Source organism: Desmodus rotundus, chromosome 5 (assembly GCF_022682495.2).
Source record: "Desmodus rotundus isolate HL8 chromosome 5, HLdesRot8A.1, whole genome shotgun sequence".
NCBI lineage: Eukaryota > Metazoa > Chordata > Mammalia > Chiroptera > Phyllostomidae > Desmodus > Desmodus rotundus.
The window spans coordinates 41337573-41409661 of record NC_071391.1 but is presented as its reverse complement, the minus strand read 5'-3'; the positions used below and the strand labels follow the sequence as shown (position 1 = coordinate 41409661).

The 72089-nt window shown below is 38.3% G+C and overlaps 5 protein-coding genes across 9 annotated transcripts; 2 read left to right on the top strand and 3 right to left on the bottom strand.

The window, feature by feature from the left end:
• Window positions 1–6613: 6613 nt before the first annotated feature.
• Window positions 6614–8526, bottom strand: LOC128781015 (olfactory receptor 5P76-like). The gene is made up of 2 exons (XM_053925048.1): window positions 8504–8526; window positions 6614–7587 (listed from the first exon to the last, which is right to left on the bottom strand). The coding sequence occupies exon 2, from the start codon at window positions 7556–7558 to the stop codon at window positions 6614–6616; it is 945 nt and encodes a 314-aa protein (XP_053781023.1). The 5' UTR covers window positions 7559–7587; window positions 8504–8526.
• A 15904-nt stretch (window positions 8527–24430) lies between these two features.
• Window positions 24431–28971, top strand: LOC112303421 (olfactory receptor 5P1). 3 transcript variants are annotated; one of them, XM_045194227.2, is made up of 2 exons: window positions 24431–24591; window positions 26911–28971. In XM_045194227.2, exon 2 carries the CDS (start codon window positions 26931–26933, stop codon window positions 27744–27746), a length of 816 nt encoding a protein of 271 aa, XP_045050162.2. In that variant the 5' UTR covers window positions 24431–24591; window positions 26911–26930; the 3' UTR covers window positions 27747–28971. The 3 variants fall into 3 exon arrangements, with proteins under 3 accessions (XP_045050162.2, XP_045050161.2, XP_045050160.2); XM_045194226.2 differs by having other exon boundaries at window positions 26796–28971; XM_045194225.2 differs by having other exon boundaries at window positions 26706–28971.
• A 12852-nt stretch (window positions 28972–41823) lies between these two features.
• LOC112303420 (olfactory receptor 5P76-like) lies at window positions 41824–44856 on the bottom strand. Its single transcript, XM_053925000.1, has 2 exons — window positions 44837–44856; window positions 41824–42794 (listed from the first exon to the last, which is right to left on the bottom strand). The coding sequence occupies exon 2, from the start codon at window positions 42763–42765 to the stop codon at window positions 41824–41826; it is 942 nt and encodes a 313-aa protein (XP_053780975.1). The 5' UTR covers window positions 42766–42794; window positions 44837–44856.
• A 6676-nt stretch (window positions 44857–51532) lies between these two features.
• Window positions 51533–54107, bottom strand: LOC112303437 (olfactory receptor 5P80). The gene is made up of 2 exons (XM_024559030.3): window positions 54076–54107; window positions 51533–53111 (listed from the first exon to the last, which is right to left on the bottom strand). The coding sequence occupies exon 2, from the start codon at window positions 53088–53090 to the stop codon at window positions 52152–52154; it is 939 nt and encodes a 312-aa protein (XP_024414798.2). The 5' UTR covers window positions 53091–53111; window positions 54076–54107; the 3' UTR covers window positions 51533–52151.
• A 2211-nt stretch (window positions 54108–56318) lies between these two features.
• LOC112303222 (olfactory receptor 8U9) lies at window positions 56319–65778 on the top strand. Of its 3 annotated transcripts, none has more exons than XM_053923620.1 (2): window positions 56319–56436; window positions 62371–65778. In XM_053923620.1, exon 2 carries the CDS (start codon window positions 62380–62382, stop codon window positions 63316–63318), a length of 939 nt encoding a protein of 312 aa, XP_053779595.1. In that variant the 5' UTR covers window positions 56319–56436; window positions 62371–62379; the 3' UTR covers window positions 63319–65778. The 3 variants fall into 3 exon arrangements, with proteins under 3 accessions (XP_053779595.1, XP_045050189.1, XP_045050190.1); XM_045194254.2 differs by having other exon boundaries at window positions 62368–65778; XM_045194255.2 differs by having other exon boundaries at window positions 56319–56440; window positions 62368–65778.
• The last annotated feature ends 6311 nt before the right edge of the window (window positions 65779–72089 follow it).

Genomic DNA, 72089 nt, shown 5'->3' with positions numbered 1-72089 from the left:
AGAAAATATACCTGAAAAGTTTGAAATAAAGCTGAAAAGTTTGTGTTATTTTTTTTAATGTACTGAATTACTGGACAAACAATATACAAGAAGTATGTCAGGTAACCAGTATTTACTCAGCCTCTGAAATGTGCTGGTCAATATGCTGTGTGTTTGATAGAATTTTCTCACTAAATTTTCCCCAACATCTCTGCACATTAAGAATTTCAGTCCTGATATTACAAAAAAGGAAACTAAGGTACAGTTTACCTGATTGACTATGTAAGACTCATGGATTAGCTCCACAAATATTTATTTAATGTCTATGATGTGTTAGTCACTCCCACGTGTGGGGAATGTAACATGGAATAAGACGTATTACCTCTCCCACTCAGATAGAGAAAAATGCCATCGAAAGAAGGAAACAACGGTGAGAGCTCTTTTACCGTTTTGTCCACATACTTGAAGCATAACCTGATAAATACACGCATGTGTGTGACGAGAGTTCAACAAATAAATGAGTTCCATCTCCCCCAGGAAGCCTCACGTGGTTGTTTCTTAGGTGCACTGACCAATTCTTTTCATCTATATTCTTTTCTCTCTTTAGCATTTCCTTAATTTGGATATGTGCTTTGTTGGCTGCCTCCTTCGATACATTTCAATACCCATTAAGATAGAGCCATATCACCTAGCAATGTGATAACTGTGTGTCGATATTTAATACATACTCGTTTAATGAATGAAGTGTATCCCCCACCGCCTCCAAAAAAAGAGAGAAACCCTGTAAACTATTCTCAGAGTGGTTTCCATTGGAACAAAGCCATAAAGACTTGTTTTCTAGTCCAAACAATATACTTTATCCTCTGTACATCAAATAACACATGATTGCCATACTGCCCCTAGGGAGCACATTGTGGTCACCGTGGGAATCTTCTCGGAGATTATATACTTTCGCTCACATCCATTACAAGTTTCTGACAGATTGTTCTAAGAAGAGAAATGAAAAACTTCAGGAGAAATTGTTGTGTTTCAGTTTTGAATCTCTCACTGTGACTCTGTTACTCCCTTTCTCCATTTGTTTGATAGTAAACCCTACTTTCCTCAAAATACTCAAGGGAAGTGGTGATTGAGAATATGTCAATATGACATCATTCCCACTACTTCTAGTCCCTCTGAGAGGGACAGAGTGTGAGGGAGATGTTTCTGGCCCAGCCCTCCTTGGGATACACACTTCCATAACTGCAAGGCACATCATTGATTTTTTCCCTGAAACACCCATTTCCAGTTTATTTGTGCCTCGTCTTTGCAGAGAGATCTAGTGGACTTATCACGTCTGGTTTCTTCAAATATCAGTGAGAGCTACAGGAACTTGAGGCTACTTCTTGATATTAAGCCACTTTGCAGACTCCTATCCAATTACCACATCAAAACCCTGAACAGTGGGCACTGTAAACCAGTCCACCTTCCAAGAGGTACATCAGAACCATGACCAGCTTGGGAACCCCTGGGACCATCACGTCAGTCATTATTCCCCTCCAGACTGAGCTGGAGGATTTTCCTGGTGGCTACACTTCTTTTCAGCTCATGGGCCAATGTGAAAAGGTGCAGAAATGGGAATGTTTATTACCAAGTGTTTGGAAAAGTACATTCAACTTTTTTTTAATCCAATCAGAATAAAGGTCAACTTTGAATCAGCTTTTCTACAATTTTCAGAAGAGATACAGTATTCCCTTATGCGTGGGGGTATATTCCAAGACCCCCAGTAATGCCTGAAACTGCAGACACTACTGAACTCTAAATATATTGTTTTTTTCCTATACATAAACACATACCTTTTTCATATAAAGGCGGCACTTTATGGCTTCTCTTTGGCATATTTGAATTGCTAACATCACTGTTTTGTGCTTTGGGCCATTATTAAGTAATATGTGGACTAACTGAACACAAGGACTGTGGTGCTGTGACAGCTGATTTGATAACCAAGACAGCTGCTACGTGACTAACTAGGGTGGGGGATAGCGCATATGCAGCGTGGATTTGCTGGACAACGGGATGATTCATTCCCAGGGCTGGCAGAGTAGGATGGTGTGAGACTTCATCATGCTACTCAGAATGGCCCACAATTTATGATAAATTTTTTTATTTCTGGAATTTTCCTTTTAATGTTTTCATGTCACAGTTGACCTCAGGGCAGGAAAATAAAAGAGTATGTTTTCCTGAATTTGAGGTATGCATTCTGATAGAAAGTTTAACAAAATTTATGTAAATTGTAGGTTCATAAGGCTCATATATGTTCTGGTTATACATGGCCTTCTAAGTTCATATATATGTATGTATATGCGTATATGTATGTGTATATGTACATATTTTTTCTTAGTTTTCTCAGTGAGAATGCTTGTTGTTTTATAAATCACGAGTGCATAAGTTTGCAGACATAGTGAGTTATCAAAGGAAAATCAGAGGTGCATGTGCAGAGACGCAAAGAATTAAATTGCCAATGGTGTACAGTGAAATTTACAATTAAATAATGAGTGAACTATGGAAATTGCACAAGGATTTTAACACATGGCTTTCTTTACTCTTTCCTGCTTAATTGTTGTGATACAATGAAATCACCTAATTAGCCTTGAGATTAGAGCAGGAATTATTTAGTAATGGGAATTGAGCAGAATTAGAGGAGTCTGGGTTCCAATCCAAGCTCTGCTTCTATTACGTACAAATTACATACAGTAATTTAATTTCCGTGATAACCAGTCTTCTCCTGTGTAACGTGGCCTTACATATACCTCCTCTCAGGGTTACAATGCTGTGCATGCAGACCTATCAGATTGTAAGTGTCCAGTACCTGCTAATTCTATTTCCATTTGCTGAAATATCACATGGCTTATAGACAGCTTTCCCACAGATGCTCAGCAGTACTCACCTGCTCACAGTTGCCTGTAACACTGTACCAGCTCTTCTGCTGGGTTGCCTGTGTGAAGTCAATCCCTCTTGGCACACTCTGCTCTGGCGTTTGCGGTCCAATCTTCAGTTTTCAGATTTCTGACCTCCTCAGTGCTGTTGTCTGTCTGCTAATTGTGCATAAACTTCCCACATTATGACAAGAGAAGTCACTTCCAATTTTTTTTAAAGAGAAAAACATTAAGCTACGTGAGGAACTCATAGCTTATGCACAGTGTTCTACAGTTCTTTCTGTAATACTTAGGCTTAAGTGTTTAAGCCATTTTGCCCTTAGAAGCCCTGTGATGCATTCACTCTGCGTCTGAACGTACCGGGTTTCTTATGACAATAGGGTAAAACTCTGTTCTTTATGTCTGAAGCTGGGTTTCCTGTAACATCCAATGAGAATTTTGTGGTCACCTGAGACCATTACCCTTGACACCACTTGGAGTTCCTTCCTCTCCATGGGACACCAGGAAGATTGTCCTCTGTGGACTTAGAACTCATTGTGATGTTCACAAAATAATGTTTTCATTCTGATGTAGTATCATAACTATTCGGTCAGGTTTGTTCTTATTTATCTGAAAAACAAACCAAGTAATTGAAAACTCTACTTGTTCAAGTACAGTTTAAAGTGTGGATGATTCCTTCAGGTTTATTTCACTTCCTACTCAATACTATATTTTATAGTTCTGAACGTTTGCCAAACCCCATAGGCCTCTGTCCTGTATACGGTGCAAGGGGGAGAGGGCCTGTCATACTGAGTGTTGCCCAGGAATCTGTCAGAAGAAAGGTGGAAAAGAATAGGAACACGTAGACAGATTGATGTGGCTGCTTTCTCACTAAGTAACTCTTCTTTAGAAGGTCTTGCTGACCAGGAAAATTCATGTTGACTGAAGTCTCCATTTACTGCAATGCCACTCAAAAATGTTTTCTGGCATTTTATGAAATATTGAAAACATGAAGCCATGCTGAAAAAATCAGACTGTTAGCAACAATATATCCATTACCTACATTGTTCTGATGATCTACTCTTGTGTAATAAACTATGGCACAACTTCCTGGACTTAAACAAGTAGACTCGTGTAGGTAGCGCTCAACAGAGATAGCAGAGACACTGCGTATCTTGCTCCTGCTTGTCTGGGTTTTCATGGCGGCTGTGGACTGAGCCCTTGGATGGGGATTCAGCCTTTCTGCACGTGCACAGTGGTTTGACCCTTATATTTTTTTTCTTCATGAGTCTGAATAAAGTTTTATCAATTTTGTTTACCTGAAAAAGTAGCTCTTGGTTTCACTGATTTTTTTCCTATTGTTATTTTAGACTCGATTTTCTTATTTCACTCTAAACTTGATTATTTCCTTCCTTCTACTCGTATTGGACTTTGTTGTTCTTTTCATAGATCTTTTAGATGTCAGCTTAGATTGTTTATTTGAGGTTTTTCTTCTTTCTTGAGGTAGACCTTTATTACTGTGGACGAAGCTATTAGAACTGCTTTGTCTGTGTCCCATAGTTTTTGGGGTTGTTGTGGTTTCATTTTCATTTGTCTCAAAGTATTTTTTAATTTCTTCCTTGATCTCATGGCTAATCCATTCATGGTGTCATAGCGTGTTACTTAGCCTCCGCATGTGTGTATGTTGCTCAGGTTTCTTCTTGTGAATTCTAGTTTTCGTACCATTGTGATCAGAGAAGGTGCATGATATGATTTCAATCTTCAATTTACTGAAACTTGTTTTATAGCTTAATATGTGGTCTCTCCTAGAAAATACACCATGTGCACCCTGAACAGTATGGATCAGTTGGTTGGGCATCATCCTGCAAAGCATAAGTTCACTGGTTTGAATCCTGGGCAGGGCACAGGCTTGAGTTACTTCCCCAGTCCCACTTTAGGTGCATGCAAGAGGCAGCTGATCAGTGTTTCTTTCACACATCGATGTTTCTCTCCCTCTGTTTCTCCCTCCCTTTCCCTCAATCTAAAAACAAATAAAACATTTTTTTAAAAAAGAAAATACACCATGTGCACTGGAAAAGAATGTATATTCTGCTGCTATGATGTGAAATGTCCTAACAATGCCAATTAAATTCATGTATTCTAATGTGTCATTTAAGATTGCTGTTTCCTTATTGATTTTTCTGTCTGGGTGATATACCCATTGATACCAATGGTGTTAAAGTATCCTTCTCTGACTATATTCCTATTGATCTCTACTTTTATTTCTGTCAATATTTGCTTTACATATTTAGGTGCTCCAATGTTTGGTGCATAAATACTTATTAGTGTTATGTCCTCTTGTTTGATTTTTCATAATACTACCCTTATTAATATTTGACTTCTTGATCTTTTAACTCTCCAACCAAGCAAAGACACAAGGGGGACTTTATTCAAAAGATGGTGTTCACAACACTTTTAATCACTGTGCTGGGATTCTAGTTGACAATCTGAGTTCATCAGTGTGGAGGCAGAGGCATAACTGTGGAGAGCATAGGTTTGTGTAATGGCCTGTCAGAGTTATAGCAAAATCTGACACAGACATTCAGCCACTTGAATCAGGATGAAACATCCCACAGATCAGTGGTCAGGAGTCACAACTACCAGAGCCAGTCATTCATGACACAGCAAAAGCTTCATTCAGCGAGCCATTCATTTATTAGTTGTCTCATTTCAACTAAGCACTTATGCTTACTATGGTGCAGGACCTGTGTGAACATAGATGCACGGGGAGAGAGGAAAGACATTGTGGCTGTCTATAAGAAGCCTCCAACATTGTGGAGAAAACAAATACTGAATGCCCAACTGTAATGTGCACTGAGTATTCTGAAGAAAACATACAGGGTTCTACAGAGGGATAGCAGGTGTACTTAATTTGGTTGGAACCTCAAAAAGACTTTCCAGGGATAGAAAACAGCTTTTAGGTTAGTACCCATAGGATCATTAGGCATTACTGAGGTGAGGAGAAGAATGCATTTCAGGTAGAGCTACTGCATATGAGAGGCCCTGACGTGGTAAAGAACATGGATATACTTAAGGATTTAAAGAAAACCACAACCGATTCCCAGAGTTCATGTGTTTAGAGATCAAGGGAAAAGTGGTGAGAGGCAAAAAGGATGGGCCATGTTCAAGACTTTGTAAGCCATGTTCAGAATTGTTGTCTTTACTCTAAGATCCTTGGGGGATATTAACAAAGGAACTAAGCTATTTAGATTTATGGCTATGACTGATGTGTGGAGAATGATGGGAAGAGAGTAAGAGCAGGAAGAAGAAAACTAGTTACAGTTGTATTTGTATTCTCTAGAGACACAAAACCAATAAGAGATAGATAGAAACATAGAGGAATAGAGAGATAGATGTTTGAATTGTGGAGGTAGCAGTTCCAAAGTCCAGATGCAGTCCAGCAGAATAAGAAGTCCAGTAAGAATTGATGTCACAGTGTTGAGTTCTGAGACACCCAGGAGACAGAACCAGTGTTTTATCAGGGACCTCAATTTGTTTTGTTTTGTTTTTAATCATTTCAACTGATTAGAGGAGGGCCACCCACACTATTTGATAACAGAAAATTCACCTCCTATCTTCACAAAAATCTCACACTGGCTAATTCCATATACATAAATATATTTTGAATACAGACACTGAATTTCTTTTGATTCTTATATTTATGGTATATTATCATAACAAATCCCACAAAATAAAAGGTTTCACTAAGAAAATGTTTTTTTCTGAAGCACTCTTTTCAGAGCCCCCTTGATTTCATTGTTCCGGAGGCTGTAGATGATGGGGTTCAGCATGGGAATCACCACTGTGTAGAATACAGACACCACCTTGTTCTGGTCAGTTGAGAAAGTGGACTTGGGCATCACATATATGAATGTGATGGTCCCATAGAACAGGGTGACCACTGTGAGGTGGGATGAGCAGGTGGAGAAGGCCTTGTGCCGCCCCTCGTTGGAGTTCATCTTCAGGATGGTGATGAGGATGTAGATGTAGGAGACAAGTATGACAAACACCGTGACCATAATGATGGAGCCAGATGTAAATGAGGGGACAACTATAAGGATACCACTATCAGAACAGGAGAGTTCCACTAGAGGGGCAAAATCACAGAAAAAATGATTGATTTCATTTTGTCCACAGAAGAATAAAAAATAGAAGCACATAATAAAGGAGGAAGCATTGAGAAAACCACCCACGTAAGCCACTATGAGGAACTGAACACAGACTCGTGTGGACATTTTGGTTGAATAAAGCAGTGGGTTGCAGATTGCCACAAAGCGATCATATGCCATCGTAGCCAGAAGGAAGCACTCCACTGTCCCAAAGACAGCAGTTGAACCAAGCTGCGTGCCACATCCGTGATAGGAGATCGGATTTCTCTCCACCAGGAAGTTTACAAGCATATTGGGTGTGACGGAAGTTGAAAAGCATATGTCAGCAAAAGCCAAGTGGCTCAGAAAAAAATACATAGGATGATGGAGCTGAGAAGAAATTCTGATAAGAACGATTGTGCTGAGATTGCCAGACACGGTCACCAGGTAGATACACAGGATGATCACAAAGAGGATGACTCGAAGGACTGGGTCATCAGTTAAGCCCAGGAAAATGAAGTCTGTCACCACAGTGTGGTTCCCGGGCCCCAGGGAATCCATGAGATAATGTTGCTGCTACCCAAATGAACCTGTGATGAAACATTACATTAATGCCATCACTCAAATGTGGAATCTAATGAACAAAATAAACCGATGAACAAAATGAAGCCAGAGGCATGGATACATGGAACAGACTGACAGATTCAGAGGGGAGGTGGGTAGGGAAGACTGGAAGAGATCAGCCAAAGAACACACATGCATGTATGCAGAGCCCACAGACACAGACAACAATGTGATGAGAGCTGGGAGTTGGGGGGGACATAGGCTGGGTGGAGAGAGGCAAGGGGTGGGGGGAAGTGGGAGACATCTGTAATAGTGTCAACAGTAAAAAAAGTTGTGAGTTCAGTGGTTTATCTTCATTAAAGCGCATAAAAATTATTCTAAACAAAACAATTACTTAAGCCAAGTCTGGGCATTTTTTAGAGTCCAGAGCTATGTGCAATGAATCTTGTATATTTTGGCAGCTAGTGAGGGGGTAGTTAAGGGGTGGAGGGATTGAGCAGAAAGGAAAAAGGACTCATGGACATGGAGAAGTGTGGTGATTGCTGGGGGAATGGGGTTTAAAGGGACTAAATGGTAATGGAAAATATATAATAAATATAAGAAAAATAAACTTTTTTCAGCAACACTACAGAACCTGCTTTAAATAATGTGTATCTTTTTCTCTTTATATTGTGAATTTATAAAATGTACTTACAGTGGCTTGAAATCTAAGCATTGAAAACATAAGGCTTGTCAGAATAGCAGATAGGAATTGTCAGTATAACACGGAAGACGAAAGCATAAATACTGGATTACGTAATGGAGATGTAATACCTAACACTTATTGAAAGGTTACTAAACGCTAAGCACGGTGTAAAACATTTAGATATTAATTTCCAAGAAATAATACTGAGGACTTGTATTTATAGATGATAACTGATTTGCCATTGGTCAGTAACTTACCAAGTTTACCTAGCAAAGGGCAGCATCAAGTCGTGAATCTCAAAGCAGTTTGAATCCAGTCCATTCCTTTTCTAACTACACTGTAAATGAAATTAAATAATACTCATGATGTAGTTGAGTCAGAAATGCATGGTAACAAATTCCTCATTTTACAGGTAATGTATGAAGGAGTGCATAGTTATTGAGAAAGTTTACATTTTTATCAGTAAAACAAGTTCATTTTCTAAAAGGAGAAACACAAATTTTTTCATTCAGTTATCCTTTTTATAGCATTTTTCCCATTACCATTTATCCCACTTATACCCTCTTCCACCTCCACCCCCCACACCCCCATAATCACCACCCTGTTGTCCCTGACCATGAGTTCTTTTTCTTTTTTGCCCAATCCCTCCACCCCAACCACCTGCTCCCAGAGCTGTCAGCCTGCTCTCTGTGTATGAGTCTGTCTCTATTTTGCTTGTTAGTTCAGTTTGTTCATTAGATTCCACATAGGAGTGAAATCGTATAGTATTTGCCTTTCTCTGACTGGCTTATTTCACTTAGCAAAATGTTCTCCAGGTCTAGCCATGCTGTCTCAAAGGGTAAAGTTTTCTTGAAAGGAGAAATACAATTTTTAATAGGACAAAGAAGCAATAGAAAGGATTTTAATTATTTTATTATTATATTTCATTGCTGTGCAATTACAGTTGTCCCCATTTCCCCCCCCATTAATCTCTCCTGCCCTACTCACTTCCACCTACACATTCAATCCTCTGCCCCACTCCCATTGTCTTTGTCCATGGGTCCTTCATACATGTTCCCTGATGGTCCATCACCTTTCCCCCCCATTATCCTCCCTTCCCTCTCATTACTGTCAGTTTGTTCTTTATTTTCCACATCTCTGGTTATATTTTGCTTGCTTGTTTGTTTTGTTGATTAGGTTCCACGTATAGGTGAGATCATATGGTATTTGTCTTTCACGTCCTGACTTAGCATAATGCTCTCTAGTTCCATCCATGCTGTTGAGAAGGGTAGGAGCTCCTTCTTCCTTTCTGCTGTGTAGTTTTCCATTATGTAAATGTACCACAGTTTTTTGATCTACTCATTTACTGATGGACACTTAGGCTATATTACAAGGCTACTGTAATCAATCTGGTACTGGCATAAGAACAGACACATAGACCAATGGAACAGAACAGAGAGCCCAGAAATAAACCCATGTCTTGATGGTCCAGTCATATTGGACAAAGGGGGCAGGAGCATAAAATGGAGTAAAAATAGCCTCTTCAACAAGTGGTGTTGGGAGATCTGGATGCTACATGCAAAAATATGAAACTTGACCTCCAACTTACATCATACACAAAAATAAACTCAAGATGGATGAAAGACTTAAATATAAGTCACAATACCATAAAAGTCCTAGAGGAGAACATAGGCAGGAAAATCTCAGCTATTCCATGCAGCAGTATTTTCACCAATAGGCCCCTAGAGCAAGGGACATAGAAGAAAGAATAAACAAATGGGGCTTCTTGAAATTAAAAAGCTTCTGCATGGCTAAAGAAAATAAACGAAAAGGGAACCAACCGTATGGGAAAATGTATTTGCCAATGATACCTTGGACAAGGGTTTGATCTCCAAAATCTTTAAAGAACTCACAGGACCCCACACAAGAAAGACAAACTATCCAATTAAAAAATGGGCAAAGGACCTAAACAGACACTTCTCCAAGGAGGACATACAGAGGGCCCAGAGACATATGAAAGGATGCTTAGCATCACTAGCCTTCAGAGGGATGCAAATTAAAACCAGTATAAGATACCACTTCACACTGGTCAAAATCGCCATCATAAACAAATCAACAAACAAGTTCTGGTGAGCCTGTGGAGAAAAGGGGACCCTAGTATACCATTGATGGGAATGCAGACTGGTGCAGCCACTGTGGAAAACAGTATGGAATTTCCTCAGAAAACTAAAAATGGAACTGTATTTTGCCCTCAAAGTTCCACTGCCGGGATTATACCCTAAGAACCCTGAAACGCCAATTTAAAAGAACCTATGCACCCCAATGTTCATAGCAATGCAGTTTACAATAGGAAGGATTTTTAAATTGTCATTATAAATAAAGACACCTGTTGTAAATGTATTATGTACATTTAACATTACAATTAAAATACTGTTATATCACGTAGTTCGAAATATCAACCTAAATGCTGTATAAATTTATTTAAACAAATCAAATCATTTCCTAATATAACAATGTTTTATAATTAGAGTATTATAGAATGAAATAAATTTAGTTTCAGCATAATAATGCAGCTGAATGAAGCTAGAGCCTAAAAAGTTCACTTTACCCAAGTTTTTCTAGCCCGTGGCCCACTTGAACCTCACCTCCAAGTTTTCTGGCTGTATATTCTCCACTTTGTCCAAAGTATCTCGTTGCCTGTAAGCTAAAGCATTCAAAACAATAAACAAAGGAAGTCTTTGGGTATTTACAAACAGTAAACCCCCAAAGCATCTCAAGCTATTGAATTTATTAGCATTAGAGTTGAGTGCCAAGGTCAGATAGTGTGAAAGATCATGTGACCTTCTGGTCTTATGGGTGGGTAAATGAGGGATCCTGGTACCCTGAATTATATTTGTTTATACCCACCAACTGGACTGGTGAAATTTAGGTTAATTCACTTAATGTTACTTGCTAGCTCTCTGCCAGATTACATGTGTGTTTTTTTCCCACTGTGTCTTAGGAGTGCAACTTTAGAGTATAAAGGGAAATCATAGATTACCCATAAAAGACAAAATCGTACCTCTTGATATGAAATCATTCACCTTACAGATAAGTCATTGTTATTATATAGTAGCAATGGTGCCTTTTATTATTATTTGCCTTTGGGGATAAATCTCTGAAGATCGTAGAGACTGAAATGTGAATTCCAAAGCACCAGGGATCATTATCACATTCTCAAGTGAGTGTTGAGAAGTTCACTTCACATGAACACAACTAATCTTTAAGGGGTCTATTAGTCTTGAACTTGTCAATGTTTAATATCTAGATTTTGGTGCACTTCCAATTGATAGTCATGGGGGTATAAATGGTAAGTTATTTCATAGCTAAATATTGTTTCTAAGTGTACTTTGCTATTTCAGGTTAAATAATAATAAACTTCCCTACACAGTGGTAACCTTAGCTTTATTCCCTCAGCGTATGTGTATTTCATGTGTTTTATCATGATATGTGTAAGACACTCCTTTAGGTGCTTTGGGGATCCTTAGAGTGGAACACCACATAAAGTTGAAATTTAAATAACATGATTATTTAAAATTATATTTTCTCTAGCAAAAAGTAAATATATATATAATCTTTACAGTTGTATATACAAAACTATGAAGTAAAAAGAGGTCTGAATGACTTCCAGGTCAGAGTTCATCCACATGCCTCACAGGGATGACTACTGATGACTAGTGACTTATTTGCGTAGATGGATGATGGTAGAAACAGCTGTCTTCAACCTGAAGACTCAGCTAATTCTCTTGCTAACCTTTATTTTAGAAAGTTCTGTCTCACCCTGCCTATGTGCCACTCTATCGAAATTCTACTAATAATACTAACCAACTTTCATTCAGAATTTACTCTTTGCCAAGCACTTGCTTAACACTTTATTTACACACTCATGTAATCCTCTCAATAATTTGGTGAGCTAAGAGTTCCCATTATCCTAATTTTACAGAGTATCCCAAGTCTTAGTTCAAGATACTTGTCTAATATATTCAAGTGGTAAAATTCCATCCAGGTTTAAAACCTAAGTCGGACTGCTGCCAGAACGTGCACTTTAACTGCTACTGTCCTCTAGTTGACTTGAGCGCCTCCCTTGTGGCCACTGGTTCCCAACTGGCCCATGACCTGCGGTTTTTGCTTCCCACCCAAAACAGTCTGCCTAATTCCCCAAACCTGGCTAGACCTAAGGTCTGACCCTGAGCACCAGGTCTGTACTCAGGATCCGAACTGGTTCTCATGTGTTCACCCATGACCAACTCCTGTTGGTCTTACCTCCTAATCCCTGTCACTTGTGCACTTTATCTTAACAGTGCAAAGTGCTACAATTGATTCTCCTATATGTACATTTGGTCTTCCACGGAACAGCCTGAGTTATTTATTAAAATAATTTAATATCCCTCATTTTAGTGCTGTCAATTGTATGTACTTGGTTAAAATGGCTCAGAAGAGATAAGAATTGCTCATTTTCCCTTCCTTTTCAAATCCCCACAGGTAACCACTCTTGACTCCTTTTTTAAAATTGAATTCATTGGGGTGACATTAGTTCATCAAATTATATAGGTCTCAGGTGTATAATTCTATAATATAGTCTCTGGACATTGTATTGTGTGTTCACTACTTCTAGTTATGCCTCCTTCAACCATTTATACCTCATTTATACCCTCTTCAACCTCCCTCACCCCCCTTCCCCTCTGCTAATCACCCTGCTGTTGTTGTCTGTGTCTATGAGCTGTTTGCTTGATTGTTTGCTTAATCCCTTCACCCAGCCCCACAACCCTCTCCCCTCTGATAGCTGTCAGTCTGTTCTCTCTGCGTCTGCTTCTGTTTTGTTGGTTTATTTTGTTCATTAGTTTCCTCATATGAGTGAAATCATATGGTATTTGTCTTTTTGTGACTGGCTTATTTCATAGAGCATGATGGTCTCCAGGTGCATGCATGCTGTCCAAAACGGCAGATTTCTTTCTTTTTTCACAGTCGAGTAGTATTCAGTTGTCTATCTACCCATCTACTGATGGACAGTTGGGCTGCTTCCAAATCTTGGGTATTGCAAGTAATGCTGTAATTGACATTGGGGTGCATACATTCTTTAAAATTAGTGTTTTGGGTTTCTTTGGATATATTCCCCAAAGTAAAATTGTCAGTTCATTAGGCCATCCCTTTTTTAATTTTTTGAGATAACTCCATACTGCTTTCCACAGTAGTTGTACTAAACTGCATTTCCACCAACAGTGGGTCCCAAAATATGATGAGGCAGCTGATGGTGAATTGAAGAACTGTGTGAGGTCCCAAGGTATCTACTTTGAAGTGTCGTTGTCTGAGGGCTGAGGTATCATTGTCCTGTATATAATGTTTCTTGTATCTTGTATCTTGTTCAATAAATGTATCTCATTTTTGATACTACATGGCTGGATACCTTCTAGACAACCTCATTTGCCTGTTTTTCTTCCAGAACCATCCTGTTTTGGTTACTATGGCCTTGTGATATAGTTTGATATCAGGTAGCCTGAGTCTTCCAACTTTGTTCTTATTTCTCAAGATAGTTGCTGTGGCTATTTGGGGATTGTTGTGGTTCCACATAAATATTTGCAATGTTTGTTCTAGTTCTGTGAAATACACCTTTGGTATCTTGATAGGAATTATATTCAATCTATAAATTGGTTTGGATAATATGGACATTTTAATGATGATTTCTTCCTACCCATGAACACCATATATGCTTCCACTTATTTATATCTTATTCAGTTCCTTTCTTCAGTGTCTTATAATTTTCTGAGTGCAGGTCTTTTACACCCTCGATTATACTTATTCCTAGGTATTTTACTTCTTGATGCAGTTGTTAGTGGGATTATTTTCTTAGTTTCCCTTTCTGACAATTCATCATTGGTGTATAAAAAATGCAATCAATTTTTGGATATTTACTTTGTATCCTTCTCCTTTACTGAATTCCTTTTACAGTTCTATTAGTTTTTTGGTAGAATGTTTAGGGTTTTCTATATACAGTATCATGCCCTCTGCAAATAATGACAGCTTTATTTCTTTTTTTACAATTAGGATGTCTTTTATTTCTTCTTCTTGTCTGATTGCTGTGGCTAGGACTACTAGTACTGTGTTGAATAAGAGAGGTGAAAGCAGACATCCCTGCCTTGTTCCCCATCTTAAGGGAAATGCTTCTGGTTTTTGCCCATTGAGTATCATGTTAGCTGTGGGTTTGTCATTTATGGCCTTTATTATGTTGAGGTATGTTCCATCTATCCTCACTTTGCTGAGAGGTTTTGTTTTGTTTTTGTTTGTTTGTTTTGTTACCATAAATGGGATCCGGATTTTATTAATGCTTTTTCTGCATCTAGTGATGTGACAATGTGCTTTTTGTCCTTAATTTTGTTTATGTGGTATATCATGTTTATTAATTTACAAATATTGTACCAACCATGGGTCCCCAGACTAAATCCCAATTGATCATAGTGTATGGTCTTTTTAATGTATTGCTGGATCCCATTTGCTAATATTTTGTTGAAGATTTTCATGTTTATGTTCATCAAGGACATTGGCCTATTATTTTCTTTCTTTTTGTGATGTTACCTGATTTTAGAATTAGGATAATGCTGGCATAATACAATGAGCTTGAGAGTCTAGCCTCCTCCTGAATTTTTTGGAATAGTTTTAGGAGGATAGGTGTGAGTTCTTTAAATGTTTGGGAAAATTTTCCTGTGAAGCTATCTGGTCCAGGACTTGTACTTGCTGGGATTTTTTTTTATTACTGCTTTGATTTCATTAGTTGTAATTGGTATAGTCAGATTTTCTGATTCTTCCTGATTCAGCTTTGGAGGATTGTATGTTTGTAGGAATTTATCCATTTCATCCAGATTGTCCAATATTTTGGCAAATAATTGTTTGTAATATATTCTTACTACCATCCTTTGTATTTCTGTAATGTCAGTTGTTACTTCTCTTTTATGATTTTATTTTGGAAGGACCTCTCTTTTTTTTCTTGATGAATCTGATTAAATGTTCATCAGTCTTGTTTATCTTTTCAAAGAATTAGCTGTTGGTTTCATTGATCTTTTGTATTGTTGATATTGATTCTATTTAATTTACTTCTGTTCTGATCTTTATTATTTCCTTCCTTCTACTCACTTTGGGCTTTCTTTTTTAGTTTTTTCCTAGTTTAGGTATTAGGTTAGATTGTTTATTTGAGATTTTTCTTGCTTCTTGAGGTAGCCCTCTAATGCTATGAATTTCCCTCTTGGGACTGCTTTTGCTGTGTCCCATAGATTTGGGGCTGTTGTGTGCTCACTTACATTTATCTCAAGGTAAATTTTGATTTCTTTCTTGATCTCATTGTTGATCCATTCATTGTTTACTAACATGTTATTTTGTTTGTTTCTTCACTTTTTTGTTGTTCAGTTACAGTTGTCACACCTTTTCCTCCATTGCTCCCCCTGCCCCACTCCCACAGTCAATCCCCACCCCATTGTCCATGCCAGTGTATCCTCTATTCCTGTTCCTTGGCTTGCCCCTTCCCCTTCTTTCCCCTGTTATCCACCGTCCCCTACCCCCCCAATAACTGTCAGTTTGTTCTATATTTCCGTATCTCTGGTTCTGTTTTGCTTATTTGTTTGTTTTGTTTATTAAGTCCACTTATAAGTGAGATCATAAGGTATTTGTCTTTCACAGCCTGACTTATTTCACTTAGCATAATACTTTACATTTCCATCCATGCTGTTGCAAAAGGTAGGAGTTCCTTCTTTCTTTCTGCTGCATGGTATTCCATTGTGTAAATGTACCACAGTTTTTTGATCACCTCATTTACTGATGGGCACTTAGGCTGTTTCCAACACTTGGCTATTATAAATATGCTGCTATGAACATTGGGGTGCATAGGTTCTTTTGGATTGGTGATTCAGGATTCTAGGGTATAATCCTCACTGGATCAAAAGGCAGTTCAGTTCCATCTTTAGTTTTTTAAGGAAATTCCATACTGTTTTTCACAGTGGATGCAGCAGTTTGCATTTCCACCAACCGTCTACTAGCTTCCCTTTTCTCCACAACATCACCAGCGCTTGTTGTTTATTGATTTGTTTATGGTGGACTGGTGTGAAGTCATATCTCACTGTGGTTTCAGTTTACATCTCTGACGGCTAGTGATAATCAGCACTTTTTCATGGATCTATGGGCTCTCCTTGGAGAAGTGTCTGTTCAGGTCCTTTTCCTATTTTCCATTGGATTGCTCATCTTCCTGGTGTGGAGTCATGTGAGTTCCTTTTATATTTTGGAGATTAAACCCTTGGCCAAGGTATCATTGGCAAATAGGCTTTCCCATACGGTTGGTTCCCTTTCCATTTTGTTGATGTTACTAAAGTGTTATTTAGCCTCCATCTGTGGGTTTTTCAGGGGGGTTTTATTGTACTTGATTCCTAGTTTCATACCACTGTGGTTCAGAAGATGCTGGTTATGATTTCAATCTTTTTGATATTAAGACTTGTCTTATATTCTAACACCTGGCCTATTCTAGAGAATGCCCCAAGTGCACTTGAAAAGAATGTGTATTCAGCTGCTCTGTCATACATATCAATCAAATCCATGTGGTCTAATGTGTTTTTAAGGCCACTGTTGCCTTGTTGATTTTTTGTCTGGAAGATCTATCCACTGATGTAAATGAGGTGCTAAAATCCCTGCTATGACTGTGCTACTGTCAATCTCTCCCTTTATGTCCACCAAGATTTTTTTATATATTGAGGTGCTCCTATGTTGGATGTATATGTATTTAGAAGGATTATATCCTCTCGCTGGATTGATCCCTTTAGTATTTAGTGTCCTTCTTTGTCTCTTGTTATGGCCTTTGTTTTGAAGTCTATTTTGTCTCATATAAGTATTGCTATGCCAGCTTTTTGTTTGTTTCACTTGAATGGAATATCTTTTTCCATCTCTTCACTTACAGACTTTGTGTATCATTTGTTCTGATGTGGGTCTCTTTTAAACAGCATATATATGGATTTTTTTTATATACATTCAGCTACCTTATGTCTCTCTTTTTAGAGATAATTGGGGAAATTTATTTTATTTTTTAATTTAAGTTATATTTTATTGTTTATGCTATTTCAGTTGCCCCAATTTTTCTCCCATTGCCCCCTTCATTCAGACTCCATCAGCCTCAGGTAGTCCCTATGCCATTGTCCATGTCCGTGGGTCATGCATATATATATTCTTTGGCTGCTATATTCCCTGTGCTGTACTTTACATCGCCATGACTGTTCTGTAACAACCAATTTCTACTTCTTAATCCCTTCACCTTTTTTATCCATCGCACCAACACCGCTCCCATCTAGCAACCATCAATCTCTGTATCTATGATTCTCTTTGTGTTTTTCTTGTTCATTTATTTTGTCTTTTTGGATTCAGTCGTTGATAGGTGTATATAGTGCCATTTTATTGTTCATATTTTTTATCTTCATCTTCTTCTTAAAGGAGACCCCTTAATTTTTCATATAATACTGGTTTGGTGATGATGTACTCCTTTATCTTTTTCTTGTCTGGGAAGCTCTCAATCTGTCCTTCCAGCTCACCTGAGCTAGGTGCTCCAGGAACACCCCTTTTGTGGATTATATGCGCCCTCCAGTTATAGTTGAGTCTTGAATGCTGTTGGCCCATTTGTGCATGGGGTTAAACTTCAGGCTGGCTGACAATAAGGGTAGACCTTGATCACAGTATATGAGTCACTGTGCAGGGGCTGTCCGCAGAGGCAGAGTTTCCAGCAAGGTCTGGTGCCTGCCAGAATCCCCCTTTAGGTATGCTGTGTGTGTGGCTAGTTGTGTCTAGCTCTGGTGTGGTCTGAGGCCCACCATGGTTACGTTGCTTCTGAGTCCACTTGGGTGGGTGGTTCTGGTGCAGGTCAATGTCAGAGGCTGCATGTAACTGGCCTTGGGCTGCTTGTCTGGAGCTCCATGCTGTTCACTGTTTGTGGCTGTCTCTACTAGGCCTGGGTGAGCATGGGAGGGGACAAGCTATGTACAAGGGCTAGATTCCACCATTTCTGAGCCAGGGGCAGATCAGTAAAAGGTCCAAGGTGCCCTGAGATCTGCCTACACCTGTCAGCTACTCTGCCATCCCCTGAGGTTGCCTGCTTTTCCTCCAGGGCCTTCTGAGGAAAGACTGTAGAGTGGGCCCTGGCTGGCCACAACTGACACACCCTTACACAAGGTATGAGCTTGGTAGGGCAGCATGACCAGGGTCAGGAGGATGGGAACAGTAGATCTCCTGTTTGGAGTCAGCATGATCAGACACTCAGTGAGGGGGGAAGGAGGATATGGCCCCTACTCCAGAGCCATACCACTCAGTCTCTGCCAGATACTCCAACCCTAGCTCCCCCAGGAGGAGTGCTTTGAGGGTTCAGGTTGGTGCAGACAGCCAGCCCCTCTGCAGGAGCAAGCTCAGCAAGGCAGAGCCACCGGGAGATGGAAGGACAGGTCAAAAAGGTCTCCTGTTGGGGGAATAGTGCTGGCTGAGCTCTCAGGTGGGGAAGGACAGGCCCTGAGCAACAACCCTGTGCTCATTTGAGTCCTGACAAGAGCTTCCCAGGGAGACACTCTCCAAAGTTTCCAGGTCTGAGTAGTACACCAATTCCCCTGTGGAACTGAGCTCAGCAGAGTGGGGCTCAAAAAGACAGGTCAAGAGTCTCCCACTGGGGAGACTGGATCAAGTGATTCTCCATTAAAACAAAACAAAACACACCTCAATGCTTACTTTACACATAAAACAAAAATTAAGATAAAAGAGAGTTTAGGAATAAATGTAAACAAACACTATAAAATTTCAAGGAAAAAAGTATAGAGGGAATTTTATTGACCTGAGGCAAAGATATCTTATATAACACCAAACACATGAACTTGAAAAATAATAACCCAGACTTCATAAAATTTAAAGCATTAATAACTTCAAAAGACATTATTAAAAGTAAAAGGCTAATATACACATTGTAATAAATTATTTACCATGTATATCTATTAAAGGCTTTGTATCAAAAGCATATAAAGAGCCTTTGTAACTCAATAAGAGAATAAGCAATCCAATTTTTAAAAGGTGTTAAAAGATTAGTTTATTCCAAGTCTATGCAGCAGCAGTAAAAAGCCATAATGATCTAATTTTTAAATGACTACTGCTTTCTTCCCAATAATACATCTAGTTTTTTATTGTTGCTCAATTGCAGTTGTCCCCTTTTCCCCCCATTTCTCTCCCCCACCCTACCCACCCCACCCCCCACATTCAATTGTCCCCCCACCCCCTTGTCTTTGTCCACGGGTTTTTTATATATGTTCCAGTAATACATCTAGTTTTGATGTGCTGCTCCCACGTATTGCTGGAGATACACAGGTGCTAAATGGCCCTCATTTCATGGCAATATGGAATCCCAGGTTACTCCCTTCTTTTAATCTCACCTCAGAAGCAGCAACTAGACAGAACTGATCTCTGCATCCCCTTTCGTCTCCTCAGAATCCTTCAATAAGAAGCCAAATTTTTCAAAAAGCACATGCGTTCTCTCCATTACTGAGGGGCATGTGGTGGTCTTCTGGAGAGCAAGCATTTCACCACTGCACTAAGTCAATACACTTTATTTTGTTGCATTGTAAGTCTGTTTCTGGTGGCCTTTGGCTGGTTGGGCTTTAACACCATGATTTTAGTTTTACATATTCTTAAAAGGCACAGAACCGAAAATGAGTGATATTTAGGGTATGAATTTGATAGAGGGTTTCATAAGAAGAGTGTAGATGAATAAAAGCTATTAGAGTCAAGAATGCAGAGGAATTTTAAGTTAGGTTATCGGTTCAGATATGCAAGTATTTAGAAGTTGTCCTTGCTGATGACAAAGGTAGAGGTGGAGAGGAAACTTTTAGTGCAGGTGCTAAAGTCCTCAAGGAGTGGGGAATGGCAGGGAGATCAACACAGCAAACAGAAGGTGTTGTCGTTGCAACGTCATGGATCTCATAGGAGGCAGTGTGTGGGATTGAGGAAGAAACACAGTTAATTAGAGAAAGGTAATAGGGATCCACCCAATTCTGATGAGTTGACTTATCCAAATCAAAATGTTTAGGCACTTTCTTGTATTTATCACATATTTGAAATACACCAATAGCTTCAGTTCACTTTTCTACATAACTATAATTTATGTTATTTAAATCTATGGCCAGCCTACTGGATAGGAATTATTGACCCCATTTTAGAAACCATGAAATTGAGTCTCAAAGAGGTTAAACAGTTTTCCTGGGCTCATACATCTCCAATAGAACCCAGGTCTCCTGGTTAAAAAGGTCACACCTTTGAAAACCTAGGTTTTTCAAACTTTTTTTTTGAGCATCTATAGATAAAGAATTTTTAGAAAATAATAAAACTATTATAGAACTACTAAAAATTAAATAAGAACAAAAATATAAGTGCATTTTTATTATTAGAGTTAACTCACTTAAACTTACTCTATTGCTCTCAAATTGCAATGAAAGTATATAAATGGTTGCCCTCCACTTCTGGCCCACATTTTGTCATGCAGTGATAATTAACAATTTGCTCATGGCCACCAGTCCCTGGACTACATTTAGAGGAACAATGGACTGTGCTTTGTTTTTGTTACTTACTCACCTTGCTCCATGGCTCTCTCCCCACTACTTGAAGTCCTCAGCCAAAAGGGCTGTTTTGTCTGCAGAGTTGGAATCAGAGCCCTGACTTTTGTCTCTATCTCTCCAGCCAAATTTCTATTCTGACAGTTCTTTGTCCAAGTCCCTGGGCAAAGCTTCCATCAGGATCCATGAAAATACACCTTTGTCAGCACCTGATCCATTTAGGCCACCTTCCCTGACCAGCCCCTTAGGTGCAAAGTAAATCATTCTTTCTCCTATATTCCTGAAGCTGCTTCTTCATGCCTTCCATTGTAGATAAATTCCATCTGGGTTGAAATTTGGTTGATTGTTTTGTGCTTTGGATAGCAGGGCCTCAATTTAGTTTGGATGCTGTGTTGATTAAATTAGTGATTGGATGAGTGATGGGTTTGCTCTTAACTTCTCAGGGCGTATGGAGCACTGACCACTGCCACTGTCCAAAAAGATGAATAATACAATTTAATGCAGAAGAAGGATTGAGCAAGATGCAGATTTACTGGCAATCGCCATTGTGAAGATTTGGACTTGCTCCTTCTTGTTCTGGATTTGCAATCCACTCTGCTTCTTCAAAACAATGTGAGGAGAACCAAGATGGCGGCGTAGGTAGACACACTGCGCCTCCTCACACAACCAGAACTGACAGAAAATCGAACGGCAAGGAAGTCCCCCACCAAGGAGATAAAAAAGAAACATACATTCAGACCAGTAGGAGGGGCAGAGATGGGCACCGGGGTGGAGAGGACTCGCGTGGCCATAGCAGGACCAAGACTGGCGGAGTGTGGGATGAACCGGGCAGACAGTCTGACCACTAGCAGACCCTGCGGCCCCACATTCACACACAGATAAACCGAGAGGGCCGGACTCAGAGTGGAGGAGAACGGGGCAGGCAGAGCGGAGGGTAGTACCCCACGGCCCCACACTCGCACACAGATAAACCGGGATGAACGGCGGGGAGCGAAGCAGACCGCATAACCCAGGGCTCCAGCGCGCGGGGGAAATAAAGCCTCAGACCTCTGATTGAAAACGCCCATGGGGGTTGGGGCAGCAGCAGGAGAGACTCCCAGCCTCACAGGAGAGGTCGTTGGAGAGATCCACAGGGGCCTAGGGCGTGCATAAGCCCACCCACTCGGGAACCAGCACAAGAGGGGCCCAGTTTGATTGTGGGTAGCGGAGTGAAAGACTGAAATCCGGTGGAGAGGGAAGCGGGCACCATTGCTCCCTCTCAGCCCCTGCCCCACATACAGCGACACAGCACAGCGACCAGCGTTACTCCACCACCGGTGAACACCTAAGGCTCCGCCCCTTTAAGTAACAGACATACCAAGAAAAAAAAAATGGCCCAAATGACAGAACACTCCAAAGCTCTAGAAAAAATACAACTAAGCGAGGAAGAGACAGCCAACCTATTGTATGCACAGTTCAAAACACTGGTTATTAAGATGCTCACAGAATTTGGTTGAATCTGTTCGAAAACCAGATGAAAAAATGAAGCCTATGCTAAGAGAAACAAAGGAAAATGTACAGGGAACCAATAGGGATGCGAAGGAAACTGGGACTCAAATCAACGGTGTGGACCAGAAGGAAGAAAGAAACATCCAACCAGAAAAGAATGAAGAAACAAGAATTCGGAAAAATGAGGAGAGGCTTAGGAACCTCCAGGACATCTTGAAACGTTCCAACATCCAAATTATAGGGGTGCCAGAAGGAGAAGAGGAAGAACAAAAAATTGAAAACTTATTTGAACAAATAATGAAGGAGAACTTCCCTCATCTGGCAAAGGAAATGGACTTCCAGGAAGTCCAGGAAGCTCAGAGAGTCCCAAAGAAGCTGGACCCAAGGAGGAACACACCAAGGCACATCATCATTACATTACCCAAGATTAAGCAGAAGGAGAGAATCTTAGAAGCAGCAAGACAAAAGGACACAGTTACCTACAAAGGAGTTCCCATAAGACTGTCATCTGATTTCTCCAAAGAGACCTTACAGGCAAGAAGGGGCTGGCAAGAAGTATTTCAAGTCATGAAAGGCAAGGGCCTACATCCAAGATTACTGTATCCAGCAAAGCTATCACTTAGAATGGAAGGGTAGATAAAGTGCTTTTCAGATAAGGTCAAGTTAAAGAAGTTCATCATCACCAAGCCCTTATTATATGAAATGGTAAAGGGAGTTACCTAAGAAAAAGAAGATCAAAAATAGGAACAGTAAAAATGACAGCAAACTCACAGTTATTAACGACCACACATAAAACAAAAACAAGAGCAAACTAGGCAAACAACTAGAACAGGAACAGAACCATAGAGATGGAGATCACATGGAGGGTTGTCAATAGGGGAGTGGGAGGGGGAGAGGGGGGAAAGGTACAGAGAATAAGTAGCATAGATGATAGGTGGAAAATAGACAGGGGGAGGGTAAGAATAGTGTAGGAAATGTAGAAGCCAAAGAACTTATAAGTATGACCCATGGACATGAACTATAGGGGGGGGATGTGGGAGGGAGGGGGTGGGCAGGATGGAGTGGAGTGAGAGGGGGGGAATGGGACAACTGTAATAGCATAATCAATAAATATATTTTAAAAAAAGATTAAAAGCGTAGAGAAATATAAATGAACTTTAGAGGAAAAAAAAGAAAACAATGTGAGTACTTTTAATAGGGCTGATAAAGTAAGGAGGCTTATATATTACAGTAAAATATTTTGATGGTTTTAGGTTGAAGGATATTTTTTCACATGGGGTCAGAGAATTCTGGAATGGAAGTGGACAAATGAATGGTACAAGAAGTAAGGGAATCCAGCTTTGAGCAGCACTTGAGAATGGAAAATTATGGTTGTGAATAGCAAAATCAATCAATTGGAGATGCCTCATCTTATCAGAATGTGGGAAAAGAGCTGTAGAAATAATGAATCTTAATGATAACCTTTAGAAGCAAATAAAGGAAGGTGGGATATCTAATGTACTGGCTATTGCCTGCTGGCTCAGTGGAATGTGGGTACTTAGATGCCTCAGAAGAATTCCTTCAATTATTCTGTTGAGCAGTGAGAAGAAACAAGTTCCAAGACACTGAAATAGGGGACCATCCTGTGTATTCTGAATTTCAAAGAGAATTGTCTTAATTTTTTTTCTATAGCTAAATTGTCACTAAGTCAAAGCAGTAGTTTTCTTCTTTCCCTCCTTCAATTCTAATGCTCCTTTTCATATTGATTCAAAGGTTACCTTATTGGAAAGTACAGTGGGATCATCCATCTTACCGTAATAAAGTAATTAGCTATTGTTCTGAGTGTTTCCCATGCTCTTGGAGACCAAGAACTTTCTCCTTCACTTTCATCAAATAAGGGAGAAGGAATTCCAAAGGACACATGGCATATAGCTGTCCCTTTGGGAAGGACAGCCTGGCCTAATGACTCACCAGGCTTTACAAGGTTTGCTATAAGAGAACGTTTTTCTCAATGGGGCAAACAAAAACAGCCCCAGGGGATTTGTTGTGATCTATTACAGGCTTCCTTTTCCTCCCACCACCCACACAGATAACCACCCTCATCCTCACAGCATATATGTAACTGTGGTCCTTGATGAAGGGGAGCATTCAGTGGTTTACACTGTCAAGTGTTGAGTCCACAACTACTTATAAAACTAAGTGGAAAACTTGGGCTTTATGAGTCTCTTTGGAATTCATCCTCAACAGTTCAGGCTCTGAAGGTCAGTGTAATATTTATGGATGTTTGTTTAAGTACTTTAAATTTGTATCTGTTACATGAAATGAAAATAAAAGAAGCTATCTAATCAACTTAGCTCTGGACCACTGTGGAAACTGTGGCCTCAGCAAGGGATGCTCTGCAGAATGGTTCTTCTGGCCACTTAAACCAGGCTGCCCAGCCAGAGCCACTGCTGTGCTTGTGAAACTATGGAATGACATTGCAAAGAAACCACCAGATATGCAGGTCAGATGAGGCTCACACAGTCCTGTGCCTTCTGGTCACCATGCATTGAGTGAAGGCATAGTTGAAAGTCAGAGTCCCCGCTGCAGGTGGGCAAGCATGAATGGGTAGCAGAGTGAAGAGCTCGAGAAGGAACCCTAGGTGGGCAGTGGAGGGAGGAAGGGAGCAGCAAGAATCAGGTACCTCATTATGCATCTGAAAGGCATAGCCCAAAAGTGTGATGGCATCAGATATTACACTTCAAGTCTTACTTTGGATTTGTAGTGAAAATCTCCTGCCATGTGTTGAAAGAGAAGCTATATATACTTCTCATCAAAAAATTAAACAGAAAACCTACCAACACTTCATTTTTACCTAATAAATAATAGTTACTTAGAGCTGATGTATGACCAGATACCTTTGGGTACTTGATAAATATAACTTCTTTTAATCTCACATCAAAGCTGCATTACAGAAACAATTATACCCCTTTTACAAATGAAAACACTGACAGGCACAGAGGTTTTATGTGGAAGTTAAAACAGCTGGCCAGTGGGAGGTCTAGGATCTGTTTTTCTCTCTTCATCTTCATCACTGCTGTCAGCACAGACTGAGGCTCACACAGTGCACAGTGATGCGGAGGCGGCCGCACGAGTGCTGCTCAGTGCCCGGCCCCCGCGTGTATTCAGAGGGGGACAAGGACCAGTTTCAGGGATCTGAAAAGTGTGCCACTGGTGAAATGGCCAGAGAACTATAGAGGTGTAATTTTAGGAAAGGAAAGGCAGTAGAGGTGAGCTAGATATATTCAAATATGTCACAGTTTTTCTACAGAAAGGACAAGGTTTGCTCCTGAGGATCATTGATAAGATGAAAACCACATTTTTAATGACAGAGCTTACAGCAATGGCAGCAAGCTGCCTGTCACTAGAGTGATTTAAACTCACTTAATGAAGTCAAATAAGAGACAGAATGCACTTTTTAATGAACTGTGGATTCCCAACTATTGGTTCCTTATATCTTACCATCCACTCAGCCAAAAAACTAAGTCCCACTATTGGAAATATTAAATGCTTCCTAATTCAAAAACAGGACCTTTTAATGATATTTTGCTCCGATATTTACCACTTAGGGTAAGTAGTTGCAACTTTAAGAACTGAAATAATGTTGCTAGCAGAACATTGTGGTTCCTTGAAAATTAGAACCAATAACACTGAGTAGAAACCCTCAGTTTAATGTTAACATGACTCTTAAAAGCACAAAAATTGCAAGGAAGCACATATATACAAAGATACTTTTAGAAAAGTAATTGGAGATAAATTATGAAACTTTGTGAATACTATGCTAAGGAGTTTGATGTATTTTCCATTCAGCATTTCAGATATGAAAATTCTTAGGAAACAGATATATTTTATTGATGATATTGATTGAAATTGTAAATTGCAAATGTAGAGTATATTACATGATTACAAATATATAAATACTACTTATGCCACCAAAGTACAATAAATCAAAATGGATTGTAAGGCATTATTAAAGATTTGTCGGTGAGCCTTTCTTTAGTTGTTAATATATGTTAAAATAATAAAAGAAAATGCATACAAAAAGGATTTATAAATCTGTAGGATGTATCTGCAGGGATTTTTATTTAGCTGAAGTTAATGGGAAAAAAGATGTGGTGCATATGTGAAACTTTCAGGTAAATTAAGTACCAATTAAACTATTTTATAATATTTTACAGAAATATTTAAAAATCATTTTCACACTTCTATTTTCTCATTCTGATAAGCATAACTTTCTTTTCGAATTTTCACTGAATCTTCACTGTGTCCTGAATTTATTGCATTGTACTGGAATTTCTCTATCTTTTCTTATTCACCATGAATTCTGCTTTTGCAGACTGCCTCAAAACAGAGGAACTTTGCCTTTGTCACAACACAATGGCAAAACATGGGGAAGCATAGAAAATATTCACATTTCCCTCAGCAGGAATAATTCACAGAGGACATGGAGGTTGGAAACCACACCGGCGTGACTGAGTTCGTCATTTTGGGGTTAACAGAGAATGCTACAACTTGTGTCATTTTATTTATTGTGTTTCTAGGAATCTATGTTGTCACCTTAATGGGCAACGTCAGCATAATCATGTTAATCAGAGGCAGCCCTCAGCTCCACACACCAATGTACCTTTTCCTCTGCCACTTGGCCTTTGTAGACATTGGTTACTCCTCATCAGTCACACCTGTTATGCTCACGGGCTTCCTCAAGAAAGGAACCTCTCTCCATATTGCTGGTTGTATAGCCCAGCTCTGTTCTGTGGTCACATTTGGGACAGCTGAGTGCTTCCTGCTGGCTGCCATGGCCTATGATCGCTATGTGGCCATCTGCTCCCCACTGCTGTACTCCACGCACATGTCCCCCAGAATCTGCATTCTCTTAGTGGGGACGTCCTACTTGGGTGGGTGTGTGAATGCTTGGACATTTACTGGCTGTTTATTGAGTTTGTCTTTCTGTGGACCGAATCAGGTAGATCACTTTTTCTGTGATTTCTCCCCTTTGTTAAAAATTGCTTGCTCAGATATCTCTATTATTGAAATGATCCCTTCCGTCTCTTCTGGGTCCATTATTGTGGTCACAGTGTTTGTGATCTCTGTGTCTTACATCTGCATCCTCGCCACCATCCTGAAGATGCGTTCTGCCGAAGGACGACATAAAGCCTTCTCCACCTGCACCTCCCACCTCACTGCAGTTACTCTCTACTATGGAACTATTACCTTCATTTATGTCTTGCCCAAATCCAGCTACTCAACTGACCAGAACAAAGTGGTGTCTGTGTTCTACACGGTGGTGATCCCCATGTTGAACCCTCTCATCTACAGTCTGAGGAACAGAGATGTGAAGGAGGCGCTGAGAAAGGCAATTGTCAGATTACATTCTTAGGGTCCATTCTTACCATGTCACACGACCTGTAGAGTTTGAGTTTATCTGTATCATTCCTACCGAGGACCTACCAAATGCTGCATAACTGATTACCTAAATTAAATTCATACTTCTTCTAACTCTCATTTTTATACCCTTGTAAACCCTTTATTATTACTGTAATTATTACAATTATTAACACCTTAGGTGCCAAGCACTTTTTCTTATTTATTTAGCAAACAATAATTCACACTTACTATATGTCAAGCCTTATTGTAAGCACATTATATATATTAACTGGTTTATTTCTCACAAAAATTGCATTAAATTGAACTAGTATTTCTATTTTAGAAATAAATCATTTGGGGCACAGAGACATTAAGTAGATTGCCCAAAACCATGCAGCTAGGAGGCTGTGCACCCAGTGTTTGAATCCAGAAACTTTGGGTTCAAAACTGCTGTACTTCTCCATTTAATTTTCACAGCAATCCCATGATCCTGGTATTGTAGATTTTCCTCAATGTACAGATTAGATTACTGAGTCTCAGGGAGATCCAGTAGTTTGTCTGGAGAGAGGTGGATGCAAGTCCTCTGATTCCACGCACTTAATATGTACTGTGATGCCACTCGTCAGCCATGATTCCAGCTGTTACTGTCCAGAGGATTTGCGTTGCGTGACCAAGCCTTAGCATCAGGCTCTTGAACAAACTCTTGCCTCAAGATGGTCCAGGTTGTGAAGGTTCTATAACAAAGTTGAGGATGGGAAAACTGGGTCGATTCCCATCTTTTAGAAAATCAGGTCTGGGCACCACAATCATAAGATTTGACTGGAAGTTTACCCATATTTAAACACATGTTAAACACAAAGAGTCCCATGTGACACAATATAGTTTTCTTTAATGGTAAGAATTAAAAGGGGTATTTTTAAACTCTAAGCCTTGAAATTAGATTGGTAACAACAATCATAGTTCCACAGTCTGGATTTACAAGGAAATTATAACCCATTAAAAACTGGAAATGTTGTCATAGATTGCACTAAATGTATTTCTTGGGTAGTGATCTACCCTCATTGACATCATCACCATATGACTAGAAAGGGCCTGGACTCGGGAATTCCCAGCTCAGAGCGGTGGGTGACTGTTGAGAGCATCTGAAAGCAAGACTTAGACCATGAGAAAGTCCATGTCTCAGTGTAACGGGATGTGAGAAGTGAGGACTGGGAGGTTTAAGGGAAAGATGTAATAAAGTGGAAAATGTTTAAAATAAACTGTTAAGTAAAAAGGTAGAGTATCTATAATGCTGCAAATTTGGGGTGGAAAATGCATACCAAAGATTAAAAAGGTAACACAGATAAATTAAACATGAAATGATTAAATACTGAGTAAAGGAAAACTTTGTCTACTCACACCAAATATGTGGTGTTTTCCCCCTGTTCCAACCGATTGGAAAACCAGTGTTTTCTAAATATCCAGATATCAATTTGATGCTCCTGGCACCCCTATTACTCAGGAAATTATAAGGGTTTAGGAGATTTGTATGAGGAGCTGGAAGCAGAGGCCCAAGGTATATTTCTTTTTTTGTTTAATCTTAATTATATATTTTCCATTACCATTTAGTCCCCTTATGCCCCCCAGAATATTTCTATTATATAGCAGTCTACCCAGGACACCTCCCAGCAAATGATAATAAAAGTGCAAAGGGACTGGCACATCACTAGATTCTCATTCAGTCAATAATTATTCAGTCCATCATCGTATATGAAAGTGCCTCCCAGGTGAGACTATCCATGTTCACAGACTTCCATTTGATACGAAAAGCAGGAGTGGTATCAGCGATATATGGCTTCGCCCTTTCATTAATTGGTATAACTGAGCTAAGAGACAATATCATCTTCTGCTCTAAGCCTGTTTTTAGGTGCTACTTTAGTATTGGACTTTTGATAAGCAACATTTTCAATTCTGTGAGAAGTCCAGGTGCACCCCAACTCCCATAACATCTCAGAGCTTCAGCTGTGTGCACCCTGAACTAGCATCCCTCTGGACACTTTGGATTTATGTCTTAGAGCCATCAGGGTGTTCTGTATTTTACCCCAGGTATCATTTCAGCTTTGCTAATTAGAAAATAATTCAAGTCAAAGACCAGTAACAAATATGGATTTATACACACACACTCACACACACATATATACAGGGCCCAGCACAAATAACGCCTCTTTTTTATTACAAAATCATAAGCATGTAGGTCTGTAACATAACAATGTCACACTCAATCACACTATACAACATCTTAGGTGAAATGTTCCAATTGCTGTCCATCTCATGCGAGACATTCTCATACCCTACCCACCACACTAAAACAAGCCTTACTTCTGCCAGACCCTGTATATGCACACACACACATTTTCTTGGTGTGTTTAGATATTTCAGGGAGAAGGTAGGAAAGGGGGACTTAAACATTGATAATTGCCTTTCATTGTGATCTCAAAGTCTGTAAGGAATATTTGATCCAGACCTTGAAGTCATTTTACAGGTAGATATGTGATAGTCATTCATTTCAAAAATATTTATTGAGCCTTGATTATATTCTAGCAACTGAGTAAATACTGAAAATATGCTGATGGATAGAGTTGTCATGCAGTTTAGATTTTAATGGGGGAGACACTAGAGAATGAATAAACATAAGAAATACAGAACATGATAAAGGGTATGGAAGAGACAATTGGGTTGATATGACTTTACAAGGGATAACTCTGAGATATAGGTGGCATTACCCTAGAGTTACAGGGATGGCCACTGAAGGAGGTGATAGTTGAGTAGAAAGTTGAAAGGTGAGAAACTACATTGATGTGGAGAGTGACGGGAAATCAGCAAGTGCAAAGATCCTGATTATCTCAAGAAATAAGGAGGCCTTGGTAAACCAGGTGGACAGAAGCTCTCAAAAACAGTGAGGTCATTGAGGTCATGGGGAGCTTCACAGACCGTGGAAAAGTGTTTGAGTTTTATTTTAAAAAGAATGGGAAGCCATTAAGTGGTAATTCAAATATGTCTAATCTACTATGAAAAGTTTTTTTAAAGATCGCTCTGGTTGTTGTTGAAAATTTAATTATAAAAAGGAAGAGTGGGAACTGGAGACCAGTGAGGTTAATAGTCAAGATCTGAGATGATGGTACATTGGGCTAGTCAGTTGCAGTGTAGACAGAAATTAACCTATTCAAGATATAGTTTTGGTAAAAGACCAGAAAGGACTTGCTGATGGATTCTTATGGGAAGTTAAACATTTAAAAAGCATCTGATGAAACCTCAGAAATTTTTGGCTTTGATTATTTGATGGATGTGAATGGGATGTCATTAATTAGCTAAGGAAAGGTGCTTTTCAGGTTATCTATTGCTACCAGTAAGTCACTCAAAACGTAATGGCTTAAAACAAATGATTCTTTTGTATTCCATTATTTTGTAGTCAGAGATTCAGGTTGGGCTTGGCTCAGCATTTCTTCTGTTCTACATAGCATTAATGAGTCACTTAGTGATACTCAGGAGGCATCTGGGCAAATGTAGAGAATCCAAGATGGCTTCACTCAGAAGCCTGGCACCTTGGCAGGGGTGGTTTGAAAGCCTCTCCTTCCCCATGAAGTCTTAGTCTTTCCACAGTCTTATCAGCAGAGTAGTTGAATTTCTCATAAGGTGGCTCACACTCCAATAGCAGGTATGCTGAGAGACTAAAAAGGAAGCTGCAGTGTTCCCTGTGAGCTAGCCTCAGGAGGCCCAGAACATCATTTCCACACTCTTCTATTGGTAAAACAAATCACTAAAGCCCAGTGATATTCAGGTCAAGGGGAGGGAAATTAGATCACACCTTTCAGTGAGAGAGAGAAGTAGCAAAGACTTTGCAACCATCTCCAATGCACCATAATCCCTTTGACCACAGATATTTATGTACAGGCTTACATTATTTCATTGCATTTTGCAGAGTGCATTTTTTACAAATTGAGTATCTGTGCCAACACTGTGTTGGGCAAGTCTGTTGGTACTATTTTTCCCCATAGCATTTGCTCCTTTCGTGTCTCTGTGTGACATTTTGGTAACTCTCACATTTCAAACTCTTTTATTATTATTATATATGATGTGACGATCAGTGCTTTGTGACCTTTGACATTACAATTGTAATTGTTTTGAGGCACCATGAACTGTGCCTATATAAGGTGGTGAACTTAATGATAAATGTGAGCCTCAGGAGACCCACTGTCACACACTCACACACACACATACACACAGAGACACACACACAATCACTAAAACCAGTTCAGATTTAAAGGGAGGGAAATTACATCACATCTTTCAGTGAGAGAATGGCAAAGACTTTGAAATCATCTTCAATCCACCATAATCCCTCTAACCACAATTACTTACACATTTCCCACATACCAAAATATATTTATACCCTCCTACCTTTCCCCAAAACATTATGCCATCTCAACAACAGTATTGAGTCTGTCATCTTGAGATCTATATCAGGCATGGGTGAGATTCCATAGGTGGGACCCCTCAGTTACAGTCCCTCTTGATTTCAAGAACTAGGAACTAAAGAGACAAGGCATATGAATGTGACCCCTACACAGCCATCAGGCATTGTTGATACCAGGGTAGAAAAACTGCAGTAAATACTCCTTTTCATCATCTGGCAACACTGGCCCAATGGAAATTGCAAAATCCAACTAGACACATGTTGCCATTTTTTTTTATTAGGATCTAGTCCTGCTTCCTGCTAAAAAGTTTCTGTGGCTTTTGGCTCTAAGCCTTCTGAGCTTATGATAAGTTCAGTCCTCTAAATAATCCTTCCTCTTCCAAGAAAAAAACTAGCCCATGTTATAGCTGAATTGTTTCTTGTCCGATTTTCTGCCCATTCTAAGCTGAGAGTCCAATACCTCTTCATTTGCACTGCCCCTTGCAGTGCAAGCTGGTATAATTTTGCAAGAACTTTGTAAGATATTATATCCTCATGCCTTATTTATTTTTAAATGGAAGTCTGTACCTCTGGTACCCCTTCACCCATTTTGTTGACCCAACCCTCCTCACCTCTAGAGATCACCAATCTGTTCTATGTATCTGTGAGTTTGAGGGTTTTGTGTTTGTTCATTTGTTTTGCTTTTCAGGTTCCACCTATATGTGAAACCATATGGTATTTGTCATTCTCTTACTTATTTGACTTAATACCCTCGCAGTTCATCCATGTTGTTGCATCATGGCAAAATTTCATTTTTTATGACTGACTAATGTTCCATTGTATAAATGTACCACATCCTCCTTATCCATAATAAGTCTGTTGATGAACACGTAGATTGCTTCCATATCTTGGCTATTGTAAAAATGCTGCAGTGAACAGAGGGATTCATATATCATTTCAAAATAATGTTTTGTTTTCTTCAGATAAGAACCCAGAAGTGGAATTGCTGAATTACATGGTAGTTCTATTTTTATTTTTTTGAGAAATCTCCGTACTGTTTTCCATAGTGGCTGCACCAATTTACAATCCCACCGATGGTGCATGAGGGTTCCCTTTTCTCCACGTCCTTGCCAACACTTGTTGTTTCCTGATGTTTTAATATTGGCCATTCTAACAGGTGTGAGGTGACATCTCATTGTTGCTTTGATTTACGTTTCCATGGTGGTTAGTGATGCTGGGCCTCCTTTCATGTGCATATTGGTCATCTGTGTATCTTCTTTGTGGGAATGTCTATTTAGATACCCTGCCCATTTTTAAATTGGATTGTTTGGTTTTTGTTATTGATTCATATGAGTTATATTTTTATTGAATATATATTTGCAAATAGTTTTTCCCATTCCATAATTTGTCTTTCCATTTTACTGATAATCTCCTTTGCTGTGCAGAAGCTTTTTAGTTTGATATGGTCCCACTTGTTTATTTTTCTTTTGTTACCTTTGCTTTTGGAATGAGATCTCTCAAAAATCATTGCCAGGACCAATGTCAAGTAGCTTACTGCCAATGTTTTCTTACAGGGTTTCAGTTTTCACATTTGAAGTCTTCAATTCATTTTGAGTTAATTTTGTATATGATGTAAAATAGTGGTCTGTTTTTGTTCTTTCATATGTAGCTGTCCAGTTTTCCCAACACCATTTATTAAAGAGACTGTCCTTTTCATATTGTATATTCTTTCCACCTTCGTCATAAATTAATTGGCAATATATGCATGGGTTTATTTTTGGCTCTCTATTCTGTTCCATTTATCTATGTGTCTGTTTTTATGTCAATACCATACTGTTTATTACACCTTTGTAATATAGTTTAAAATCAGGAAATGTGATACCTCCAACTTTGCTCTTCTTCAGATTGCTTTGGCTATTGGGGGTCTTTTGTGGTTCCATACAGTTTTAGGATAATTCTATTTCTGTGAAAAATGCCATTGAAAATTTGATAGGGATTTCATTAAATTTGTAGATTGCTTTGCATGTATGGACATTTTAACAATATTCTTCCAATCCCTGTGCATCGGAATATCTTTCCATTTATTTATGCCTTCTTCAGTTTTTTCATCAGTGTCATAGTTTTCAGGATAGAGATCTGTCATCTCCTTGGTTAAATTTATTCTCAGGGATTTTATTCTTTTTGATACAATTGTAAATGGATTGTTTTTTAAATTTCTGTTTCTGCTAGTTAACTATTACAGTATACAACTGCAGCTGATTTTTGTGCATTGATTTTATATCCTGCAGCTTTCCTGAATTTGTTTATTAGTACTAATAGTTTTTGGTGGAGTCATTAGGGTTTTGGTTACATAATATCATATCATCTACAAATAAAGATAGTTCTACTTCTTCCTTTCCAATTTGGATGCCTTTTATTTCTTTTTCTTCCCTAGTTGCTTTAGGATTTACAATTACTCTTATAGTTGTATCAATATCCACAAATCTGTGTCATGTCCACCTTTATCTTTTTTATACTGATTATTTGGGCTTTCTTTTTAAAACATTTTGCATGATAAATCCAGTTAAATTCACCCCAAAAAATATTTGGCATTATTAATCCCCTTCATTGTGTGTTAGGTTTTTATTGGATTAATTTCTGCTATTAACTTTATAATTATTTTTCTTTTTCAACCCTGAATTTTATGTCGCTATTCTTTTCTACCTATTAAAATTAATGTAAATATTATTAACTTTAGGGGGATTTATTTTCTAGTATTTCTAGTATAATTTTCCTTCCAAGAACTGATGCATCTTTATCACAAGTTTTTATATGTATCATTGTTATATTTAATTTCTGATTGTTTTTTTTTTCATTGACCTATGGGTTATTTAATGGATTACTTGATTCATTTCCAAATATGTGGGTTATTTTCTGGTTAACTTTTTGTTATTGGCTTCCAGGCTTGCTTCATTATATAGAGAGAAGACATTTTATATAATTGAAAACTATTAAAATAGGTTGAGCTAGGTTTATTCCCCAATATCTGCCCAACTTTTTAAAAACATGCTGTATTGAAAAACAATGCATTTTCTGCAGTTGGTTGCTGTGTTTGTGTATGTTTTATGTTCAGTGATATCTGTATTGTGGGTCAGATTTTGTATGTCATCTTAAGAAAGTTTTTTTTTTTCTGAACAGGTTTTATTTTATGGAGGGCATGGGGTTCAGGCCTTCTTGGCTGCTGCCTTCCTCATGGCTGCAAGGACACTGCTCAGCCCCTCTCTCTTTGTTCTTGGCACAGATGTGTGTCCCCACCCTTTTCTTGATGAACTTCAGGGCCCTCTTGTCCTTAGAGACCTTGAGCAGCTCCATGGCATGATATCATTAAGGGGCTAACTCTCCCTAACTCTCCAAACATTGATCTACAGATTCAATCCAATGGATAAAAGTATAAAAGGACTTTTATATGAATAGAGAGGCTGATTATATGGGGATATGAAAATAAGCCAGAAAGTGAAAGTAATTTTTAAAAACAAAAAATTTGGAGATTAGCACTACATGACTTCAAGACTTACCATAAAACCGAAGTAACTATGACAGCATGGTTTTGGTAAAGTGGTAGAATACAGAACAAGAAAGAAGGTGCAGAAATAGATCCACATATATATTGGAGGTATTTATATATCAGTTTATGTTGGATTGATGTAAAATACAATTCAACAGGGGACAAGTATTCAGCATATGTTACTTGAAAAACTTTGTACTATATGAAAATAATGAACAATAACTCTTATATCATGCCATACAGAAAGATCAACTCCAAATCTATCACAGATATGCATACAAAAGACAAAACTATAACATTTTTACATCTAAATATATGAGGAAGTATTTATAACTTTAGATTAGGCAAAGGCTTTTAGATGGGACAGAGACTTACAAAGACAAAAATGACAGGTTTCAAAGTTAAAAACATTTGCTCTTCAAACAAATCATCTAGGAAACTAAAAAGGGGAACATGTTATATCAGAAAATACATATTTATTAGAAAAGGCTATATATAGAATACATAAAGAATTCTTAGAACTAAATAAAAGGAAGGCAGCCTACTTTTTTAAATGGGAGAAAACTTTGAATATGTACTTTAAAAAGGAGACATACAAATTACTAATAAGCAGCTGAGAAGATGCTTAAACCACTAAAAAAAAAACCATTATAAAATCATTAGAATAGCTAAAATTACAAAACAATGCCAAGAGACAAAAGTGAAGAATCCAAGATGGCAGTGGAAAGGTGGACGATACACTTACCTCCTCCCAGGACTAACTGGACTTACAACTAAAACAAAGAACAATTGAGAAGAAAATGGAGCAGACCCAAGATGGCAGAGGACTAAGTGGAAGTTATACTAACCTCCTCCCATGACTAATCTGGAATTATAACTAAATCAAAGAAAAATTATCCTGAATAGCCAACTGAACACTAGCTGTAGAGAAGCCTAATAACCAAGGACTTATGGAAGAAACCACATCACCACATTGAGACTGGCATGTTGTGCAGAGATATGAGAGGGCTGGCTGGGCTCCCAAGAGCAGCAGCAGAAGTTCTGGAGGGATATTTCAGTGGCCAGGGTGTTCTCCCTGAGAAGTGAAAGAATTAAATTCCAAGCAGGGCTCCCCAGCTTGGAGCACCAGAACTGAGAAAGGAGCCCAAATAACACCTAGCTATGAAAAACAGTGGGTTTCTGTCTGCCACATAGAGATGGCTAGAGATGGAGAGAGCCTCTTAAAGGGGCAATGCAAAAATATCATTAGCAGCCACTTTACCCTGGGCTCCAGTGGAGGGAGGGCAGAGTAGAGTAGAAATTCTCAAGGAGAGTCTGGGGTTGGTGGCTCTGTGGAGAGAGCTGAAGGATTGGCCACCAGGATCCCTGTGCTGACTCTCCCCATACTGCTGAAGCCATCTTGGTTAGAACACTCCCCACCAAGCAGCATAAGCCTGAGGGGAAGCAATGGCCCCACCCACAGGAATCCTTCCTGCCCCACCCTGTGGAGCTTAAGCACTAGCTGTGGATCACTGATAGCTCCAGACAGGTTGCTCAGGGCCAGTCACAGGCAGTACCCAACATAGGGTTGCACCAAAGTCTTTGCAGATCTATATAATGCATTAAATACAAAGAAGTAGCCAAAATGGGAACACAAAGAAATAGGCCCCAAATGAAAGAACTAGAGAATTCCCTAGAAGAAGAACTAAATGAAATGGAGGCAAGCAATTTATCTGATATAGAGTTTAGAGTAATGATTATAAGGATACTCAACAACATAAAGTATATTGGGTTGGCCAAAAAGTCTGTTTAGTTTTTTTCTGTAAAATAAAAGACATATCTTTCATTTTCACCAATAATTAATGATTTGCATATAAGTATGTCAGTTACCTCCTGATATTGGCTTCTACTGGGTAGAGGCCAGGGGTGCTGCCAAACATCTTCCAATACATAAGGCAACCCTACAGCAAAGAATTATTTGGCCAAAATGTCAGTAGTGCCAAGAAACTTCGCTTTTGACACACAAGTGGTTTTGAAACCACTTTTGACATGTCTGGTCAGTCACAGCACCTTCTCCATATGCCGCACAAATCTTTTTTGGGTTTTTTTTTTTTTTTTTTGCATTTTAGTTGCATTTTTACCTTTCTTGAAATATTAAAGCATAATACAGTAAAAATGTTGTGTATCTCCTTCCATCTTCAATATCAAAATGGCTACGCAAAAGTTCAACTTTAAGGTTTTTTAAATGCATGCTGATATGAGAGCTGTCAGAATAAAATCTAGTGGAATTATTTAAAATGAAGTTAAAGACAACTGAGCACTACTAGAACAATCATACAGAAAAAAATAAACTTTTTGGTCAATGCAATAGAACCATCCACCTCTATAACCAACTGCTGACTTGCTGAACAGAAGTCTTATAACCAAGAATTTACAGAAGCCACATCAAGACTGGTAAGAAGGGCAGAGACATGAAAAGGGCTGACCCCACTCCCACAGTGGTGGCTGAGGTTCTGGAGGGATATCTCAACTGCAGTTCCTACCAAGGTACACCAATGGTGTATTTCAGAGAATTAGAAAAGTGTTCCAAAAATGTCTAGGGAATCATAAACACTCTGAATAGCCACAGCAATCCTGGAACTGTAGTTGCCAATCTGAATTAATCAGTATGGAAGCAAGGACATAATTGTGGAGAGCATCATTTTGTGTAATGGCCTGTCACAGTTGTAGCAAGATCTGACACAGACATTCATTCAGTCACTTGAAACAGGACGAAACATCCCACAGATCAGTGTCCAGGACTCAAAGCCAGCAGAACCAGTGGTTTCTGACACAGCAAAAGCTTCATTCAGCTAGCCATTCATTTATTAATTGTTTCATTTCAACTAAGCACTTATGCTTACTATGTTGTAGGACCTGTGTGAACACAGATGCACGGGGAGAGAGGAAAGACATTGTGGCTGTCTATATGAAGCCTCCAATATTGTGGAGAAAACAAATACTGAATGTTCAACTGTAATGTGCACTGAGTATTCTGAAGAAAACATACAGGGTTCTACAGAGGGATAGCAGGTGTACTTAATTTGGTAGGAGCCTCAAGAAGACTTTCCAGAGGATAGAAAATAGCATTTAGGTTAGTATCTATAGTATCATTCGGCATTACCCAGGTGAGGTGAAAAATACATTTCAGGTAGAGCTACTGCATATGAGATGGCCCTGATGTGGTAAGGAACATGGACATGTTTAAGGATTTAAAATAAAAAGCTTCTGCGTGGCTAAAGCAAACATCAGCAAAATGAAAAGGGAACCAACCATATGGGAAAATATACTTGCCGATGATACCTTGAACAGGGTTTGATCTCCAAAATACATAAAGAACTCACACGACTCCACTCCAGGAAGACAAAAAAACCCAATTTAAAAAATGGGCAAAGGACCTGAACAGACACTTCTCCAAGGAGGACATACAGAGGGCCCAGAAACATATGAAAGGGTGCTCAGCCATCAGAGAGATGTAGATTAAAACCACAATGAGATACCACTTCACACCAGTCAGAATGGCCATCATAAATCAACAAATAACAAGTGCTGGTGAGATTGTGGAGAAAAGGGAACACTAGTGCACTGTTGAGAATGCAGACTGGTGTAGCCATGGTGGAAAACAGTATGGAATTTCCTCAGAAAACTAAAAGTGGAACTGCCTTTTGACCCAGCAATTCCACTTCTGGGATTATACCCTAGGAACCCTGAAACACCACTTCAGAAGAACCTATGCACCCCAATGTTCATAGCAGTACAATTTGCAGTAGCCAAGTGTTGGAAGCAACCTAAGTGTCCATCAGTAAATGAATGGATCAATAAACTGTGGTACATGTACACAGTGGAATACTACACAGCACAAAGAAAGAAGGAGCTCCCACCCTTCGTGACAACATGGATGGAATTGGAGAGCATTATGCTAAGTGATATAAGCCAGGTAGTAAAAGACAAATACCATATAATCTCACCTATAAGTGGAACCTAATCAACAAAACAAACAAATGAGTAAAATAATACCAAAGACATTGAAATAAAGGACAAACTGACAGTAACCAGAGGGGAGGAGAGAGTTGGATAATGGGGGAAAATAGGAGAAGGGTCATTAAGGAACATGTATAAAGGACACATGGACAAAGCCAAAGGGGGTAGGATTGAGGGTGGGAGGTGGAGATGGGTGGGGTGAGGTGGAGTGGGTGGGGGAAATGGAGACAACTATACTTGCACAATAAAACAATTAATTAATTATAAAACAGGGAAAAAATAGCCATCTTTCTCCATTAAAGGAGACCAAATGATTGGTCCTAGATTTTGTGTGTTTACAGATCAAGGGAAGAGATGTGAGGGTCAAAAAAGAAACATAGGCCATGTTCAAGACTTTGTAAGCCATGTTCAGAATTGTAACCTTATAACATTTTTAGGGCTATTAATGAAGGAACTTATCTACTTAGAGTTATGGCCATGGTTGGTATATGGAAAATGATAGGCAGAGAGTGAGTGAGACAGGAGGAAAGCTAGTTTGGGTTGAGTTAGTCAGGATTCTCTAGAGAAATAGAACCAATAGGAGATATATACATGTATGCATATACATAGACACATATGTACATACATACAGAGATAGCGAGCGAGTGATTGATTAATTATTAAGGAACTGGCTTACACAGCATGGGAGTGGGCAGTTCCAGAATCCAAGGGCAGTCCAGATGGATAATTTCAGTAAGAGCTGATGTCACACTGTTTAGTTATAAAGGAGCCTGGAGACAATATCCCTCTTTTTTAGGGGACCACAGTTTTCTCTTAAGGCTTTCAATTAATTGGATGAGAGCTACCTATATTGTCAAGGGTGACCTGCTTGACTCAAAGTCAACTGATTTAAGTTGTAATCACAGCTAAACAGTAACCTTCACAGTAAAATCTAGTTGGGTGTTTGACCAAACGGCTGGTCACCATAGCCTAGTCAACTTGACACATGAAATTAGCTATCACAGGAGTACTATTGTAAAATCAATGCATTGAGTGGTAGTTTGAAATAGAGGTGCTGACAATAAAAAGTAAGAGAAGTAGGTGATAAATATTGGACTCAGAATGTGCAAGACAATGTACAATGTGTGTGGAGGAAAAAGAAATTACTCAAGAGTTCAGAATTAATCAATTGATTGAATGGTGGTGTCTCTTGCTAAAATACAGAACATTGGAAGGGAGCAATTTGGGTGAAAGGAGATAATCACTTTATATACAGTCATGTACAGTTTGTGCTGGAAAAGCAATAGACAAAAAAAGATTTGTCTACAACACTAAGAAGAGGACAGGGAAAGAAATAAACGTGGTGTCAGTGATAGAGGTCAGTTAGGCTTCACAGGAAACACAATCCAGTTCTCTCCAAGCTTCCTTAACAGAAATGAGTCTAACCATGAATAAGTCATTTCAAGAGTTTGTTCTCTCACTCCCTGAGGAATTCAGGAACCATGCTTATTGCAACAGAGAAGTCATTGTTTTCACCTGACAGAACTCACAGGTTAATCAGGGACATCTCATCCTATTCTTTTATGGGCTTCCTTAGAACTAGCCTGGAGCCAGAGGTCAGGAACCCAGGTCACAATTTACAGGTCCACAAAGTCCATCCCAGCAGATAACTTTCCTATAAGAAGAATGTCATCAGTAGTTTTACTGTCTGGTTCCACTTGGTCATTTCCACTCAGAATATTCTCAGTCATAACTGTAAGCAACTCTCTCATTTCAGGATAAGCTGCTATTACAAGTAGACACCTTCTTAAAGGCTTGGAGGTATAATAACCTTAACTTATGGTAGAGAACAGCTTTTGAAAAAAATGAATAATATTTTAAAAGGATTTTCAGCAGATTAAGTATTTTTTCATGTTTTGTGTTTCTGATTATAAATTAATGTTATTAACAACAATTCACTGTGTGCCTTGAAGTTACCATTGACATCAGAAAATCGACCCCCTACCTTCACTGAAAAGCTCCACACGCGTAATGACATGTGGACCAATATATTTAGACCACAGACAACTCAATTTCCTTTTATTGTTTTATTTATGGCATATTATTATATCAAATCATTAAAAATATCAAACCTCACTAAGAAAATATTCTGCCAAGCTCTCTCTTCAGAGCCCCCTTAATGTCACTGTTCCTGAGACTGTAGATGATGGGGTTCAGCATAGGGATGACCACATTGTAGAACACAGATGCCACCTTGTTCTGGTCACTTGAGAAGGTGGACTTGGGCATCACATAAACAAATGTGACAGTCCCAAAATACAGAGTGACTGCTGTGAGGTGGGCAGTGCAGGTGGAGAAGGCCTTATGGTACCCCTCTTTGGAATTCATCTTCAGGATGGTGATGAGGATGTAGATGTAGGAGACAAGTATGACAAACACCGTGACCACAATGATGGAGCCAGCAACAAATGAGGGGATAACGGCAGGGATACTGCTATCAGAACAGGAGAGTTCCACTAGAGGAGCAAAATCACAGAAAAAATGATTGATTTCATTTGGTCCACAGAAGAGTAAAAGATAGAAGGAAATAGTAAAAGAGCAAGAATTGAGAAAACCACCTAGGTAAGCCACTATGAGGAACTGAGCACAGACTTGTGTGGACATTTTGGTTGAATAAAGCAGTGGGTTGCAGATTGCCACAAAGCGATCATATGCCATCGTAGCCAGAAGGAAGCACTCAATTGCCCCAAAAACAGCAATTGAACCAAGCTGTGTGCCACATCCGTGATAGGAGATTGGATTTCTCTCCGCCAGGAAGTTTACAAGCATATTGGGTGTGACGGAAGTTGAAAGGCATATGTCAGCAAAAGCCAAGTGGCTCAGGAAAAAATACATAGGATGATGGAGCTGAGAAGAGATTCTGATAAGAACGATTGTGCTGAGATTGCCAGACACGGTCACCAGGTAGATACACAGGATGATCACAAAGAGGATGACTCGAAGGACTGGGTCATCAGTTAAGCCCAGGAAAATGAAGTCTGTCACCACAGTGTGGTTCCCGGGCCCCAGGGAATCCATGAGATAATGTTGCTGTTACCCAAATGAACCTGTGATGAAACATTACATTAAAGAAATTATAAATTTGATGGTTTCATTTTCTTTAATACACATAGAGGTTATTGTAAACAAATTATTCAAGCTAAGTTTGGAACTTCTTTTTGCTCTAGAGCCCATAGTGTATACTGAGTCTATATTTTAACAATTGTTTTTAGCCCAAACACTAGAGAAACTACTTCAAATAATGTAGACCTTTTGTCTTTATAGTATCTATTTATAAAGTATACTTAAAGTGGCTTTTTTTCTTAACAAAAAAAAAATCTAGTTTATTTAATTAGTTCATCATTGGAAATTTCAATTCTTTACAATATCCACAATAATTATGAATCCTGAGGGAGTCACAGCTGATTTGAGAAATACATTTTTCTTAATGGTTCAATAAATCTATTTAGCTCCCCCAACTCCAAATCCTTACTATGCTTGAATCTTAGAAATAGGATTATAAGCTCAAAGGATATAACCCTTTGAAGTTTTTAAATATATATTACTAAATAGCTTTCCAGAAATACACCTAGCCTTTAGACAAGAGATATATTATATAGTAATTTATACAGTAAGCTAGTGTTTTAGATATCATACGCTAAAGAATTTAATAACCTTGTGATCTATCATAAAAGGTTTTTTCCTTCCTTTTTATTAAAAGTAATTATCTCATTTTGTCAAGTGGCTTTTAATCTAAACATAAGACTTACGAGAATAGCAGAAAGGAATGTTCAGTAAAACCAAAAAGATAAACATGCATAAATATAAGATTATATAATGGAGACTTTAGAACTAACATTTACGGAAAGCTGACTAATGGTAGGCACACGGTTCAGAATTTTACATGTACAGTTCTATATTAACTTACATGAAGTAACATTAAAAACTTCTATTTTATTTAGAGATGAAGAAACTTATTTTAACAATGTTAAGTATTTACCTAAGTTTACATATCAAGTGGTGGACTCTAGTTGTGAATATCAGTTCGAATCTAGTATATTTCTTTAGTAATATGCTATAAATGAAATTTATAATACTAATGCTGAAGTCAAGTCTCTTGGAAATAGGTGAACAACAAATTATCTTTTCTACTGTTTGACAGCTGATGTACAAAAGGGGCGCCTAGTTTAGCAAAGTTTATTGTAAACTTAATAAAGTTAATAAAGATATTGTAAACTTAGCAAAATCGCAAAGTTTACAATTTCTCTTAGTAAAACAAGACCATTTTTAAATGAAAATTAGAAAATCTTTATAGGACCAAGAAGAAATAGAAAGGAATTTCAAACTAAGTTTATGAATAAAGTCAAGTACTATATATTTATTATGTATATTTAACATTTACAATTAAAATATTATTTTATCAAGTAGTTTGAAATATCAATCTAAATTACTATACAAAACATTTGTTTAATATTTAGGACATAATTAAAAAATATTTACTCAAACAAATTGAATCATTTTCCAATATAACAATGCTTTATAATTGGAGTATTATAGAATGAAATAATTTTAGTTTCAACATAACATACAGCTGAATAAAATTACACATAAAATGTTTAGAAGTTTACCCAGGTTCACCCAGCTCATGGCCAGGTTGAACCTCATCTCCAAATTTTCTGGCTGTATATTCTTGACTTGAACAAAGTATCTGGCTGCCTATAAGCTAAAACATTCAAAACAATGATAAGGGAAGATTTCCCACAGCATATTGACAAACAATAAGTCTTTAAAGCATCTCAAAACTAGTACATTTTTAGCATTAAGGCTGAGTGCCAAGTTTAGATAGTGTGAAAGGCCCTGTGGTTTTCTGGTCCCATGGTTGGATTAATGAGGAATCCCGCTCCCTTGAATCCTGCCTGTTCATACACACGATAGAGACTGAGAACTTAGATTAAGTCAGCTACGGTTACTTGCTCGCTGACTGCTGCACCGCATCTATCTGCCCTGCTTCTGCACCATGGCTTGTGAGTTCAACTTCAGAGTATAAAGTGTTTTCAAAAGGTAAATGGAAATCATCACATCAGATTATTCACAAAAGCCAAATTTTTACCTCTTGATATAGGAATTCATTCATCTTCCAGCAATAAGTTCAAAATCATTGTTGTTATATACTAGCCATGTTTTTATTATTGTTTGCCTTTGGGGATGAATCTCTGAAGATCGTAGAGACTCAAATGTGAATTCCAAAGCACCAGGGATCATTATCACATTCTCAAGTGAGTGTCGAGCAGTTCACTTCACATGAACACAACTAATCTTTAAGGGGTCCGTTAATTTTGAACTTGTCAATTTTTAATATCTAGATTTTGGTACACTTCCAGTTGGTAGTCATTGGGGATATAAATGGTAAGTTATTTCATAGATAAATATTGTTTCTAAGTGTGCTTTGCTATTTCAGGTTAAATAATAATAAACTTCAACTATACAATAGTAACCTTAGCTTTATTCCCTCAATATGTGTGTATTTCATGTGTTTTGTCGTGATATCTGTAAGACACTCCTTTAGGTGCCTCAGGGATCCTTGGAGTGGAATGCCATGTAAAGTTGAAATTTAAATAACACAGTTATTTAAAACATGTATATATTTTTCTAGCAAAAAGTGTGCATATATATATATGTATATATATATATATATTTAATGTTGTATATACGGAACTATGAGTAAAAAGAGGTCTGAATGACTTCCAGGTCAGAGTTCATCCACATGCCTCACAGGGATGACTACTGATGACTAGTGGCTTATTTGAGTAGATGGATGATGGTAGAAACAGCTGTCTTCAACCTGAAGACTCAGCTAATTCTCTTGCTAACCCTTATTTTAGAAAGTTCTGTCTCACCCTGCCTATGTGCCACTCGATCAAAATTCTACTAATAATACTAACCAACTTTCATTCAGAATTTACTCTTTGCCAAGCACTTGCTTAACACTTTATTTACACACTCATGTAATCCTCACAATAATTTGGTGAGGTAAGAGTTCCCATTATCCTAATTTTACAGAGTATCCCAAGTCTTAGTTCAAGATACTTGTCTAATATATTCAAGTGGTATAATTCAATCCAAGTTTTAAATCAAGTTCTCTTAACCTCTACTGTCATCAAATTCTCTTAACTTCTACTGTCAACTTCAAGACTTAACTGCCTCAGTTGTGACCACTGGTTCCCATCTGGTCCGTGACCTACAGTTTTTGCTTCCCACCCTCAACACTCTGCCTAATTCCCTAAACTGGATAGACCTACAGCCTGGCCCTGAGTGTCAGACCAGTACTCAGAATCCTAACTTAGTCTCATGTGTTTACCCATGACCAACTCCTATTGATCTTACCCCCTAATTCCCATTACATGTCCACTTCTCTTTATCTTGACACTGCAAAAGCTGTTTTATTTTCCTATATGTGCATCCACAGAACCACCAGAGTGAATTATTTATTAAAGTAATTTAATATTACTCATTTTAGTGCTGTTAGATAGTACACACACTTGGTTAAAATGACTTAGAAGAAAAAACTATCATAAATTTTCCCTTTCTTTACATTTCTATAGTACAACTTCCTTCAGGTAACAACTTTTGACTCTTAAAATTCTTTCATGATTGAGATTTATTAATATCCTTAAATAATATGCTTTACTAAAGAAAACTTAGAATTTCTATCTGTGTTTGTGCCCGTTTCCCTTTTTATATATATGGACATAATTGACACAATATATGGACATAATTGATACAATGGCTTTTACAAATTTTGAGAGGATCATTATAAATATCATTTGTTGAATTTATTATAAGAAGGTCAGAGTAATCAGCAGATTAAATATGAAAAAATAAATTTCAATTCAATATTCTATTTCAAAGATAAAATAAAAATTAATATATTTTTACAGATAACAAGCACTAGAATGCAGTAGTTTGAGTTTTGAAAGGTATATAGCAGTAAACAGGTAGAGTTAAAGTAGAATCTCATAGGCACAGTTATTACACATAAGCTACTCAACTTTATTCTAGCTAAACAGAGAATAAATGTAAATCTTATCCCAAGAAACTTGTTTTCACTTCCAGTAATTAGTGGTTGCATATATTTTCCAACATTTTATTCATATCCATATAATAAATATAATAACTAGCTTAGTACGTTGTCATCTCAAATTCTATATTACCTTAAAAAATCAGTTTCTTTTTTTAAGGCATTATATTTCATGTTGTATTTTTTATTTTATTTTATTATTATTATTGTTCAGTTACAGTTGTCCCACATTTTTCCCAGTTGCTCTCCTCTGCCCGCCCCCCACCACTCCCACAGTCAATCCCCACACTATTGTCTGTGCCCATGAGTCCTCTATTCATGTTCCTTGACTTGCCCCTTCCCCTTCTTTCCCCCATTATTCCCTCTCCCCTCTGACCACTGTCAGTTTGTTCTTCATTTCCATGTCTCTGGTTCTATTTTACTCATTTGTTTGTTTTGTTCATTAGGTTCCAATCATGGGTAAGATTATATGGTATTTGTCTTTCATCACCATACCATGTATATACCAAAATAAACTCAAAATGGATAAAACACTTAGATATAAGAAGTGACACCATAAAAGTCCTAGAGGAGAGCATAGGCAGGAAAATTTCAGATATTCCACGTGGCAAAATTTCACTGATATGTCCCCTAGGACAAGGGATATAAAAGAAGGAATAAACAAATGGGTCTTCATCAAACTAAAAAGCTTCTGCACAGCTAAAGAAACTGTCAGCAAAATGAAAAGGGAACCAACTGTATGGGAAAACATATTTGCCCATGATACCTTGGACAAGGGTTTGATCTCCAAAATATATAAAGAACTCACACGACTCCACACCAGGAAGACAGACAATCCAATTAAAAATGGGCAAAGGGCCTGAACAGACATTTCTCTAAGGAGGACATACAGAGGGCACATAGACACATGAAAATAGGCTCAGCATCACTAAACATCAGAGAGAAGTAAAGTAAAACCACAATGAGGTACCACTTCACACTGGTGAGAATGCCCATCATAAACAAATCAAAAAACAAGTGCAGGCAAGGTTATGGAGAAAAGGGAACCCTAGTGTATTGTTGGTGGGAATGCAGACTGGTGCAGCCACTGTGGAAAACAGTATGGAATTTCCTCAAAACACTAAAGATGAACTGCCTTTTGGACCAGTGATCCCCCTCCTGGGATTATACCATAAAAATCCTGAAACACTAATTCAAAAAATCAGTTTCTTAATCCTTCAAGTTTCCAGCTATTAATATTGTCCCCTGGCATAACTTTAATTTTCTTAAAATTTTATTTATTGTTTCCAAAATTTTTAGAGAGAGGGGAATGGAGGGAGAAAAGAGGGAGAGAAACATCGATTGGTTGCCTCTTGAATGAGCCCTGATACAACCCACAACCTAGGCATGTGCCCTGGCTGGGACTCAAACTGTAACCTTTCACTTTGTGGGACAACCCCCAACCAACTAAGCATCACTGGTCAGAGTGAAAAGAAAGCCTCTTTCATAAATGGCGCTGGGAAAATCAGAAAGCCACATGCAAAAGAATAAAACTAGACTGCTATTTGTCAACATACACAATAAATTAATTGAAAATGCATCAAAGACCTAAATATAAGACCTGAATCAATAAATAACATAAAAGAAAACATAGGTCTTTGGTATTAGACAGGATTTTATGAATTTGACCTCAAACGCAAAGGAAGCAAAAGCAAAAATAAATGAATGGGACTATATCAAACTAAAAAACTTTTGCACAGCAGAAGAAACCATCAACAAAAAGGCAACCAACTGAATGGGAAAGATATTTGCAAACAATACCTCAGATAAGGAGCTAATATACAAAATATATAAAGAACTCATAAAACACACACACATGCACACATACAAACAATTGAATTTTAAAATTGGCACAGGACCCAAACAGACATTTCTCCCATACAAATGGCCAATAGATATATGAAAAGGTGCTTACCTACACAAGCTATAAGGTAAATTCAAATCAAAACCACAATGCTTTTTTTTTCAAATAGGTTATCAATTTCTTGCTCTCTTTTCCTTCTGGAACCCCCATGATGCAAATGTTGGTACACTTGAAGTTGTCCCAGAGACCCCTTACACTGTCCCCATTCTTTTGGTCTCTTTTTCTTTTTGCTGTTCTGATTGGTTGTTAATGCTTCCTTCTCCAAATTGCTTATTTGATTCTCAGCTTCATCCATTCTACTGTTGATTCCCTATAAATTTTTCTTTTATTTCAATTAGTGTATCCTTTGTTTCTGACTGATATTTTTTATGCTGTTGAGGTTCTCACTAAGTTCACTGAGCATCCTTATAATCAGTATTTTAAATTCTGCATCTGTTTCCATTTTGTTTAGTTCTTTTCCTAGAGATTTTTTCTGTCCTTTCATTTGGGCCATGTTTCTTTTTCTCCTCCTTTGGCAGCCTCCTTGTGTTTGCTGCTATGTCTCCTAGGCTTTGTAGTGTGGCCTAGTTTAGTAGGTGTTGTGTAGGGTCCAGCATCACAGCCTTCTCTGTTACCCAAGCTGGGTACTCAAGGTGTACTCACCATGTGGGCTATGTACACCCTCCTGTTGTAGTTGAACCTTGTTGCTCTTGATGCATACAAGGTCAGCCACTGCCTGTGTTCTGTCCAGAATCACACAACATAAGCTACAAAGAAATCTTCAGATGACTACTACTCATGCTGGGCTTAGAGGTTCCCAAGCGAGGCCAAGCTGTTAACCAAGGCTTATACCTGATAGTGCTGGGCCTAGAGCAACTTATCAAGAACTATGGGGCTCACTGAAGCCAGATGCTGCTTGTTTGAAAGAATTTAGAAAAATCTGAAACATGGGCCAAGACAAATCATTTGTATGGAAAAGTCACTGGAAATAGCTTGGGTGGGCCTGAAAGTTGGGTGGTACAGGTCTCATGGAATCACTAGGGTGGGGAAAACAGTGTGAGCCAGGTTGATGGAGTCTCAGATATGGCGCCCACCTACCAGCTCTGACTCTCTGTAGCTCTGTAAAGGGAGGGTTCAGAAAAGGAACAATGGCCTCTGCCCACATTTCTGTCTAGGAGAAAGCTGCACCCAGCTCTTGCCCTGACTTGAAGACAGAAATAGACAGACTAGTCCAGCAAGTGTGAAGAGTCCCAAACAACATGAACACAGAGGCCCACAGCAAGACACATCATAATTAAAATGCTAAAGGTTAAAGACAAAGACTCTTAAAAGCAGCAAGAGAAAAGAAGTTAGTTACCTAAAGGGAACTCCCATAAGACTGTCAGCTGATCTCAAAAGAATCTTCGCAGGCTAGAAAGGATTGACAAGAAATATTCAAAGCAATGAAAAGTGAAGACCTACAACCAAGATTATTCTATCCAGCAAAGCTGTCACTAAGAATCAAAGTACAGATAAAGAGCTCTCCAGACAAGAAAAAGCTAAAGGAGTTCATCACCACCAAACCAGTATTATATGAAATGTTAAAGGGTCTTCTCGAAGAAGAAAGAGAAGATAAAAAATGTGAACAACAAAATGGCAATAAATACGTATCTATCACCAATGGAATATAATAACCAAAATAGACATACAAGTAGAAAGGAAGCGTAGATACAGAGAACAGAGAACATTTTGATGGTTGCCAGATGGGAGAGGGGTTCAGGGAATCAGTGGAAAATGTGAAGGGATTATGAAATACAAATTGATAGTTACAGAATAATCATGAACATGGAATAGACTAGACAAATCAGCACAGGGAATGGACTAGCCAAAGAACATATATGCATGACCCATGGACATGGACAATGGTGTGGGGATTGCATGAAGGAGGGGAGAGGTGGAGGAGGGCAAAGGGGGAAAACTGGGACAACTGTAATTGAATAAACATTAAAATATAATTTTTTAAAAACCACAATGAGATACCACCTTACATCTGTTGGAATGGCAATTAGCAACAAGACAACAAATAAGTTTTGGAGAGGTTGCAGAGAAAAAGGAACCCTCATTCTCTGCTGGTGGGAATGTAAACTGGTACAACCACTATGGGAAACAGTATGGAGATTCCTCAAAAAATTAAGAATAGAGTTACCATATGCCTCAGCAATCCCTCTTCTGGGTATTTACTCAAAAATTTTGAAAACATGTATTTGTGAAGGTATATGTACCTGTAGGCTCATTTGCAGCATTATCTATGGAGGCCAAGATATGGAAACTACCTAAGTGTTCTTCAATGGATGATTAGATAAAGAAGATGTGGTGTATATATATACAATGTACTACTACACAGCCATAAGAAAAGATGAATTACTGCCATTTGCAACAACATGGATCTTGAAAATAGCCTGCTAAGCACAACAAATCAGGTAGAAAAACACAAGAACCATAACATTTCATTCATACATGGGATATACAACAGAAACTAAAAAACTCTTCAACAGAGACAACAGCATGGTAGTTACCAAAGGGGAAGGAGGATGCGGGGAGGGAGAGGAGGGTAAAGGGGGTCAAAATATGGTGACATAGGGAGACTTGACTTTGGGTGGTGAGCACACAATACAATATACAGATGATGTATCATAGAATTGTACACTGGAAGCTTACATAATCTTATTAACCAATGTCAGCCAAGAAATTTAGTAAATTTTTTTTAAAGTATGTAGCATACATTTGAAAAGATTGAAACAACCTTTTTAAAAAAGTAACCTGTCTTCTTCATCTAAAAAGGATCCAGGTCATGTGAATTAGCCCCTGGTACGGTTTCTTCTTGGGACTCCTTAATATATTTTGTCAAATAAATTCCTGAAAGGAAAAAACTAGTAGCTGAATAGAGTTTTCAGGTACCTTCTGATTTGAAGGTGCTTGAAGAGGCTCACCTGCAGTGGTACTGTGGGGGGAATCCTATCGGTCACACTCAGATCACAAAGCACAGAGGATTTACAGCTACCAGAATCATTGATTTCAGTCCTTACATTATCTGTACAGCACAGACTCCACCTCTTCAGATGGTGAGATCTTGGATAGCAACACTATTCTCTATTTCCCAGTCAAGGAATTTCAGATGCTTCCAGCTGTTAATTCCAAAGACTGCATTCAATGAGCATAGAACTTACTTGAAAATATTTGTACAATACTTGTAGATGCAACAAATGGTAGGTGAAGTAAGGATAAAGCAATTATTTTTTTTTACTAGATATCCCTCTTTTAGTGCATGCACATTTATTCTTTACACTGAAAATTTTCTTGAGGATAACAATGAAATTTATGAATCTAGAATACTATGAATATACAATGAAATTTACTTAGTATATTATCCATTCATTTGCAGAAGAGGTCCTCATTATATACTGTTTATTATTAAAATCAGTTACTTTAGGACCACCAGTGTGTTCTAGCCATCAGTTTTTGCATTGCCTCTTTCACCTCTTTGTTCCTCAGACTGTAGATGAGAGGGTTCAGCATCGGGATCACCACCGTGTAGAACACAGACACCACTTTGTTTTGTTCTGTTGAGTAGCTGGACTTGGGCATGACATAAATGAATGTGATGGTCCCATAGAAAAGGGTGACCGCCGTGAGGTGAGATGAGCAGGTGGAGAAGGCTTTGTGGCGTCCCTCAGTGGAGCACATCTTCAGGATTGAGAAAAGGATGTAGACATAAGACAGAACAATGATAAACACAGTGACCACAATGATGGAACCAGAAGAGATGGCTGGAACTATTTCAGAAGTAAAATCATGAAAACAGGAAAGCTTCAAAAGTGGTGAATAGTCACAGAAAAAGTGATTGACTTTATTTGGTCCACAGAAGGATAGACTTAATATACAGCCTGTAAATGTCCAAGCATTTACACACCCTCCTACATAGGACGTCCCCACTAAGAGAATGCAGATTCTGGGGGACATGTGCGTGGAGTAGAGCAGTGGGGAGCAGATGGCCTCATAGCGATCATAGGCCATGGCAGCCAGCAGGAAGCACTCAGCTGTCCCAAATGTGACCACAGAACAGAGCTGGGCTATACAACCAGCAACATGGAGAGAGGTTCCTTTCTTGAGGAAGCCCATGAGCATAACAGGGGTGACTGATGAGGAGTAACCAATGTCTACAAAGGCCAAGTGGCAGAGGAAAAGGTACATTGGTGTGTGGAGCTGAGGGCTGCCTCTGATTAACATGATTATGCTGACGTTGCCCATTAAGGTGACAACATAGATTCCTAGAAACACAATAAATAAAATGACACAAGCTGTAGCATTCTCTGTTAACCCCAAAATAATGAATTCTTTCACAGCTGTATGGTTTCCAGTCCCCATCTATACTGGAAATGCTGCCCACTGAAAGCAAAACAAGTGGATATTAGGACAGAAGAAAATATTGTACTTTGCATACTTATTTTATAGAGGCTGTATAATAAAAATTACAGAAACATAGACACACTAGTGTAAGTTTGGTACAAAGTGCTTTCATACACAATACCTCATGTAAAACTTGATAGTACATATATTTATTGATGTAGGCCAGGAATTTAAAAAAAAATTTTAACTTAACAAACCTACCTCATTCTTGCATTACACTGTTAGGTGTCAGGTGTTTCCTGAGCCAGAAAGACCAACTAAAACTTCAGAATAATATTTTTTCTTCAAGTAGTAAGTGTCAAGAAGATTGAATTCAAACATACATGCACACCATCACAGTCATGTGTTCAACCAGCTACACGTCACAGTTTTGTCCTTAACAGAAATTCCTGAATTATGTTACCTCTGAATAACGAGCAATAGTATGCCATGTTATGAACACATTATAACTGTGAGTCTGAACTTCCAAGCTCTAGTTTCCTTATCTTTGTTCAGGACAGACATGGAACTTTATTAACTAAGTATGGACCCAAGACAGACTGAAAGCTTAAAATTTTAAAGAAAATAGATGTGTATGAGACAAATTCGGAGTTAGTCACGAGTGCCATTATGGCCTGGAAACAAAGTATTGTGCAAAATGCCGTGAGCTTTGGAGCCATACAGGCTTGGGTTCAAATTACAACTTTGCCATTATCTGTGGAATCTTAGACAATTTACATGAACTCTTCCACCTTCGTTACTTTATTTATTAAATATATATATATATATATAGCTGGTAGGCTTCTTGTGTGAAATAAGATGAGGTACATGGTAACAGCAAACCACTCACAGAGGTAAGTGGATGCTCAACAAACGATTATTTCCTTAGAATAACCAAACCTTAACTTCAAATATAAAAACTAGGAAAAGCATTTCTATATCAATGTATAAAGAAAACTGTTACCTGCAGATGCTGGTACCTTAACAATAAGGACAATTGCCAAGTAAATGTCACTGTAGAACAAGGCTATATATATGAGATTTGGGCTCTTTGGGGATATAGCCCCTTGAGTACGTTACTTGTTTTTGAACATTCCACTGAAAAGTCAAGACAGAGAAAGTTACAGGCATACACATCTTGTCTAAGAACATCTAAACGTTCTTATGACTGCGTAAGAAAACTTTTGATGGATTGCTAAATCATTCTAACTATTTTAGGACTCACAAGAATAAACAGAGTCTGCCAGGTATCATTTCATTTTGAAATAGAAATTTTTCAGGGACAAAATAAATGCTTATGTTTTTTACATATTTTTAGATGATGCCACCTTTACATTTAAACTAAGCGTTTTATTTTGAAATAATCATAGATTCACATACAGTTGTAAGTAATAATAATACAAAAATCCCATATACCCTTTACTGAGTTTCTCCAAATGGTAACATCTTGCCAAACTATAGTATTGTACAATAGCATTTCAAGAATTTTTTTATTATGTTATATCCCTACATGTCTCTAGCAATTTTCCTTGCACTGAATACTACACGTTAATACAGCCACTCTTGCTTTCTTTCAGTTAGTGCTTACTTGCTACATCTTATTTCATCTTTTAACTTTCAACCAGCTTATATTATATAAAGTTCTGTAATAAGAAGATGAGTATTTCAATTTTTATTTTTGTTTTCAAGTTACTTACAAAGTGTATTTTAAACATGTACATTTACAAGTTAAGTACTTGGGGGAGGAATATGCAAACAAATAATAATAGTACAATGACAAATGCGAAGGTAATATGAAATATGGGCAAATAAAGAGTTTAAAATTTCAAACTGGGCATGAGTAAACATGGACCAGAAAGATCCTCAAAGTCAAGTACATTTGCCTGTAAATAAGTTTAAATGTCTGGAGGCAATTATAAAACGTAGCATGTAACAATAGCTTTGAAGTATGAATTAGTTCATTAATGGCTATGGTTCTAGGTATGCAGTTGGTCAATAAAGTACAATTTTCACATAAGCCATAATTAAAAGAGCAGGAAAGAGAGGGTCATGAGGATTCTGCAAGCTCTTTGAATGGCCACCCATGTGGAAGGAGGACACACCTGCAGTGCACGTCACATACCAACACCTCATTATCTTACCACTAACACGTCTTTATCTTAGTCGGCTTTAAATTTAGCATGAAGAAGTCAGTGATGCCCCATATTTTACTATCAAACTTACATTTCACTCTACACCAAATATCGCCTAGAAATTCTCCCCCCTCACCAGAATGAAAAGTCATAGATTTACATGCCCCAAGTTACTTCAAAGGACACAATTGACTAGGAAGGGCCATTAGAACGATGACTACAGATCTGACACAAACAAATTCTGTTCCAGCGTCCTCCTCTTTGGTATGAATTACTGAACTTGGGAAATGTTGGGAGAGAGAAAATGCACTTTGTAATTGGAGAATGCTGTCACCTTAGCTTGCCCTTGCTTTGAATGCTGAGGTGCGGGCAGTGCTAAATCACCGTAATTAATGGCCTAGAGAACCAGGCTCTCATCTCTTCCCTCGTGGCCATGAGGAAAGACCCAGTGCACTGAAAAATTGACCTGGCCACGTCAGGTAGTACAGATTGCCCCAGTTTCAATAGAAAGTGAATGGGGGAGAGTGAAAGTAAGGAGAACTCTGGGACCAGTAGAACATTTAGTCTCTGACCTGCTTTTGAATATGATTTTATTACTTAATTTGATTAACAGGAAACAATAGGGAAAATGAAAATAGAAGAAACAAAGACGACTTTTATGCTATATTTTGTAATAAATATGCTAGCCAAGGCCTTGTTTTCTTTGCAAGCAAAAATATCCCATAGGTATATCTTAGTTATACAATCTTTGTATGACAATGCCTAATTCCCTATAAAATATTAACTGGTCCCCCACCCCAGCCACAACTTCAAGGCCACCCACTGCAGATGCCCTGCCAAGAGCAGGAAGTCTGTCTCCAAGCATCAGGGACTTAAGAGTCATCCAAAGAACATACCCCAAAGCAGCATAACCTGAGGCATAATTAGTTACCAAGATGACTCAGGGATTTTAATTCCCAAGGGTGGGTAAGTCAGATGTAAAATACTCACAGAACCTTCCTTGGTATCCAGGAAGCTATGGAATAACAAGAGAAAACAAACTCCTTACACTTTAATGTTATAAATACAGGTTTGTTGGTGTGCAACACAGAAACCAAGTCTTCTAGCGAGACATGAAGAGGCCTGTTTGTCCAGTTGGAAATACTCTTAAGTGGATGCTTCCTTGGCATTGGGAATCCTGACTGTCCAATTGGGTGGGTAAGTTGTATCTACTTACAAGGCTGTCATAATAAAAACTACAAGGCAGCCAAGAGAAGATTTTCAGTTTTAGAAGAGGACCGGGCTTTAGGACGGGTGTGCTTTGCTTCTCAGAGAAGTAAATGGGAAAGGGTTGGTTGACTCTTATTTGAAAAAGCTGAGATTTTTGGTCATTGTATTAGTCTATGAGGAAACAGAAACAGGAACCTGATAAACTCGTGAAGCCTCTGACATTTCATGCGAAATTTTGTATTTGTGAAACTTCCTAGGAACAGATGATTACCTTTCATCAGACTCTCCAAGGTATTCATATGCCCCTCCCTTCCCCGGGGCTAAGAGCATTTCCTAAGTTAGTCAACAAAGTTGTTGGAGTTGTTCAAGCAATGAATACTAAAACACAAAACAGCATTCTGAACTATCGAAGGTTGACCATATCAGCTAAACAACAATAAAGGTTAAAAGTGCCTGAAAGAACTAAAAAAAAGCATGACTGAACTCACCCTAATATGCCTAAACTTTTCTCATAGGTGTTAAAATTAGAAAATAGAGAAAAAAGTCATGAAATGAATACATTCTGAGGAATCATATATGGGGAGGTAGTATAGTTTAAGCTGATGGTTCTGGAATCAGCCTACCTGGTTTCAAATCCTGGCGTATTTACTTTATCTGCTTTGTGAATTTAGAAAAACTACTGAATATTTCTATGTCTCAGTTTTCTCACTAAAAAATTAGGGAAATAATTATATTAAATAAAATAATGTATGTAAAATAGAACCTTGGCACATTAAATATGTTCAATCAGTACTTAAGTTTGAGAATAATTAAATCACAATACTCAGTATTTGGTTTTTTTTAAAAGAGCCATTAGTTTTCTCTCGGGTAGAAAATTATAGATCAAATATTTATTATTAGAGATTTATTTTTTTGTTTTTCCTGGGATTTGTCATCAGGTCTAGTTATATTCTAAGAACTAATAGACCAAACATTGTTGTTATCAATAAGCTTCCATCTTAATTGCCCTTGAGGAAAGGGCAGAAAAAATCTCCTTTGGATAAATGATGAATAAATATTTAGCTAATGGAAAAGAAATTTTTTTAAATCTAGAAACTTGAGAGCATTAACATGTTTTAGAAATTTCGGAGGCAAATGTGTCATTGTATCATTATAGCTAACTTAGAAAAAATCTATCATGCAAAAGCTCTGGGGGAGGGAGGTGGGACTGGCTGGGGTGGGGTGGAGGGAAGGGGAGAAAATGCAGACAATTGTAACTGAATAAAAATAAATAAATAAATTTTTTAAAAAAGAAAATCAATTGTGTAAAAAAAAAAAAAGCTCTCAATAAGGCTAGAGTCTGCCCACTGGGTTCTTGGGTTCTTGGGTTCTTCCATAGTTATTAAACCATTCCAGTTACTAACCTAGACCGGTTATAACTTGAAGTGAGAACAGTTGTATAGACAGTCCCTGACTTACAATGATTCAACTTAAAATTTTTCAACTTTGCAATAGTGGGAAAGCAATGTGCCTTTAGTAGAAACAGTACTTGGAAACTGATCTTTCCTAGGCTGGCAATAGGAGGTACGATATTCTCCTGTGATGTGAGGCAGTGGCAGCAAGCCACAGCTCCCAGTCACGCGTGCGATCACAGGGTCAACAGCGGGCACTCCACAGCACACTGTGTTGCCAGGGTTTTTTGAATATTGTGTTTTGTATTCCATCATGTCTACAGAATGCCCGTCTTGTCTCCTGCTTCTGGTAAGAAGAAAGCAATTACTAGTGTTCTAAGCACATTTAAGGTAGGCTAGGGGCTAAGCTATGATGTTTGGTAGGTTAGGTGTATAAAATGCATTATAACTGATGATATTTTCAACTTAAATGGGCTTATCAGGATGTAACCCCAGTGTAAGTCAAGGAGCATGTGGAACAGGAAGACTTGAATTCAGAAGAATGTTTTCTTGCCTATAGATAACAAAGAATCCAGAACAACATATATTTTACTGAGTAAGATTATGTCCGTGCCTGAAGATCCCAAGGTCTGGTTTTGTTCTAAGCTATTACTGGAAGAGATAAGACTACAACAACACAGATCTCATTTCTCATAAGCCAGGTGTGCCATAAATGCCTGTACTTAAAAGACTTCTTACCACTTCCTGACATGAGTTAGTCTGAACATCTTTGGGCACCTAAGACGGCTGCTCCTATCCCCAGCCTTAAAGATACACTTTTCCCAAATAGCTGTCCTTTTTAACCCTTGCTGTTACCTATTTTTCTCCCCCTGAATGATCTCACTAATTCCCACAGCTTTTACATCCTAGCCAGTGTTCCTACTGACACCTTTCTCTCTTCAATCCATTTTGCACGTACTGCCAAATTAACTCCCTGAAAGCTGAGCACTGGTCAAGTCATTCTACTACCCAAATGTCTATTGATTGGGTCTACATTCAGTAGTTATTAAAATCTCCCTAGCACACAAAACTCTTAACAATATGGCGTAGCCTATCCCCATCCAGTTTGTTTGGCACTAATCTTTCATATATACTTGCTTTTACCCAAAAAGATGCTCAGAGTCCCCCAAACATGCTCTGAGCTGTTTTGACTCAACTCCTTGCTCAACTGTCCCCTCCCAAAATGCTCTCCTCTAATCCACCTCCCACATTTTGAGGTTCTTTCCATCTTCCAATGGCAATCTCAGTTCATTTCAAAGGCTTCCTACTCCCTACCGAATACAGACATGCATTTCGAGTCACGTTATCACTCACAGGCAGTACTACCTTCAAATCCAGAAGAAAGGGACCCTGCCTTGGCCACATCCTTTAAGGCAATTCTGGGCCTATTTCTACTGCACCCCACCCCATGGGACAGGTGCCCACCTACAGTACCTTATGTCCACCCTTTATAGACCATCGTCCATAAAACAGGACCCTAAAATTCCTGCCCAAATGGCCCCTCACTTACTCCCAGAGTCTATGAGAGTCTCTTTCCCAGATCACCTTTGTCAGGGAGAACCACACCGCTGGTGTTCACACACCTAAGCTGTAAAAGTAGCCAAGGGGTAGCTGTTGGCAGGGGTTGAACAGAGTGAGTACCCGCAGGCTGCCATATCCACGTCTGCAGCCATGAGTGTGGGCTGGAGACGCGTTCTCTTCACCACCTCATTCCAGCATGAACTCCAGGTACTCCGAGTATTCCACCTTCCAAATTATTATAAGGTATATTTGCTAAGGGGGGGATGATAGAACATATTTTATTATCTTTATTTTTTTAACTGTGCATATTAGGCATACGATATGAGGGCCTCCATTTGTTGTTCTTGCCCAATGTCAAAGGTAGGCTTGCTCCTAGGGAGCCTATGCTTCACTACACCAAATATTTGTATTTCTTTAATGCCTTGTCTTTCCAAATACCAGTTATGTTGCACAGCGTGTGTATATCCTCTCTGTTTATAATGCCTGAGAGTCTCCTTGTACGTGAAGAATCCTTTCAGAAGTTGAAAGGTAAAAACTGCCACCATCGTCATTATTTTAATATTGCTCTGGAAGTACTAGCCAATACTAATAGATAAGAAAAGGGAATGAAAGATACTATATAGAAGTAAGGGAGGAAATTCATACCCCTTTTATATTATATGAATTTGTATTTGAAAAACCCAAGAGACTCATCTTTTAAAAATCACTAAATGATAGGAAAATAGTTACAAAATTAATTTATAAAAATCTGCCTGACTAATGTGGCTCATTGAATTGGGTGTCTTTCCACAAACCAAAAGGATGCTGGTTCAATTCCTGGTCAGGACAAATGTGTGGATTGGGGGCCAGGTCCCCCACTGGGGGCATGAGAGAGGCAAACAATCAGTGTTTCTCTCACACATTGATCTTTCTCTCCCACTCTTTCTCCTTCTCTCCTGTTTCTCTAAAATTAAATAAGTAAAATATTTTTTAAAATTGATTTATAAAAGTCAGTAACTCTACCATATGTAAATAATGCTTAACACACAAAATTAAAAGAAAAAGATTTCATTTACAATAGTTATGAAAAGATAAAATGCCTGTGAATAGACTTTAAAGAAATATGTAAGGATGTTGATCCATAAAGTTTAAAGAAAACTTTAAAACTCTATTTAGGAAAGTCTTTAATAAATAAAATACATGCGTTAGTTATAGAAAAAAAGATTCAGTTGTAAAGATGTCAATTCTCCTTAAGTTAACATATTAAATGCAGTAGCATTTTAAATACAAACAGGATTTTTGGAGGGGGTGTAATTCAATGAAATGCTAACAGTCATCTGGAAAAATACACATGTCAAAATAATCATAAAATTTGCCACCAGATTTAAAAATCAAATATATATATATATAAAATGTTTGGCTCTTGTTCTAGAAGAGACTGCAAAGAAAAAGAATCAGAAATTGATCCAGCTAGTTGTGTTTTATCCATCAGTAGATGAGTGGATAAAACAACTATGGGACATTTACACAATGGAATACTACTAGGCCATAAAAAGAAGAAAAATTTTACCCTTTGCAACAGCATGGATGGACATAGAGAACATTATGCTAAGTGAAATAAGCCAGTCAGGAAAAGACAAACACCATATGATCTCACTCATATGTGGAATCCAATGAACAAACTGAACTAACAAGCAAAATAGAGACAGACTCATAGATAACAGGAAGGTAGCCAGGGACAGGGAGGTTAGGGAATGGAGGGATCAAGCAAAAAGGAACTGGTTGTGTTTTACTGTAAAATAAGGCTGGAGTTTTAAATCAACCAAATCATCTGGAAATTAATTCACCATTAAATGGCATTAGCATACCTGGCAAGTTATTTGAAGAAATAAATTTAAAAAGTTGATTACCTTATTCCTCATTTCAAAATTAAACTCCAGATAGATCAAAGATTTATGTAAATATAAAAATTTACATAAGATCTGATGTAACGTGAAAAATGAAATCCAGTAAACCTCTAGAATGGAAAAAGAAATATTTTTAAAATAATATTAAATTGAAGACTTATCTAACCATGTCACAAAGATCAAAATTTGAAAAGAAAAAGACTGGTATACTTGACACCAGACCATTTTAAAATTTACTGTATAGCACAAAGAAAAATTACCATACCAACATTAAGTAACAAAACAAAACAATTTGCAATGCATAGGTCCAAAAAATGGCTGATTTCCTTAACAAAATAATCTCACTCATATGTGGACTCTAATGAACAAACTGAACTAACATGCAAAATAGAGACAGACTCATAGATAGAGAGCAGGCTGACAGCTCTGGTGGTGGGGTTGGGGGTAGAGGGATCAAGCAAAAAAGAGAAAGAACTCATTGACACGGTCAACAGTGCGTTGATTGTGGAGGGAAGGGTAGAGGTGGAAGAGGATATTAGGGGGATAAATGGTAATGAGAAAAATACAATAAAAAAGAGCCCCTGTAAATAAAGTACTCAGAAGACCAACAACATAATAAACGATTAGCAAAGGCACTGACTAATTACAGAAAAAGAAATATACATGCAAATAATTATTTGACAAAATGCTAACCATTACTCATAATTTTTTAAAAACAAACAAATCAAGAGGACATGAGTTACCAATATTCACCCTCACAGTGGCAAAGGTTTAAAATTTGATAAACCTGGGTTTGTGACAAAATCAGTATTCTTGCACAATATTGTTGGGAGTATAATTTTGTGCAATTTACTTGAAGGTCAGTATGTCAATCTCCATCAAAAGAGAGAATGACTGAACTCAGACTTTTCTGGGTCTGTCTTAGCAGAATAAAGTCCATTGGCTAACAGCAGCCTTTAACCACTGGGAGCGTGAAGCCCACTTTTTGTCACCTGGTTCTGGAACAAAGAGGTAAGAGCTTTTGTTTTTAAGTACCTACTCATTTTGAAGGCATATTTTTTTTTCTTTTTCCAACAAGAAGGAGAACAAAATGGCCAGAGACAATCATACCACAGTGACAGAATTTGTCCTCATGGGATTCACAGACCGCCCTGAGCTTCAGCTTCCGCTCTTTGTGGTGTTCCTGTCCATTTATCTCATCACCCTGCTCGGAAACCTTGGCTTGATACTGCTCATCAAGGTGGATCCCAGGCTCCACACTCCCATGTACTATTTCCTCAGCCATCTGGCATTCATTGACCTTTGTTACTCATCTTCCATTGGGCCCAAGATGCTGCAAAATTTATTGGTGAAGAAAAAAACCATTTCCTTTCTGGCCTGTTTTGCCCAGCTGTACTTCTCTAGTGCCTTTGCCACTACTGAATGCTTCCTCTTGGCCACAATGGCCTATGACCGCTATATGGCTATCTGCAACCCCCTGATTTACTCAGCCATTATGACTCGGCGGGTCTGCAAGGAGTTGGTGGTAGGGGTCTATACCTATGGCTTGCTAAACTCTGTGATACAGACAGTTCTGACCTTCCAGTTGTCTTTCTGCGACTCAAACGTCATCCATCATTTCTACTGTGCCGACCCCCCTCTCCTTGCCCTCTCCTGCTCAGACACCCGGAACAAAGAAAAGCAGCTCTTGATCTTCTCAGCAGTGAACCTCACTGGGTCCCTCCTGACTGTCCTCATCTCCTACATTTGCATCCTCTCTTCCATCATAAAAATTCAGTCTTCCGAAGGCAAGTGCAAAGCATTTTCCACCTGTGCCTCTCACCTCACTGTGGTCATCATCTTCTATGGAACATTGTTTTTCATGTACCTGCGGCAACCTAAAGCAAGGAATTCACGGAAGTACAACAAAGTGGTCTCTGTGTTTTATAGTCTTGTAATTCCCATGCTCAACCCCCTAATCTATAGCCTGCGGAACACGGAAGTAAAGGATGCCCTGAAAAAGATGATAGAGGGCAAAGAGTTACAGTGAGTGAGTTCGCAGAATCTACCATCGGGAAAGTAGGATAAACTGACATGGTGTGACCACTGTGATTGAAATTAGCAGCCCAGTTGTTATCCAATCAGGAAGCAAACTGTCAATCCCATTTGGATTTTTTAATGACCAAAAAGTACTAGGCCACTTGCTTGACATAGTAATGTTTAATCCAGTCAATTATCATAGACTAATCAGAATTTATAAACTAGAGTATTAGTAACTATGTCCTTCATATGTTGAAAATGAAGTGACTTACTCCAAGTTAGGTAATAATATGAGCTCTAAAATCAAAAATATTTTAAAAGCAACTTTCTGGGTGAAACTATAAATTAATGAAGGTGGGTACAAAAGCCAAACATTAGTATCTATGATGTTAGAAACGTTTTCCAGCTTGAAACAGACTATGTAGCAGCAAATCTTTTGTTAGTCTTAAAAACATACTGCTATAGATGGTGGTTAAATTTCATAAAAAGCTTATTTAATCTAAATGTAGTTGAAATACCACATGCTTAAAATAAACAATAGAAAAAATAGTATTAGAACAAAAAAAGGGAGGGAAGAACTTAAAAGCTGTGAGTCAGTTAAATGTCTTTGTTTACAAAAGGAAGTTTAATTAGAATAGATAAAGAGGGTTTAGGCTATTTTCAGAGATGTTGAAAGGGTCATTTAATCAACAGCCAGGCTTTAGTTTTTATAGTCTCTGAAAAGTGCAGCTACAGTGACTTTTAGGGGAGGGGGTGAGAGAGAGAAGGGGAGTCATACATGAACTTAGGGAAAGAGAAGTAAAGGAGCAAAAGAAAGGGAAAGAGCCGAGAGCTTCCTGAGTAACCAGGCACAGTATGCATGTTTCTGAGATGAAATTATTGTCATAAATAATTTGGACGACCTAGAGAAATACTTTAGTTTTGTAACATTTTCCATGTATTTTATTTCTGTTTTCTCAGATCCGTTATGACAACTTTCTTGGAGATAACTCTGTATAAGTTCTTGCTGTTTGTGGGGATAGGTGAAAGAAAAATCTCAATTTTTTAAATTTAGGCAAAAATATAAACACTCCATGGTTTTTCTAAGTCTCAATTCTGATACTTCTTTTGAAAATAATTCATAAGACACACACATTCGCCATAAATCATTTGATATTTTTCCACAATAAATTAGATTGTTTGAAAGTGTGATTACCATTTTGACTTTTTCTTTCTAATTGCTAAGAACATATATCGCCAATCGACTACAAATACGTTCAAAACTAATAAAGAGGAATCCCGGCCAAGATGGAGGCATAGGTAGAAACCCTTTGCTTCCTTGTACAACCAAAAGGAGGATAACAGCCAATGTAAAATCAATAAACAACCAAAAACACCAGAAAATCAAACTGCATGGAACTCCAACAACCAAGGAATTAAAAAAAAAAAAATCAACCAGAACAACCAGACCAGTGTACCAAGACAAAGAAACATGGCCCAAATGAAAGAACAGAGCAAAGCCTCAGAAATAGAACTAAGCGAGGAGGATATCACCAACCTATCTAACTGAGAATTTAAAGCCCTGGTAATCAAAATGCTCAATCAGTTGAGCTTGGTTGAAAAATTAAAAAACAAATGTAGGATACCCAAAATGAAATAAAGCAAAATATTCAGGGAACCAACAGTGACAGGAAGGAAACCAGGACTCAAAGCAACAATTTGGAACAAAAGAAAAAAAATAAACATCCAACCACAACATAATTAAGAAACAAAAATTCAAAAAAGTGAAGAGACTCTTACAAACCTCTGGGACAACCTGAAACGTTCCAATATCTGAATTATAGGGGTGCCAGAAGGAGAAGGACAACAGCAAGAAATTGAAAACTTATTTGAACAAATAATGAAGGAAAACTTCCCCAATCTGGCAAAGGAAATAAACATCCAGAAAGCCCAGAGAGTCCCAAAGAAGTTGGACCCAAAGAGGAACACACCAAGGCACATCATCATTAAGTTACCCAAGATTAAAGATAAAGAGAAAATCCTAAAAGAAGCCAGGGGAAAGCAGAGAGTTACCTACAAAGGAGTGCCCATTAGCCTATCAGCTGATTTCTCAAAAGAAACCTTGCAGGCAAGAAGGGACTGGAAAGAAATATTTGAAGTTATGAAAGGTAAGGACCTACATCCAAGATTACTCAATCCAGCAAGCCTATCATTTAGAATGGAAGGGCAGATAAAGTGCTTCCCAGATAAGATCAAGTTAAAGGAGTTCATCATCACCAAGCCCTTATTATATGAAATATTAAAGGGACTTACCTAAGAAAAAGAAGATCAAAAATATGAACAGTAAAATGGCAACAAACTCACAACTATCAACAAATGAACCTAAAAGAAAAGAAAAACAAAAACTAAGCAAACAACTAGAATAGGAACAGAATCAGAGAAATGGATATCACACAGAGGGATTTCAGTGGGGAGAGGGGATGTGAGGAATGGGGAAAAGGTACAGGGAAGAAGAAGCATAATTGGTAGGCATAAAATAGAAGGGGAGAGGTCAAAAATGGTATAGGAAACAGAGGACTCAAAGAACTTACATGTACAACCCATGGACATGAACTAAGGGGGGGGGGGCGGAATGCTGGAGGGTTGGGGGCAGGGCAGAGGGGGGGTAGAGGGGGGAAAATGTAATAGCAAAATCAATAAAAGATACTTAAAAAATAATCAAGAAACTAAGGGGTTCCTTTTACTCCCAAATATGGGGTTTATTTTATTGTTTTCATGCTGCTTGTGATCCAGTAATTTAGAAAAAGTTAAATATTTATAACTTTTCTTACTTAACTCAGAAACCTTTGTGGAGACGTCAGTTACAAACTGTATTCCTAAACACCTGGGGATGGGGTGCTGTCTGTGTTTAAAAAGAAAGATAATACCAGAGGCACAGAGTGAGGAAAGGTATAACACAAGCCCAGGAGGTCGGGGAGTTTGCACAGATAAGAACAACAGCAGAGCAAAGTCAGAGGGACAATGTGAGACATTATTAGACCCAGAGCTCCTTGCGACTCAGCAGGTTATCACTCTGCACCCCAGGACCCACCACAGAACAGATAGGGCATAACTGTTTGCTGACCCAAATTGAACTCTTCTATTTTCATTCCTAATTCCAATGGATGGGTGCATGAGATGCCCAGTAATGGCCCCATGGTTGGGAAGTAACTGAGAGAAGTATGTTACTAGGGTTATGACAGGAGGACTGTGTTTCAATACTCCCCTCCCCACAACAAGATTAACATACTGAAGGCAGGGAGACATGTGAGGGCAACTACAGTGAAACCAGTGAAAGGAGTGCGTGTGGGAAGCTGGTATGTGCATCGGGAAGATGGTGGTGGCCTGACTTGTCGATGGACCACGACAGGCAAGGGGCCATTACTCTTCTGAGATAAAGAAAACGAGCAGGTACCAACATTGAGGTGAGAAATTATGTTTTCAATAAAAAGACACATCCATTACTTAAATTCTTTTCCAACTATTTCCATGTCAGTTTAGCTTAGAAAGAGAAAGTCAGTAGATACTACTCGTTTTAATACATGCCTCTCAGCAAATGAGTTATACCCATGTTTCTAACGAGACATTTGGTGTAAGAGTAATTTCATCATTTCTTCAGTTCTTTTTAGAGGAAACTGAATAAAACATGTCAAGGGGCCCTCCGAGACACCCACCCAGAAGTTGAATGTGTGTGCTTTGTTCTGTGTGCTTCCTTGATCTCCTATAAAGCAAAGTAGAAAATTAAGAATATTGTATTTATAGATTATGAAGGATATAAGTCCATGTTATTCTAAATTTCCCAAAGAACCAACGAGCGAAGAGAAGTATGAGGATGGGTCTGAATCAGCTAGATTTTAGGCTAATATTTTCTATTTCTTTCCCACTGGGGCTCTTTAGTCTTTTTTTTTTTATCCTTACCCAAGGATATGCTTATTAATTTTAGAGAGAGGAGAAGGGAGACAAGCATTGATGTGAGAGAGAAACATCAATCAGTTGCCTCTCATTCATGCCCCAACCAGGGACCCAACCTGCAACCCAGGCATGTGCCCTGACTGGGAATCGAACCCATGACCTTCTAATCTACAGAATGACACTCCAACCAAGTGAGCCACACCAGCCAGAGTGAGGCTCCTTAGTCCTAAATGTATCCCCCTGATTTGGGTCTTATAGTAAGAAAATTCTCCAATCAATTACTTACATTTTAAAAACTGTATGGCACCCTATATACATGCATAGTATTAAAATGACAATATTTAAACCATAAGAGAAACCGACATGATTATGCATCTTTGTTCACTTAACAAAGTGAGACTGTTTCTGTCAATATTCATAACAATTTAATAATTTTCACCCCAAAATAAATAAAATATATTGTGAATAAATCAATGTTGCCAAAATAATAAAAATTTTACCTTTATTAGATTTTAAAAGCCCAACATTTCATTGAAAAGCAAAATAAAACAACTCCACATTTAAATAAAACGTAAACCCATCTTTAAGTAATCCTAAAAATGGATGTTGTTTCCCAGCATTCACCACATACACAATGTCATTAAAATGATCTGATAAACATAAAATATGCACATATATTTCTACATAACTTTATACTCATTTGCACATGAAATGCTGATTTTTTCAATCAGCTTAAATTTAAATGTCTTATTTCTCCTTATTTAATACTCTTGTTTTGCCATGCTTAGAAACATGCCAAAAGCATTTTTGATGATGTCGGGCACAGAAAAGGAAATGTGAGAGCACATATGTCTATCCATTCTCTTTCATACTACTTGGTGTATGTAAGTATTTCAGAAACTTAAGAATTTTTAAAATTACTTTATTGTTGTTCAATTACAGTTGTCTGCATTTTCTGCCCACCCCATAAGCTTAAGAATTTTTAAAATTTCAAATGAGTGCCCCCAAGTTTTCAAGTCTGCCCTGTGTAAATAATTCTAGCATTCTTGGAGAGCAAGGTGGAACAGGACAATTTTAATTAAGCGATTAAGAGCGGCTCCCACCTGCAATTAAGTGATGCATCCACCAGAGAGATAGGGAGCCCCTGACGTCAGAACTTGGGGAGTTTAGGCTCCTGGGCAAGTAACAGACTTAGCCTATTCTTCTAAGCTCTTCTTCTTCTTCTTCTTCTTTTGCTGTAGAAATACAAACATGTTACAAATAACTAGAACTTCCATCTCTGATAAGATAGGGCAAGTTGAAACAAGGCAAAAGTACTGTAATCTTTATTTAAAAATAAATAAATCATCTCTTACTCATTGCAACAGTTTAACTGTCCTAACAGAGACGGTTTCTAGGCTTTATTTTGCTGTCTGAAAGAAAATGTTTTACTCCTACAAGCTCACTGTCTTTGCTTGGGTGCATTGACCACTCTGGTACCTGAATACCTACCCACCTGCAGCGTCTGGCCCCCTTGCAGACAATTCTATTTGCTGACCACATGGACTTGGTACAAGGAGCAGAGCTGGAAGAGTGAGCCAGCCAAGCTCGGGCACTGTCTAGCCCACCTCGGGTTCACTCTCAACTAGGACGCCACACGACTGCAGTTTTCTCAGACTTGGGCAAGCGTAGGGAGAGCTCCTAAGTCCACCTCTGGGTTTCCCACAGAAGGTTCTTACTCCATTTTCATTGCCTTTTCTTTTTAAAAGAACCATTTTTAACTCTCCTTATCCCTGTCATCTCCTGTTTCATCCGAAAGCCAATATCATGAATAGTATATTACTTATCATCTGCCTTAGCAAAAGTAGCAATGAACTTCCCATGGAATTCTTTCAGACGCAGAACTTAAATTAATATAAAATTAATGTAATAATTGCCCTGGCTGGTGTGGCTCAGGTGGTTAGAGCATCATGCCATAAACTTAAAGATCATGGGCTGGATTCCTGGTCAGGGCACACACCTGGGTTGTGGGTTTGGTCCCGGTCAGGGCGCGTAAGAGAGGCAACAGACTGATGCTTCCTTCTCTCATCATATTTATCTCCCTCTTTCTCTTCCTTCCCATCACTCTAATATCAATACGTGTGTCCTCAGGTGAGGATAGAAAAATTAATGTAATAATAGAGCAATAAATTAAAAGAAAACTCTAATGTGATTTATATTGAGGAAGTCATTTTTATAAAGAAATATTAAAAACATCTCTCACAATCATTGGACTATCCTCACCTTACATTTACCACAAATCACAGATGCGTCCTCAAGTATTCACAGGCAGAAAATAACAACTCTAAAGGCTTTAATCTAAGAGTACAGTTCTCGGTCTGCTTTGACTAACTAGCTGTTAAAACACTGTCTGCTAAGCTTTTATCTCCTGGCCTATTCATATTTCCATGTACATTAAATTTTTAGATTCATCAAAAGAAGGCTAAGCCTGTGAAATCACTTCACTAAATCTATTACTGACTTCTAGTAACATCTTTACATCCATATTTGGGGACTAAGGAATAGAAGCCTGCATGCCAGGCAAGTGAAGTCAATCATGCTGAGCCTGGGAAAATGTATGGTCTGGGAGGTGAAGATTTTGCTTACAAACTAAAAACATGGCCTCAAAGAGCAGAGCTTCAAAGCCTGCAGCGGTGCTTGTGGTGAAAGGGGGGAGACTGGTTAGGAAACCCAAGGTCTTAGCTTGAGTCTTAGGTCTGCTCCGAACCATGATATCTGGTCCATCCGAGCCTTAGCTTTTTCACCTGGAATATGAAGAACATAATATCTGGAAGGGCTGTTAAAGGATAAAAGAGTATAGGGTATGTCAAAGCATACTATAAACATTTAAAAGTTTAAAGCTTTTATTTTATTAACCAGGCTCTACCACTTCTGACTAGTATTAAACGTTCAGGGTCTTTGATTTGAAGCAAATATTTGGAAAATTCTTGCCTGAAAAATGTTTTTTGTTTGTTTGTTTGTTTTGTTTTGTTTTGTTTTGTTTTTTACAAAATATGGAAGTTTACATATGTCTCCAATACTGAATTTCCTTCATTTCATCTGCCTGATTGGAAAACTGAGCCCATTTCCAGTTTACAGGAGCTCCAGCCCCAGTGTCTGTAAGTCGGTGATTTGGAACATTGGAACAACATCTGCACCAGTCAAACATTTGGAACACAATGTCTCCTGCAAACACAGTTGCACATGATCTGCTCAGAGAAGACAGTCGAAGTCTTCTGAATTCATTATAATTCTCCACTGACATTTTTTTGACCTTGAACCACCACAGCTCACATTCTCACAAAACAAAGGTCTGGTGTTCCAAGGCAAGCCACTAGGAACTTCTGTAGTTCTTACAACTACAGCTGTGAAAAGTAGCATTCTTTTCCCCAGGGCAGTGACTGCTCTGAACTTCCTCGGGTCTCACCCCAAGCATATCACAGAGCAATTAGGAGTGCGCTGGTTGATGGGGCAGTGGGGGAAGGGGCTGTCTCATTCACTCTGGGATCCTTTTTCTTGGCCTCTGCTTGTGTAACCAATAGGCGTGGAAGAAGTTGAGAAGAAATAGCACAAGAGATGAGGTCCTGCAAAAGCCTCCTCCCTATCTGCTTTCCCCTCCACTGTTTTCCACCCTCCCACAACCGGGCTTCCAGGATGGGAATCCCACCTCCTCTCTCACACTAGGGGCCTGAGATGTGAGGATCTAGAGCTGGCAGCAGGGGAGGAAAGAGTGCAGAGGAGAAGTCTAGGGAAAAGGTGATGGCTCCTTTCTCAGACTCCATGGAGGCGCTAGCTATTGCTTTACTTCTTTGAAGAAGAGAGTAAAATCTTTCAAGTACTGATGAATACTGTAGTAGATGCTCAATAAGAGTTAACTGAACCTTGTTTTAATCTTTCTCAATTTTACTCTCCATCTCGCTCTCCATCTCTGACACACACACACACACACACCCTCGTCATTGTCATCGTAGCTGTCATCATCATCATCACATAAATGCTCTCTTGGGACCATGACCTCAAAATCTGAACGATCAAATTGATCATCATCTTCTACTTCACAGCCAGCTTCTGCTTTTCACAATTTTGTACATGGCACTTTCCCTCAGTCACCTGGTTCAAAAAAATCATAGTTACCTTTGACCTCTCCTTTTTTATCTTCACATTTCACGGAAGAGATAAGATTATTCATTATTTATCTGTTCATTAACACAAGATTTTTTGCACCACTCCCCTTTCTTTCCAGTCTTATTACCCCCCTTATCATTACATTCAGGCTCCCAAACCTCCCTGTGTCTTTGCTTCTAATCTCCCCTCTCAAAGATCCTCAGTAGATTCGCATATGTACGAGTATAGTATATGATAATATCAGCTTTTCAGACCAGTGGGGAAACAATGCATTTGTCAGTAAATTATTGCAAATGCAACCCAAACACTCTTCCCAGATTATGTCTGACACTTTATATCAACATAAATTCAACATTAATCTGATCTTAATGTAATAACTAGAACCTTAAAAATACTTGAATAAAATGTAGATGAATAGTTGCTAGTCTGGAAATAGGAAAAACCTTTCTAAGAAAATAAATGAGGTCAGAAATTGTAATGAAAAGTTTGACAGTTTAGATGATATCAAAATTTTAAATTTATATTTTAATAATCAGTAAATAGAGGCAAACATCAAATGCCGGAAGTCAGGTGCATATGTGACAGAATTAATATGCACAAAAAAAGATAAATCAATAAAAGGGCAGGACCAGATATGAACAGGAAACTCACAAAATAAGAAATATAAATGATCTAAAATATGCAACAGATATTCAATCTCATTAAGAA

Bases quoted from the DNA above. Each gene is read 5' to 3' on its own strand.
- LOC112303421 (XM_045194226.2), top strand. From the start codon at position 26,814: ATGGAGGTTGGAAACCACACCGGCGTGACTGAGTTCGTCATTTTGGGG.
- LOC112303437 (XM_024559030.3), bottom strand. From the start codon at position 53,090: ATGGGGACTGGAAACCATACAGCTGTGAAAGAATTCATTATTTTGGGG.
- LOC112303420 (XM_053925000.1), bottom strand. From the start codon at position 42,765: ATGGATTCCCTGGGGCCCGGGAACCACACTGTGGTGACAGACTTCATT.
- LOC128781015 (XM_053925048.1), bottom strand. From the start codon at position 7,558: ATGGATTCCCTGGGGCCCGGGAACCACACTGTGGTGACAGACTTCATT.
- LOC112303222 (XM_053923620.1), top strand. From the start codon at position 62,380: ATGGCCAGAGACAATCATACCACAGTGACAGAATTTGTCCTCATGGGA.